This window comes from Vigna unguiculata, chromosome 11, assembly GCF_037176805.1.
Source record: "Vigna unguiculata cultivar grain cowpea cultivar isolate G323 ecotype 2 chromosome 11, ASM3717680v1, whole genome shotgun sequence".
NCBI classification, from domain to species: Eukaryota; Viridiplantae; Streptophyta; class Magnoliopsida; order Fabales; family Fabaceae; genus Vigna; species Vigna unguiculata.
In genome coordinates, this window is record NC_140802.1 from 18,096,895 (window position 1) to 18,167,732 (window position 70,838).

Here is a 70,838-nt window from a genome sequence, read left to right on the forward strand (position 1 = left end):
GCACACATAAGACTCGAACCCAAGTCCTCACACACAATAAAGTACTCTCAACCACTTGAGCTAGTACTCTTCCATGTCATAGCTCCTCGCATTTATTGCTTTAAATGTTCTCGCTACCCATCCTAATTAAATAATTAATTAAATAACTATTTAATTTTCCCGGGTCTTACATTACACCCACCTTTTAAGATTTTCGTCCTCGAAAATAAGACTTACCAGGAAATAGGTGTGGGTAGGATTGCTTCATGCGATCCTCCATCTCCCAAGTCATCTCCTGGGTAGTCTCATCCCACAGCACCTTCACAGTCTTAATTTCCTTCCCCCGCAGCTGTTTCACCTGTGAGTCTAGAATTCGCACTGGTCTAGTGCTCACTGTCAAATCCTCCCGAATCTGAATATCGTCTGACTCCAGTACGTGCGACGGGTCTGCAACATATTTCCTCAACTGAGATACGTGGAACACATTATGCAGATTCGTCAAGTGTGGTGGCAGGGCTATCTCATAAGCTGCAACGCCAATTCTCCTCAGAATTTGATAAGGCCCAACAAACCTCGGGGTTAACTTCCTTGATTTGATGGCCCTCCCAATACCGGCCATTGGTGTCACCCTGAGGAACACATGATCTCCAGCCTCAAACTCTAGAGGTCGTCTCCTCTTGTCTGCATAGGACTTTTGTCTGCTCTGTGTAGCCCTCATTCTCTCCTGGATTGCCCTAACCTTCTCAGAGGTTTGCTGTAAAAACTCGAGACCTAACACCAATGATTCTCCATCCTGGTTCCAACATAGTGGCGTCCTACACCGCCGCCCATACAATGCCTCATATGGAGCCATACCGATGCTGGTGTGATAACTATTGTTGTATGTGAACTCCACTAAGGGCAGCATCTCACTCCAACTACCCATGTGATCCAATACACAAGCCCTCAACAGATCTTCCAAGGACTGAATGGTACGCTCCGACTGCCCATCAGTCTGAGGGTGGTATGCAGAACTCATCCTCAACTGAGTCCCCAACGCTGCCTGTAATGACTGCCAAAAACGAGAAGTGAATCTCGGATCTCTATCTGACACTATACTGGCCGGCACACCGTGCAACCTGACCACTTCCCTCACATACAACTCAGCCAATCTGTCCATTGACCACTTTTGATTAATAGCAAGGAAGTGAGCACACTTTGTCAATCTATCCACTATTACCCAGATTGAGTCGTGCCCCTTCACAGACTTCGGCAAGTGTGTGACGAAATCCATAGCTACACTGTCCCATTTCCATTGAGGAATATTCAATGACTCCAGTGTACCCCCTGGTCGCTGATGTTCAATCTTGGCCTTCTGACATACCAAACACGATGCCACAAAGTCTGCAATGTCAGTCTTCATCCCGTTCCACCAGAAAGACTGTTTCAAGTCGTGATACATCTTAGTCATACCTGGATGTATGCTAAGACGGCTTTTATGGCCCTCCTCTAGAATCTGTTTCCTCAATCTCCAATCTCCAGGCACACAGACTCGATCTCTGAACCTCAGGATACCATCTGTCCCAATCCGGTAGTCTTTCCCCTTCTCAGTCCCTATCCAACTCACAAATTGCTGTAACTCAGCATCCTCCTTCTGTTGATCTCGGATAACTCCCAATACATCACTAGTCAATGTAAGCACCCCACATTTGATGCAATCATCACTCAGTTGCATACCCAGATTCATATCTCTGAGCTTCTCGATTAACTCCAACTCCTTCACCATCATAGCTGAAATGTGCATCCGTTTCCGACTCAAGGCATCCGCAACCACATTAGCTTTACCAGGGTGGTAAAGCAACTCAAAATCGTAATCCTTGAGATATTCCATCCAGCGCCGTTGTCTCATATTTAGCTCCTTCTGATCGAACAGATATTGCAGGCTTTTATGATCACTAAATACCTGAAATTGGGAGCCATACAAATAGTGTCTCCATGTTTTAAGAGCGAACACTACAGCAGCCAACTCCAGATCGTGGGTAGGGTAGTTTTTCTCGTGCACCTTCAACTGCCTAGAGGCATAAGCTACCGGCCTCTTCTCCTGCATTAGTACACAACCCAGACCCTGGTAGGATGCATCGCAATATACCTCAAACATCTTGCTGGTATCTGGAATAATCAAAATCGGAGCGGTAGTCAACCTCCTTTTCATCTCTTCGAAGCATTCCTCACATTTATCAGTCCATGAGAAGGGTTGATCCTTCCTAGTGAGTTGAGTTAATGGACTCACCATCTTAGAAAACCCTTCCACAAACCTCCTGTAATATCCAGCCAATCCCAAGAAGCTTCTGACTTCTGTTACAGTTTGAGGTCTCTCCCATTTCAACACCGTCTCAATCTTACTCGGGTCCACTGATATACCACGTGAAGAAATTACGTGCCCCAGAAACTGCACCTCATCCAACCAAAATTCACATTTGGACAGTTTACCGTACAGCTAATGTTCCCTCAATACCTCCAGCACAATTCTCAGATGATCAGCATGCTCCTCTCTAGTCCGTGAGTAGATGAGAATATCATCTATAAACACTACCACAAATTTGTCCAGATATGGTCTGAAAATGCGGTTCATATAATCCATGAAGACAGCTGGGGCGTTTGTCACTCCAAAGGGCATCACGACATATTCGTAATGTCCATATCTCGATCTAAAGGCTGTCTTCTGGACATCCTCCGGCTTGACTAAAATCTGATGATAGCCAGACCTCAAGTCAATCTTGGAGAATACTCCTGCCCCTCTGAGTTGATCAAGCAAATCATCGATTCTAGGCAGTGGGTACTTGTTCTTTATCGTCAACTTGTTCAACTGACGATAATCGACGCACAGCCGAGAACTACCGTCTTTCTTCTTCACTAATAACACCGGGGCTCCCCACGGTGAAGCGCTGGGTCGGATGAATTTCTTCTCTAGCAGGTCTTCTATCTAATTCTTCAACTCTGCTAATTCAGCCGGTGCCATTCTGTATGGCGCTGCCGACACTGGACCCGCTCCAGGGATTAGATCGATTGAGAAATCTATATCCCGGCTGGGTGGTAACTCAGGTATCTCGTCTGGAAATACGTCAGCATATTCATCCACTATCGGTATCTTACTGATCTGCTCTTCTGTGCTCATCTTTTTCTCTTGGGCCACTATCACGAAACAAGTCGATCCCCTCTTCATTTCTTTCACTGCCTCTCCAGATGTTACCAACTCTATCCCTTCTGTTTCTGGGAACACAATTTTGCGCCGTCCACAATCAAGCACCACATGGTTGATAGACAGCTAGTCCATTCCCAGTATGACCTCCAATCCCTCCAAGGGCAAACAGATTAAATTCACCTTGAAGCGTCTGCCCTCCACCTCCATCAAGCATCCAATACAGGCTACGTTTGTTGAAACCTGTCCAGATGCGGGTGTTGAGACTATCAACTCGCATCCAAGGTCACGAGTAGACAACCCCAATTTCTTCACACAATCATGGGATATGAAGGAGTGCGAAGCTCCTGAATCAAACAATACTAACACACTGTTACCATAAAGTAAGCAATGGTCCAGAATCAGATTACCTGACCGGGTGGCCTCTGTGCTGGTCATGGCAAAAACCCGGCCTGCGGCTCTCGGCCTGTCGGAAGAGGATGGCTGAGGTCGTGATGCTGGTGCAGTCTTCCTATTAGGACATCTGTTGGCGAAATGTCCGGGCTGATTACAGGCATAGCACTTACGATCGCCCATGCCACTGCCTCCGCTGCGGGCGGGTCTAGTACAATCTCGCTGTAGGTGCTCACCCCCGCAATTATAGCACCTCGATCTCCACGAAGACGCGGCTGGTCTACTGTAGGCCTTCTTCTGGACTCTGCCCTCAGCACTGTTCCTCTGGGTGCGGTTAACCAGGCTGGGTCCCTTCTCCACCTGCTCCACACTCTTGGCTTGCTCCACCAAGATAGGAAACTCTCGCACCCTCAGTGGCACTATGAAACGCCTCAGTTCATGCTTGAGGCCGCCCTCAAACTTCCTACAGCGCCACTCCTCCGTCACTGTCTGGGAGTAGAATCTCGAGAGATACTCAAATCTCTCCACGTAGTCCTGCACTGACAGACTCCCTTGCTGTAGAGTGAGAAACTCTGCCTCGCGCTCATGTTTAGCGTTATCAGGGAAGTATTTCTCCAGGAACCTCGTCCTGAAGTTAGTCCAAGTCACCTCTTCAGCTCGGTTTGTCATCTGTTGTTGCATACTCATCCACCAATACTCGGCTTCGGTCACTAACAGGAATGTGGCAAAATTGAGCTTCTGGGCCTCTGTGCACTTTATCACCCGGAATATCTTCTCACATTCCCGTAGCCATGCGTCAGCCTCATCTGGGGTGGCTTTCCCAGTGAATTTAGCCGGCTTGTGACGCATAAAGTCTTCCATCGTCACTGGCCTGACAGGTGGAATCATAGCCCGCGGGGGTGCTGCCACAGGCTGCATAGCATCCACCATCCTGTGGATTGCGTTAGCAATCTCATCAGCGCCAGCGGTATTTCTACGCCTCCTGTTTGCCATTGCCTGTGCACGCCACATATTTCAGCTGTTAAAATCAAACAGCTAAAGATCAAATTGTACTCTATTATGTTTAACATTCAGCATACATCAATCAATTTCACACAACAAACGTCAGCTCACTCCCCAGTTTGCCCCAAAAGCATCAAAACGTTTGCTCTGATACCAAATGTAACATCCCTAGGGATTATTACTTAAAAAATAAATATTAAAATAAATAAGTGCTTTAATAGCCATCTCGATAAAATCCCAACGCGGGGAAATTTTAATTTATTAAGATAGCGCGCCAAAACTCATAAATAAATTCATAAAAGGTTACAAGTTCCCAAAATTTGCGTTTAAAAATATAAATTACAATTTATCAAAACCCTAACACTACTCCCATGCTAGCCCTCACTCCGCCATCTGAGCATCCTCAGCACCACCTGTATCAACATCTGCTCCCGTGTAACGAATCACACGATCATCGCCAAACACAAACAGAAAGGGTGAGCTGAGAAAATAAAATAACAAGCATGTAAAAACGAGATAGATCATTTACCCATCTTATTCATTATCTATAAATCTTGGCCAAGACCCTAACCCCCAAGACTTAACAGTCTTCAAATCATACAATTGGTTAGCCTTGGACTCGGGAATCTGATGCTCACACGAACCTGCCCGCTCGTGTTCCTGCCTCTACGAACCTCCCCGCTCGTAGTCCTGCTCTACGGACCTACCCGCCCGTAGTCCAACACATGTGATCCACCAGCCCCCGTACCTCCCCGCACGTGGCATCTCTCAACGTGAGCACGAAACATACGAACCTACCTCGCTCGTATCCTCACGTGAGAGTAACTTGATATGAACCTCCCCGCTCATATCATCACATGTCACACCATCCATGAACCTACCCGCTCATGGCACAGCATCTCCCGATCCAAGCAAAGCATCATTGTTAGTTAAAAGAAAACAACCCACCAAAATGCAAAGAAACAACAGCGTTTCCGTCTGGCCCGGCCCACACGCCGCCAGGCGAAACTGTTCCAGACCGCCTGGCGGTATTCACTCACCGCCAGGCGCCAGCGCCTTTCAGGGCCACTGTTTTCTCGTCACCGCCTGGCGGAGCACACCGTGCCGCCAGGCGCCACTCAGTGCAGGGCTCCCTCACAATAAACCTATCGCCTGGCGGTTATTAGTAGACCGCTAGGCGCCATACCAGAAATGTCTCTCTGCTGGTTTTTGGCACGCTCACTATCTCATTCTCAAATTAGAACACCACCACAATCATCATTTTTCTCATGCATCATGACTTTATGCAAACTACCCAACCATATCCCAATCAATTCGTATTCTCGCCTCCTTGGTACTCCACTAGTGAAACCATTACCTATGAATTGTCCTTCCCTAATCGCACAACAAGACATAGGACTTCTTCCCATTTCCTCTATCCATAACTAATAACCCATTCCGAAAATGAGACCACTCATACCATAACATTTAGCACCTTACATACCTGTTTCACACCACAACAGTACTACCACGCCTCTACACTAGCATTCAATCCTTGTTACACAATCTTAACCATTACATCACTTCCTTAAGACACATCATCCCCAATTCCAGTTAAGCACCATCACCCACACTATATATTTTAACCCTGAAACCCTACATCAGGACCATTATTTCCTCTATTTAACCTTTAACTTTCCTATCCCCACACCATATTATGCTCATACCTTCACGCGTATACCATTTCCTACAATTTAGTAACATACTTATATCGTCCCTTATAGTTTCCTTAAGAATTATCTAGTATCGCACACTCCCTATGTTCCCCCTTCCATCCTCCACTTCTCAACTCATAAACTGGGCCACTGTTACAGTCGTCGCCTGGCAGCAGGTTGTAAACCGCCAGGCGGCATATCAGATTCTGGTTCTATCTCTCTGCTGCACTCACGAATTCCCCAACTCCCCATCAATTCAGTCCAGGTTCAAAACTTAAGAATATCCAACACTCATTAACCTTTTCTTTTCACTGTTTTTATCAGCTCCAAATCCCAATTTCTATGGGCCTCCTCTATCATGAACCCTAGACCAGATTGTTAATGGAACACCTAGGTTTAAATGTGATTCACTCAATTATACCCTCGTAGTAAAATTTGCAGGCAACACCAAACCCATAAAAATAAATTCGCAATTATACCAACACCAAATCAATTTAGGACCCTTTACATCTCATTTTACCCAGAACCACAATGAAACAGTGCCCCATCCCCATGCATCGCCTGGCGGTTCGGCCTCACCGCCAGGCAGTTCAATAGCAAACCCAGAACCACAGTGATTTCTAATGTGCCGCCTAGCGGCACCTTCGTGCCCGCCAGGCGATTTCTGGGCGAGAACCCAGAAATGTAAAACAAACTGCATAATTAGGCACAAAAACTCATCCAATTCAATTCGATCAATCACAGAACAGTTATTACGAGTCAAAACAATTAAAAACAACTCCCCTTACCTGGATTCTTTGCCCAAATCCGAATTTGTATGCCTATCCTCTCACTAAACCTCCTTAGCCTTTGTTTCCAGTCCAAGCCTTGGTGATTTCAGCCCTACCACTTCTCTCAATCAGTCCCAAAACTCAGAAAAAGTCTCTGCTTATGAGTACCACGAACCCTCACTGTTATTTCCTCTCTTTTAACCCTTGCTCTTACTATCTCTCTCCCTTAATTGCTCCTTTAGGGGTTTATACGAATTTTTAAATAAAAATGATACTAAGGTTAACCAATTTGCTTAGTTAACCCTCTGTTTTCCAGCCCTTAAGTTACCCCTCCTTGGCTGCTAAGTTTCTAACCCTTCCACATTCATGCACAAGAAAAATTTGGCAAAAAGGAATTATTCAGTTCTCACCAAGGTTTGAACCCACACTCCTGCACATACCACACCAAGGCCAAATCATTCAACCAATCCTTATTTCATGCTAAATCCTACAATTTTAAGAGTTTATCATCATCCATACGAGTTCAATATATAAGCACACAAAAACACATAATTTAAATAACCTCCAAATGGCACACATAGGACTCGAACCCAAGTCCTCACACACAATAAAGTACTCTCAACCACTTGAGCTAGTACTCTTCCATGTCATAGCTCCTCGCATTTATTGCTTTAAATGTTCTCGCTACCCATCCTAATTAAATAATTAATTAAATAACTATTTAATTTTCCCGGGTCTTACAGGTACAATGAATCGGCGCAACTCATGTTTCAGCCTGCCCTCAAACTTTCTGCACCTCGACTCTTTCGTGACATCTAGCGAGTAGAATCGTTTCAAGTACTCGAATCTCTCGATGTAAGCCTACACGGTCATGGTTTCCTGCTGGAGCGTCAAGAATTCTGCCTCCCGCTCATGCCTCGCGTTGTCGAGGAAATATTTCTCTAGGAACCTAAACCTGAAGGTAGCCCAAGTCACTTGTTCGTCTCGGGTTCGCATCAACTGCTGCATCTCCTGCCACCAGTACTCTGCGTCTGCCACCAGTACTTTGCGTCTACCACAAGAAGGAAAGTGACAAACGACAGCCTCTGATCATCCATGCACCCCAGCACTCGACAAATCTTCTCGCACTCCCGCAGCCAGGCATCCGCCTCATCAAAAATGGCTTTTCCAGAGAATTTGGCCGGCCTATGCTTCATAAAATCCTCCATAGATACTGGCCTAGTATGTGCAACTATGGCCCTTGGTGGCGCTGCTATAGGCTGCATCACATCCACCATGCGATGAATCACTTGAGCTATGTCGTCAGCCCCAGCATTGCTGATGAAGGATTATCTTGTTTTCTTTTAAGATTATTGAATATGGTGTGAGTTGATTAAGAAAGCTAAGTGAAATCCCCACTGGACATTAAGATAGCAAGCTATCTAGATGTGAAGGTTCCTTTCATAAAGCTTAAGAGAAGAAGATGGTGGATTGATTCAAAACAAAAAGAAAATGGAAGGCACACAAACCATAGAAAACCAAGAACAATTAAAGGAAGAAGAAAACATAAAATGGAAAGGAAAGAAATGGTAAAAGTGTGAGAAGCACGCCACTACAAGGCTAGGCTAGAAGCCATGGCAATCTTGAAGATAAGTGGATGTGTGTCGCCACTTGCTATGGAAGATAAGGCTTAAAAGTATTCATTTCCAAGGGAGGAAACTCTCACAAATGGTTGAGACACAAGAGTGTTTTTACTTCAAAATGTTCAACCCTTTTACATGTCTAGGAGCACCCCTTATATAGAAGAGTCTAGGGGCCTCTAAGCAAATAAAAGATACCTAAGGATATCTTTACAAAAACCTAATCGTAGCTTCTAGAAACTAGGTCAAATAAGGTTACAAAAATGAGAGACAAAAGAGCCAACTATGGTGTGTGCAAGGCTAATTTCGTTCTAGCACAAAAGGAGACAAAAAATATGTCTCATATGTCTCCAAAAAGTGGCCAAAGTGTGCTAAAAACAAAGGAGACCAAAGGTACATAGGTACACTTATTTTATGCCTTTTATTTTATGCTTTATGCCTTTGCTTTACTCTCTCCTCCACATCATTTATGCTCCCCAATCACCATGTGCCACCTAGCATTGCTTTCTTACTCTTAATTAACCTACAAAGCAAATAAACATAGATTAGCATGTTGGCTTAAGTCAAGTCAACTATAGTCAACAAGTCAAACCTAGTCAAAGGTCAACAAGTCAACTAAAGTTTATTCAACTAGGTCAACTTAGGGAATCAAAAATAACAAACACAAATGAAAGGGATGAAGGATTAGTGAACTTCCTTTCTAAACATGCTTAGTCTTCTTAAGCATGTGCCTCCAACCTTGGTTGGAGTCAATCCTTCATCAATTGTTCCTTCTCCTCCTATTGGCCATAGCTTGTGCCTGCCACATATTTTAGATGTTCACATCACACAACTCAAATTAGGATTTTTATATTCAAAATGAGTACCAAACACAAACAAATCGTCACATTAACGTAACACAATGAGCTCACTCCCCATAGACCCCAAAAATGATTTTTAAAACAAGGCTCTGATACCAAATGTAACATCTCGTCAGCATATTACAGATTTTAATAATTAAAATAGATAAAATAATAAAGACATCGCATTTAATAATAATACCTCATTTCCTAAAAGCGCGGGAAATTTAATCTTTTATAAATTCCAATGATAAAGCAAAAATCTGTAATTACAAAAATGGAATAATCCAAAAACGTCTCATAAGAGTTTATAATTTATTTCCAAAAACATAAAATATATAAAATGCTCCCCATGCAATTCCCGCTCCGTGGCTAAGTCTCACCAGCACCACCTGCATCAACATCATCTGCTCACGTGTACCGCGCACACGATCATCGCCAAGCACAAGCAGATAAGGTGAGCTTAATAGATAAAGCATATAAAAATTGTATACACATATACAGCATCTCAACATAAATAACACAACATCCCAAATGAATATCATCCTTTTAATTCATACCACCTTGCCACAACCAGGCTATTCGTGTTCTACATCTTCTAGTGATTACTTTAAGATGACTTGCTGCCATACCTATCGGCCATAACCGATAGAGCACGTGCGGCAAACCATGTTACGGATCATACACCGTAACGCCAGGTGGAGTTCCCAAATACGAATCTGGTTCGCAACGTCCCAAGACTACCAAACTTGTCAGTCAACTACTGAGGAGGACAATCTATCTGGACCCGTCTGTACTGGCCACAACTAGCACACTCACACTGGCAACACTCGCCAACCCGATCCACAACTCAAGGGTTCCTCGTGTTCATCCGCCATCCCGAGCCACAACTCAAGAGATGTTATTCCGAGCCACAACTCAAGGAATACCACGTGCTTTAACCCCTATCCCGAGCTACAACTCAAGGGATACGTTCCGAGCCACAACTCAAGGAACAACAACAATCCTATAGATCATGCACGCAGAAATCCAACAACCCAAGGCTGCAACAACAAAATCACCTGGCGGGTGACACGTACCGCCAGGCGCTGCCAGCTTCCAGACTGCCTGGCGGGGGACGCATACCGCCAGGCGCTAAGCGCCTCTGAAATCTCCAATGCTGCAGACACCACCTGGCGGAACCACCCTCACTGCCAGGTGCACAGGTTCCAGGTGCCCACTGATGTAGTAGTTATTGCCTAGTTGAAAGCTCTTTGCTACCAAGCGCCCCGTTGTTCTAGAGCCCACTATTTTCTTCTCTATCGCTTGGCGGACCTCGCTCTGCCATCAGGCGCTGCATTAGTACTTACGTAGTACTGGTTGTGGTCAGATTCAGACACTCTTCGCGTCTTTCCACTCACGCTTGCCCTCACTCTAGTGTGCCCCTAACTAGTGCATCATATTCGTATATAAGTATGTATATTTACAACTCTCACCATATCTCTATAACAACTCCCCATAAAATTACTCCATTCCAAGAGGCTCACAAATTGTTAGGTATCATCCATGTTTTTCCAAACCAGTACCTATATGCCTTCTATTATGGTCTTGACGGCACTTGAATCTTTCATTAAATAACATACTCCCCATGCTACTAATTATCATTCTCTCAACCACTTTATACACCTACAATCTGCTCGCTTATAAGGTAAGATTGGAAATATCACTACTTTACTATGATCACTACACACTAGCCCCTGCACTAGCCCTTTTCATTCAATTATATCTCCTACTGCAAAATCTTAACAGGTTTTTCCCCTCAACAGTAATAAAAATTAAACTCCTAATTTACACTTGTCATTACTAAAGACTTTTATCCAACTATCATCTTCAACCCCCTCGCAGATAACAAGAGACTGATTCACCAAAAACCAAACGTCTAATATTCCAAAAACACCATCACAACACCTAGCAGCCACTCAGATCCACTCTCTCTACGCCGGCGCCTAGCAGCCATCCCCGTGCCGCTATGTGGTGCATGCCTTTTTGGGCAGCTTCCCAGAATTTCATCACCCTGCACAATTCTAAATCTCCAATTTTCTCATCCATGTTCCTCCATCCTTCCATTCAATTCACCTCCCTCGTGTACTTATGATTACTACTCTTCTTAAACCTTCAAATACACAAAATTTCCTTATATTTACTCACTTAATTTAACCAATATGCGAAAATTCCAAATTCTCAAACCCTAAAAGTTCATTCACACTGTTCCATCAATTTTATCCATAAATTATACTAAATTTAATGAATTACAACGTCAGATCATCCCATAACAACTAACCCTTGATTTCCCTTTGAACAAAATCATGTAAAAACGCACAGAAATCATAAATTGAATTAAATAGACCCACGCTGCCTGGCAAAAATTCATCACCGCCAGGCAGTTCATCAAGAAAACCCAGAACTAGGTTGCAGGCTTGCGTCGTCTGGCGGTACAGGGCTTCACCGCCAAGCGGTTCCTCGCGGGAACCTAGAAAACACACAAGAATGGATGAGCCGCCTGGCGGGCTATACATAGCCCACCAGGCGGTTTCTGGAAAAATTCCAGAAACTCAAAAATTTAGCAGAAACACGACGAACTCATGCATTTCACAATATATACATCATGCAATTAAAAATTAAAGTAAATTAGACGCGTAAAACTCCTCTAACCTGGTTTCCTTGCTAAAAGTTTGGGAATTCCCAAGGTTCTTCTTTGCTCACCAAAGTCTTCTTAGTTCTCCCTCAAATCAGCCTTAATTCTCCACTCAAACCTCACCACAATCCAATTTTCGTGCTCTAGTTTCTGAGTATAATCACAGTTGGCCAAAACCCTCACTCTTACCCCAATTTGGCCTTTTAAATGGTGCCTTATTACTAGGTTAATTACCAAAAACGAATCAAGGCATAATGGTGATGTTAATTACCATTTATTGGATCTTTATGTCTGTTTTGCAGCCACCCTTGGCTGCCAATTCCTCTAGGGTTTACGTTAACCCTTCACATTCAAGCCAAACACCAAAAGAAATAGTAAAAATAAAGTTTAATTTTAGTTCTCCAAGGCTTGAACCCACAACCATGCTAATGCCAAGTCAATGCTAAACCATCAAGCCAATTCATGTTTCTTACTTACTAATATAATTCAAATATTATATTATTCCACAACATGATCAACATATATTTAAAACAATAACAAATAAATAACACACATTTGGCATACATAGGACTTGAACCCAAGTCTTCTTACACACTAAAGTACTCTCAACCATTTGAGCTAGTACTTTTCCACGTTATTCAAATTAGAATTTAATGCCATAAAGGCATTCCCTACCCGCATTTATTCATTAATTAATTAAATTATACGGGTCTTATAGCAGGATATATGGCTGTCAAAACATGGCGGTCAAAACCGCCATTTTATACCCCAAATAAACGTCGTATTTAACAATTTTTTTGTAGTGCAAGTATAAATGCAAATACTCCTGGACCGGACACTTTCAATCGATTAAAAATAGAGATAACCTATTAATTTCATTAAATAGATATAGTACTGATAGAATCAACTGAATAAATCACAAAAATAGTCAACTAAAAAATTGGGAAAAATGCAGAAATGCGAATTTGTGAATTAAGTCAGGAACACTATGAAAGATCAATCAAGATAGGTTCAAATTGTTAGTTTTGAAATGGTTGAAAAGCCAAGAAGGGGGGGTTGAATTGGCTAGTTAAAACTTTAGGCTATTTTTGCAAGCTAAAAACCTCCTTTAATTGAATCAAATAGATCACCAAGTTAGGATGCAAACAGTACTGGACTATACACTTTCAGTCGATCAAAAACAGAGTTAACAGATTGATTTTACTAAACAGATTCTATTCCGGTATAATCAATCGATTGAAACTGAAAAACAGTCGACTGAAATACTGGGAAAAATGCATAAATGTGAATTTGAATTTTAAACCAGAAACAATGCTCAAGAATGATCAAGATCAGTTCCAAATGATTATACAAACATGCTCAATGCTTCAGATGCTATAAAAACATGCAAGAACATGAAAAAGATGATTAAAGCACAAGTTCTTGAAACTTTAAAATGAAAATGCAAGAGAGAAAGGTTAGAGAAGAGAGGACACCACGAATTTTTATACTGGTTCACTCAAACCTGAGCTACATCCAGTTTGTCAAGGCAACCTTAGCTTGACTTTGCACTATTTCAAAAGTTTTACAAAGAATCCACCCTTACACTTCCAAAATATGCAAAAACACCACAAAAGACTCTTGAATCACACAAGAATCACACCAGCACAACAAGAACCCTCTTGTAGACCTGGAAAACCACTAGGCACACACACAAAGCTTGAGAAAGATCAAACCTCAGTGGTAGCACAACCTTGCCTACCACAAACCACTTTCTCCAAGCTTCAAACCAAGCCAAAAGCTTCAAGAATTGATCCAAGATCAATCTTCAACAGCTGCAACACCTATGATCACGAAGGAGAGAGTTTCCACAAGTTTCCAGAACCAATTTGTGCTCTAAAATGATCAACAGACCTCTCTTTCGAAAATCACAGCTTTTATAGTCAAACTATTACGAAATTCAACATGTTGATTTTTAAATCAATCGGTTGATTTCACTTAACTTAAGTGAAATCAGTCGATTAAAAACTAAATCCACTGATTGAATTTGTTGCAGTTTAAGACTACTACAGCCAACCTTTTGAACCTGTTAAAGAGTCATTCAACAGATTAAAAGAGACATTTTAACCTGTTGAAAAACCATTCAACAGATTAAAAACACACCAAAGACCAAACTACATCTAATTAATGCTTTAAGGTCTACAACATGAATTACAAACTACAAGTACATTTTCTTAATGATGTAATTACATGGAGAGCACATGTTTCAGCCTTGATCACCATGGATATCATCAAATCTCCTTTCCTTCATCAATGTAGGCTTCATTCCAATGTTTATGGCTTCAAGATAGTTCAAAAGAGCTTCATTCAATCTTCATCAAATCTTCAAGAAGCAAACCACCTTGGCTTCTCATGTCAACACAAATGAGTTAGACAAACATGAGTAATGCTACAGATAATGCCATATCACACAAGAATGTCAAAAAGATGATTCAAATCAAAATTCTTTAAACTTTATAGTACAATACAAGTGAGAAGGGTTAGAGAAAAGAGCAATGCACAAGATTTTTATACTGATTCATTCAAATCTGAGCTACATCTAGTTAGTCAAGGAAACTTGAGCCTGACTTTGCACTATTTCAAAAGATTTACAAAGTTCATAACATTACACTTTCAAAATATGCAAGAACACCACACAATGACTCTTGAATCACATAAGAACCAAACCAGCATACCAAGACACCTCTTGTAGACCTGGAAAACCACCAAGCATAACCTAAAATCTTGAGAAAGACCAAACCTTAGGTGTAGCACAACCTTGCCTACCAAAACCACCTTCTCCAAGCTTCAAACACTAAGCAAAATGCTCCAAAAAAGATCCAAGATCAATCTTCAATAGTTGCACATTGTATGATCACAAAAGATAGAGTTCCATAGATTCCACAAATTTTTTGCACTAAAAAATGGTCTCCTTAGCTCTCTTTCAAAAAATACAGCTTTTATTGTCAAATGGTTACGAAATTCAACAAGTTGATTTTCAAAATAATCGATTGATTTCACTTAACTTAAGTGAAATCAGTTGATTACAATATAAATCAACTGATTGAATATGTACCAATTAAGACTACTACAACAAACTCATTCATCTGTTTGCTCTTCATATTGAATTTGTACTTTAATGGATTAAAATAATATGTATGTTCTTAAAAGGCAGCTGGGTATTTATGTAATGTATTTTGTGTTTTGACACTAATTTATATTCATGAATGTACGCATTGCTTAATTGCATATTGAAACTCGTTTAATCTTCACTTAATTTATTGTTTCGAGTGGATTAAGAGTGAAATGAAACCCTATTTTTGTGACCCATGATAAGCAGAATTGCATTCGCATCAAGGAGTCAATATGTTCTTAATCTTTGTTCATCGATTCTATTTTAGTAATTTATTGAATTTTGTATTTTGTTGAACTGCCATAACCTCCCTTGTGTTGCAATTAGAACCTTTGATTGAGAACATAAGTCACTAGGAGATGACCTTGGGTTAGCTCTGTTAGCACAAATAGCCTGGATGATTTGGTGCTTGAAGATTTGATGACGAGATATGAAGCCATTACCTTAGAACATGTTGGAACCAGGCCTAAATTGCTAAAGATGTGAAGATTTGATGATTCACGTATTTATCAAGCCTTGTATGCGTGCTCTCTAAATGGTTTAGTCATGAAGAAAACAAGCTTGAAGATTGAAGTTCATTTTGTAGACCATTTAGCATTGTATAGATGTATAAAGTGTTTGTTGTGTCTTTTAATCTATTGAAATGTTTTTCAACAAGTTAAATGGTGTCTTTTAATCTATTGAATGACTTTTTAACAGATTGTAAGGTTTGTTGCAGTAATTTTAATTGTTACATATTCGATCAGTTGATTTATTTTGGAATCAACTGATTTCACTTAAGTTAAGTGAAATCAACCGATTGATTTGAAAATCAACCTGTTGAATTTTGTAACAGTTTGACCATAAAGTCTATTTTTTTCTCGAAAGAGAGGAAGGAAACCATTTTTTAGCATGAAAACTATCTGGTATCACACTCTATCTCTTTCGTGATCATACAGATGTGCAACTGTTGAAGATTGATCTTGGATCATTCTTGGAGCTTTTGACTCGGTTTTTGAAGCTTGGAGGAAGAGGTTATGTAGGCTAAGTTGTGCTACCACTTAGGTTTGGTCTTTCTCAAGCTTCTGGGTTGTGCTTAGTGGTTTTCTAGGTCTGCAAGGGTTGTCTTGTTGTGCTGGTGTGCTTTTTGTGTGATTCAAGAGTCATTGTGTGGTGTTTTTGCATATTTTAAAAGTGTAATTTTGTAAACTTTGTAAATATTTTGAAATAGTGCAAAGTCAGGCTCGAGTTTCCTTGACTAACTGGATGTAGCTCAGGTTTGAGTGAACCAGTATAATAATCTTGTGCATTATACTTGTCTCTAACTTTTCTCACTTGTTTAGCACTTTAAAGTTTAAAGAAATTTGAATTGAACCATCTTTTTGATATTCTTGTGTGTTCTGGCGTGATCTAAAGTTGTGCTGATATTTGTATCACTTATAGGAATCAATTTTGTTTGATCTTTCAAGCTGGTTTTGGTTTAGATCTGTTGATTCTATCAATATTGTATCTATTTAATGAAATCAATCGGTTGTCTTTGTTTTTGATTGATTAAAAGTGTGCAATTCAACAAGTGTTGCATCCTTAATTCGTGGTCAATTTGATTCATGTAAAAACTATTTTAGGCTTTTAAAAGTCACCATATTTTTTAACTAGCTAATTCAACCCCCTTCTTGGCATTTCAACCATTTCAATACTTACAAGCTCTTGAGTACTATATTTAAATTGTTTATTTGTTTGGGTACAACCTTGATCATAAACTTAGCTCGACCTGGATTGACCTGGTCTTGATTAGGCTAATATGGACAAATATTGATAATTTTTAATTTTTAACAATTACTTTGTATTTAAATAGTTTTTTGAATTTGGTGGTAATTGAAATACTTTATCAAAACAAGAAAATTAAAATTTAGTAAATTTAAATGCCCTTATCTAAATAAAACATTTGAAAAATGAAACAATTTGAAATGCTAATTAAAATTCGATATACTTGAATGTCTTAGAAAAATTTGAAATTCCTTATAAAAAATCTAAAGAATGATGGCCTTAATTAGGTTCAGAAGCACAATTAAAAACCTTTAAATCTCGCAAGGTCTATTTATAATAAATTTGCCTGAACTTCAAAAAATAGTAAAAAATAACAAAAGAAATCAAATTCAATGATCCTTATGTTCGTTTTCAAGTCCTAAAAGTGTAAAATCCAATTAGCGAAAAATAATATCTACAAGAAAAGTTAAAGTTGAAATAATGAGTAATGGTTGCATGAGCTGGAGATGCGAAATTGAAACAATTATTACTAATGAGCCCAACTTATTATTACTAAAAGAAAATAGACTAAAATTCTAAAATGGGAGAAATGGTAAATGAAAATGATGTGAAACCTAGACCATTATAATATTCGGTTGGGGGAATGATATTGATGCCATACTCAAAAAAGGTGAGAATGTGAGTGATAGGTCATGGGGTATGATCGCCCTACTCCTCTTCTTTATTTTTTCTCTCTCAACTCATCCTCTTTATTTTCTTTTTCTCTTAACACCTAATCTTTTATTTCTTTTTCTTCATTAATTTTCTTTTTTTGTTCATCATAGTATGAGCATGCTTTTTCTAGTATTCATCAAACATCTTCTCTTTATCTTTATACCTTAACTCTTTTTTTCTCTCCTCAAAATTCTCTTTCAATTTCCTTTCCATATGTGAAACAAACTCATTAACAAATAATTTGTGATAATCATTCAATTTGTAATAGTCATTGAGTTAAGGGGCATTTTTAGCTAGATATGACAATGCGCGGTGAACCAAGTCATAACCACACACTTATCCTTTTGCACTCCTGGGAAAAATTGAGCAATTTCAAAACTTTATTCTGAGGTATTTTATTTCACATCAACACTGGATCAAAGGAATGAACCTTACTTGAGACAAATCAATCTTCTAGAGATTAAATTATCATGTATATACAAACAGAAAGATTCTATTTTTCACACATGAGTTAATCTTTTGAATTCACAAGACAATCAATTATGAAAGAAAGCACTCAAGTTAAATGTGTATTTTCTCACCAAAATTCGCTCATGTGTTTTGGCTTGTGTTTTCACTCAAAATACTCATGCAAGTAAACACTCATAATATTTAACAAGACTCTAATATTCACAAACTTTCAGAAAAATATGCATTCAAAGATCATGAGGGCTTTTCACAGGTTATAATGGGGCCAAGGCAAAGGTAGGAAAAATTTTAGGATTTTTGGGTTTTTGAAATTAAAATATAGAAAGAATAATGGAACATAATTTCAAAAACAACTCTTTTTCATTTATTGCTTGTTGCTCTCTCTTTTTCTTTTTTTTAGAAAGCAATTATTTCAACACTTTTTCATCAACAATTTTACCTTTTTCCATTTTTATTAATTTGTGGGTGAGGTACTCACCCACACACTTTATTCCTCAACCATTCCTAAACATAATCCATTAGCTCCTTCTTTCTTCCTAAGGTAAAACATGGTCTTTTTCTTTTCAATGTTATACAATAGGCTTAAAACAAGAAAAAGAGGTTTAAAGCTCAAAGGGGCTACCAATGGATTAATATCATGGTGGGCTTATTTGGCCAAGTAGCTAAAAATAGGAAATGCCTCAGTCATATCAAATCATGCATATTCACCTAAGTTGCAAAACAAAAGAATCAAGCTAAATATTTGAGTATAAACAAACATGAGCAAGTCACTCAAGAAAAATAGGAATGACAATGGCATTTCATCCTTTACATTAAGGCTCAAGACTCACAAGGTCAAATTCTTTCACAAAAGATTTAATCAAGATATTCTCAAATCAACTCAATTAGCAAATCATAGAAACAATCCACTCATATCAACATGACTTTTATTTTTTTTCAGAATTATGATCATCCCAATTACTGAATCAAATCCTAAAAATCCAATGTTAATATGTTTTATTGAAAGTAGGGAAATATTTTGGTGGATTTCTTAAGAGACATATTGTTTAAAAGTTCCACTTAGTAAAAAGTTAATACTTTCACAATTTTCTCAAAAAGAAATCACAATTTTTTTTCTTTTTAAATGAAAACAAAAACAGAAAAAAGAAAAATCCTACCTACAGTTTGTCTCCCCACACTTATTTCAAAAAAAAATGTCCTTGATGGACTTATTTTGGGGAGGAAACGAAAAAATTTGTGACTATTGGCTCAATCTGGCCATATGTCAAAATTTATTTTCTTTAATTTTATAAAGTACAAGTCAGCTTGTACAATTTTATTAAAGAAAACAAAAACACATATTTTTGAAATTTTTTTAATATTTTCAAAATTAAAAACAGAAACAAAAAACAAACATGCATGCAAATTAACTTTTCTATCAACAATGATTTTAAAAGAATTTGAATCTAAGCTTTTTACCTGTTGTAGCAACCTTTCTTCTTTTTCTGCAGCCATGTCAACAAAGATAACCACTGAAAACTTATTTGCATCATTCACATCAACAAACTTGATATGTGGAGTGTGTGGCTTCAACTCAACTTGACCATCATCAGGTGCATTCGAATGGTTAAGTGGATCATCAGTAATCCTCATAATCTCATCTTCTGAGCAAAAATTTTCACCTGGTGTTGTTGACTCTGCTGCTTCATCATTAACCAAGTCAGTTGCAATTATAGATGCTTCAGCTGCATCTTCGAATACTGTTGGTTTTTCAACTACACTTGGTTCCTTTATTGTATTATCCTCACAACTTTGCTCTTGAAAATGATCATTTGTACTCATATCCTCATCAATGGATACAACTTTATATTTACATTGAGCATCACCAACATATACATCAATGAATATGTTTATGTGAGAATCTTTAATTTCTTCATCAGCAATTCTATAAAGTTGTTCTTACTTGCATCCCTCAACATATCAGACAATATTTGCTTATTTTCGTACCACTCTTGCTCAATATTTTTGCATCTTTGATCAACTCGCAACCTTTCATCCACGGACTCTAATTTCTCTATAACTTCATAACTTTCCTGTAGGATGGTCCATTGGTTGCTTCAACTTGTTGTGGTGGTACATATTGTTGCTGAAAACTATTTGGAACATATGGTTGCTGAGGTGGACACTCAGAATATGGTTGTTGCTCATATCCCAAAAAACATGATCTAGGATATAGATCATTAAATTGTCGTAAAGTTAACCTACTTATATCAGGTGCAGAAGTAGGTGTGACAATTTGTTGCTGAAAATCACATGGTTGTTGTGGATAGCAATTGTAATCCATTTGAAAACTACAATGTTGATTATTTTCGTATGAAAAATTATTTTGCATTTTTGAAAGAGGTTTTCTGAAAAGAAATAAGTTGAAAGCTTGTTGAGTAGACTTCCAGGAAAGAGAGGTGCGTCTCAATGGACAACTTAAGTACCTTGTCTTTCCTTAGCCAAAGTGTTTCCCAACTAGTTTCACAAATTTCCCAACAAAATCCTCAAACAAAAATTACGCTTAAAAAAAATAAAATAAAGTAACTAAAAAAATAACTAAAGAAAATAAAATAAATGTTAGAAAAAAAATTTGAGATAAAAAAAAATGTTAGTGATAAACAAAAAATAAAAAAAAAAGAAAAAAATAAAAATAAAAATAAAAAATAAAATCAAAAGAATAAAAATAAAAATAAGAACTAAAATGATAAAAATTCTAACCGTGTTCCCCGGCAACGGCGCCAAATTTGATAACGCTGTCGTTGACGCGTTCAAATTAATACTACTTATCTATAACAACTGCAGTATTGTTAAGAAAGTAGTCAACAAAATAGAAAGGGTAAAGTAACCCAAAGTCGTTTCCCAACGAACACGGAATTGATTTTTAACAAATTAGTTCTTATAAAACAATACAAAGCGGTTAGTCAAATAAAATAAAAAATATAGGGGATTAAGATAAACAAAGATAGAAATAAAATTTAAAAGATAAAAAGAAATAAAAACAATAGTAAAGAAAATAGATTGATTCCATTACTTTTTCAAAATAGATTCATCATCGGTTATCTAAAGATTATTGCTTAATTAATTATTGTTGTAGATTTGCAAATTAATCAATGTAAAGTCTCAATTAATTTGTTGGCGTTCTCACTTTTAACCAAAGTACTGTCTCAATTAAAAGTGAGAACTTTTAGATTATCCATAGTAAATTCAATCAAAGTACAGTTTCAATCAAATTTTACTATGCCTAATCATGTCTATTCTTTTATCTCCTCACCAAATAAAAAACTTAATTAATCAAAGTAAAGTCTTGATTAATTTTCATTAGAGTAAATACCTTTAACCAAAGTAAAGTCTCAATTATTGGTAGAAACTCATTTAATCACATGAAAGTTTCTAAATAAAATCAAAGTAAAGTCTCAATTAAATTTAAAAACCCTTGAACTCATATGATCAACATGCATATAGATTTAAAATCATTACTTTTTACGAGATTCAAAGATAAAAGACATAGATGAATTAAAACCTCAACAATAATAAAAAGAACAAAGAAATTAATTCATTCTAACCTCAAAATCCATAATGAAATTACAATGGAATCAACCCAAGAAGTTTAGCAATCCATGAAATACAAAAGAAGAATAAAGAGAAGAAAAGAGAGAGAAAGGAAACGAAATTAGGCACCCCTAAGGGTTCCAAAACTCCGAAGTCCCGAGCTTGTCCTTCTGCTTCTCCCTTGGTCTCTTCATATAGGAATTGGGCTAGGCTTTTCTTTTGCTAAAATCTCTCAAACATCTTTTAAAATAAAGATAAAGATAAATATTTAAAAAAATATTTGGAGAGATATAGACTATTTGACAAATATAATTGGTTGATAATATCAATATCTAATATAATTAAATTAATTAATTAATTAAAGATATATGATAAATTATCACCAATTAGTATTTGTATAAATTTTCCAAATCAACCCTTTGCAATCTCTTTAAATTATCTTCTAAATAATCCAATATCTTCAAGATATATTTGTTTGTTGTGGAACTAAAAAGATTCAAGAAGATCTTGTCATATTTAAAAAGATTTGGTAGTTATTATCTTTCAATATTTTATGATATAATTAAATAAGATATTATTTAAAAATATCAAATAAAATATCTAAAGATATATTTTTTCCAAATTATCTTCTATCATAAAGATAAAGAAAACCGCAAGGTCCAATTTTTTTGTTCCTCTCTTCTTGGTTTAGCCAAACTTATTCACTTTTTCAAGGCTTGAATTTTTGTGCTTTTGATAATTTCTTATTCTTGGATTTATCTTTAAGGTGTCATGAAGCTTTAATCAATTTATTTCCACACCTCCATGAGCTCAACATAGCTGCAACTGCACTAACACACCTCAAAATATCCAAAGAACATTTATGCAACTAAAAAGATATTTTTAACATGTTTTTGTATCTCATGTTCAATAAACCCAATTATAGGAAATCCCAATTAAATCAATCTTTAAGCACAAAAATTCAATTAAATACCTAGAATTAAACATTAAATGAGGGCAAAAATACGCACTCATCAGCTAGCCCAGAAGAAAAAGTGTGGGGCATAATGAGTATTTTAGCTTGTTGGCCCAATTAGGCCCGCCTGCTTAACTCCCAGCCCGCACGAGCCAATAACGGGCCAGGTCGCACGAGCCAACAACAGGCCAGACCGCATTGGCTCGCATTAACTTCAATCTTTAAAATTTAGTGGCACCAACATAATACATCATGTGTGTTTCTTATAAGCAAGTTGCTCATTAGAGTTTTTTCTCTAGTCCATCCAAAAGCAACTCATAGTTCGTGTGTCTTCCCTTGTTTCAATCTAGACCAAAGTTATTTTTATTTTCAACATACTTAAAAATTAGGACTTATAAAATTTGAATATTACCTTTTTTTTTTAAGAAATAGGCTTATAGAATTTTTTATTATTACTCATTTAATTAAATAAAAACAAGGTTATTAAAATCCTATATCTTGGTGGAAAAATACAAAATAAATAATTTCTCATGCAGGTCGCGAGTTGGCCTGCAAACTTGCCAACCAAACATTACGCAGGACAGGCCAACCCTACCCGCTTTTTTCGGGCTAAATGCAGGGTGGGCCTGTCTGGTTTGTCATCCCTACTTTTAGTACCAATACTTGCCATAAGTATGAAAAAATAGAAATAAATATTTAAAAAATATATAAAAAAACTCATTGAATATCAAGAACTAAAGCTCTGATACCAATTGATGTGAAACTAAGGATATGATCGTTATGATATTCAGTTGAGGTAAGAATATTGACGTCACACTCAAGAAATGTGATCACCACAGGTTACTCCGATAAGATAAAAATTGTGGTTTGTAAGACGCATAACTCCACAAAACTCTCTAAGATAAAGGTCAGTTTTCTATCAAATTCAAATGTATCAAAATATTGCAAAGAGCATCTTTTTATTCGGCTCGTCTAAAATAGATGTTTACAAGAAGGCCTTTAGTTCCTGCACACCCATAATTTCTTTGTGCAACCCCTCAAATTTTCAAAAAATACCATTTTGCTCTATGTAAAAGTGACTTTCGAATTAAATATTCTTCAAATTTTTTGGAAAACACTTTCAAGAATTTTCGAAACAAGATATCCGGAACAAAATTTTTGGAATAAAATTTCCGAAAAGCATGAAATGAATTATGGAATAAGTTTTTTGGAATTAGATTTCTGAAACATATATAATACCAATACAATGCCTTCTTGAATGAGATTTTCGAAACATCCTGAAATGAAGTATGTTTTGAAAAAACTTTCCAGAAGACATGAAATTTGTTCTTGGAAAGAACATTTTTAAACGATTTTTTTTTCATTTTTTTCTTTCTTCCTCAGCAGGTCTTTTCTTCCGCTACAGCACCAATGATGTTGGAAGCAGCAACGATAGCAAAAATGAGAATAATAGTGTGATGTAGTAATGAAAGATAATTGACTATTTTTTTCTTCTTATTGTGGGGGTGCTGGTAATAATTATGGGAATATAAGAAGCAATTGCCTTACAGGAAACCCTCTTCTACCCTTTGCCCATGTCTATTTAGACCTTAAACATATAATTTTAATCTCTCTGAATAGAATGTATGTTCATGGTAATCAAACGAGGAAATAAACATACGAGAAAATACTACTAACAAATATACTTTTCTTGTTACATATTAAAATTTATTAAAAATTATAAACTTCAGTAAGTTTATTTCTGACTTAATTACGTGTTTATCTGAAAGTGATATTTACTATAGTTAAATATGTTTTTTTTAAGTTTAAATAAATTTTAAAATTAGTTTTTTCAAATTTTATATTAATTTAGTTATTTATTTTTAAAAATGTATGTATTTAATTTTTTTACTAAATTTTATTAAATTATTTAATATTTTAAACATATTTTATCATGTTCCTGACGTTTTGGTTTTGCCAAACTTTTGTATCGGTTAAAATAATATTTAATAGAAAAAGGTTGGTCATCTCGTCCATCTGCTTGATTAATTTGTTTTATAGTCCTATATATAAGGAAAAGAGAAAGCCCCCTGTGCTTCTTCATTAGCAAACGCAAGTTCTTTGTGCAGTCCCTACCCCAAAAGAAAGGTAGTTCTCATTCCAACACAACAATACTGAACACAAAACAGTAGCAGAACCCACCTGGCAAACACAACACACATACACACTCTCAGTGCAGGTTTTCATTTCCATTACATCTCATTAACATTCTTACTGTACCATTCATTGGATCTGACTCAAACCGAACACGTTCCCCGGCATTGGATCCGTTCCACGATCCGACCCATTTTCCCTTCGGGTTGGTTGATCCAAATGGGAATGCTCCACAAGCCATGACCCCAGCCGTGGAGGAGGACCACCACGACCCTTCCCTTTTCCACGACTCCAACGACCGTTTGCTCTCTTCATGCTCCTGCTCCACGTCCGCCTCCGACGACGACGCTCCCACTCCCCAAAACGACACTCATGCCCTCCCTCAATTCCCCTTCCCCACCATGTGCAAGTACGATGCCTGGATCTCCGAACCCTCCTCCCTCTCCGAGCGCCGCTCCCGCCTCCTCCGACAGTTCGGTCTCCCCACCCCGCCTCCCCCCGCCGCAACCATCCCCCGATCAGCTTCCTCTCACCAATGCACCGACACTTCCACCGCCGCCGCCACTATTCCCCGATCGAAATCCGACAATACCGCGGATCGCGGCACCAAGCATAGCAAGTCCTCCGTTGTTCCCATTCGCTACAATGACAACGGTTTTCTCGTGAATAATAATATTAATATTAATTGTAGTGTTAGTGGTAGTCATTCTGTGAATAATAGGATTTGTGTGGGTGTATCTGAGGAGGGTGGAAATGGGGAGGGGAATGTGGTGGATGAAGTGGAGCAAGCGTGTACGATTAGGGATTTGGACAATGGGAAGGAGTTTGTGGTGAAGCGGGATGGGGTGTGGAATGAGGTGAAGGAGGTGGGGACTGGAAGGCGTTTGACTGTGGAGGAGTTTGAGATGACGGTGGGGCACTCTCCGATTGTTCAGGAGCTAATGAGGAGGCAGAGTGCGGAGGAAGTTGGCGATGGGGACGGCGTGGATGGGGAAGGTGATGGTGGGAGTGCTGGTGGTGTTGATGATGAAGGGGATGGTGGCAAAGTGAGGAGAAAAGGTGGGTGGTTTAAGTTCATGAGTTTGAAGAGTGTTGTGGTGGGTCAGAAGGAGAGAAGGAGTGGTGATGAGAGGGATACGTCTTCGTCAGAGAAAGGGGGTGGCCGGAGGTCAAGCTCTGCCACGGACGATAGCCAGGATGGTGGTAGTGGTTTGGTTCAGGGGGGTGAGAGAGTGAGGGTTAGACAGTATGGGAAGTCTTGTAAGGAGGTTACAGGGCTTTATAAGAGCCAGAAGATTCAGGCTCATGATGGATCCATTTGGAGCATTAAGTTTAGTTTGGATGGGAAGTACCTTGCTAGTGCCGGTGAAGATTGTGTGATTCATGTTTGGCGGGTTGTGGAGTCTGAGAGGAAGGGCGAGTTACTAGTGGAGAAACCGGACGATGGGATTTTGAACATGTTGTTTGTTGTTAACGGGTCGCCGGAGCCTTCTTCTCCTGGCATGGAGAATAATTTGGAGAAGAAGAGAAGGGGGAGGTTGTCTGTCAGCAGAAAATCGTTGAGCGTAGACCAGTTAGTAGTGCCGGAAACTGTGTTTGCTCTCACTGAAAAATCGGTTTGCACCTTTAAGGGTCATCTCCATGACGTGCTTGACCTTTCTTGGTCCAAGTCTCAGGTTAGCTTCTATAAAAGGATTAGATGTTATTCTTTAATTCTACTTTTGTCTTGTATGCCTGAATATACATGTAACGTTCATTTTATTTACATTCATTCGTACACCCATATGCATTAAAATTGTTATTAGTTTTTCTGCTTTGTCCTGTTAACAGATAAAATCATTTAAGAGGAACAGCTGGACTTTTCTACCGCTACGTAAAATTATTGAGCTTGGATTGAGAAATTGATTTAGTGCTAACCAAACAAGCACCGATTGAGGCTCTTGTGAGAGAAAGTGGATATAATGAAACAGTTAGATTAAATGGGCAGAAAACCAAAACATCAGAAAGCACCAAGAAGATACTCAATTATACCGAAAATTTGATTATTATGTATGGAACCCATTAGTCTATTGATTTATTTTAGCTGGCCTTGCCTAGTGGGATAAGACTTGGTTCATATTTTATTGTCCATTTTTAATTAGCAGAATAGGCATCAAATGTGAGTTCTGAATTGTATCAGAGTATAATATTTATATTTATAAGTTTATGTATTGAAATGTTTATTTTTTATGGAATATGCTGTTAAGGGAACACAAATTGTTACTATAAGTTCGAAGACTATTTTTGTTGATTTATTTTTTTGGTTAGAACTTTTTGGAATTATTTGTACACTACAACAGCGTTTTTTTTTTTTTTTTTTTTTTTCAATTTCATCTCTGTTTTGAGGTTACTTACTGTAGTTGTAATCATAAACTCAAAATATTGAAATATGAAATCTAGGAACAAGTAGATAAAGTTCTGTTTCTTAGGGAAGATTTCTGGAGTTATTTCCTTACTCCCTGTCAAATTGATTACAATTTATTTGAATTTAAGGTAGTAGATCAACTAATATTTATTTTCTGAGGTTGCATTGTCATCTAGGTTGGAAATGCATTTGCTGATTAATAGTTTAAAGTGTGGCGACTTGTAATGAAATGGCTGATCACACGTGTTATGTATTTCTTTATAATGGTAGCTATTGGTGATATTTTTGGGTTGTTTCTATGTCCAATTTTCCTAGAAATTACTTTAATGGAATAAATCTAGAGAGATAGTGGCTGTAAGGTAAAGGGAATTTAACTTCACTGCCTATCGAACAGAGATAACATGTTCAGGTCAATAAGTTTTTTAAGGTGCTGATATGTTGGGAGGTAACCTAGTTGTGCTTAAAAAGTTATTTCAGAATTAAAAAAAAAAATATTTTCTCTCAAGATCCTTGCATAATATTCACTAGAATTTAAAAATCCCTATAAGCATTTATGGATATATAAAGTTGTTCCGAACTTAAGTCCACTAAGATAGTATTGTTAGGGTCAATTACTATGTTGAAGGTATTGTTTGCTTTGGATATGAATTTAAAAAACCTTTTATTTTCCCTTGACATCTTTGCATAAATTCCCCTTAATTTTAAAATGCCTATAAGCATTTATGGATATATGAAGTTGTTTCGAACTCCAGTCCACTAAGATATAGTATCACCAAGATCAATTATTGCATCTAAGGTATTGTCCATTTTGGAGTTTGGTAGCTTTGTCATGGTTTTGTCCTTCAAAAACACCTTGGTGAATTCAGAGAGGAAGGTGTACATAAAAACCCTTGGGCCTCGACTCCTAAGATATGAGACTTTTTAGTTTACCAAAACACAGGTCCCCCAATCGAGAGTTAAGGAATAGGAGTGTTCACTTTTCAACGTCTTTTTGGTCCACATAGATGATGCCAATGTTCCAAACTCAGAAGTAATCCATTCTAAAAGATTTCAAATTATTGATTAATAAAATGTTCTAAATATATTATTAGGAAATATAAAAAGGTTAAACCTTTTCTAATTTTATATAAATATTTTTAAACTATTTTTGTTACGAAGATTTTTTTTAATCAGTTTGCTTATTTGCTAAAATGTACCCATGTTGTAGTAATGGGATTTTGGTTTAAGAGCACCATTCAGGGTGAAAATGTAAAGAATGAATTTTAGTCATATATTATTACAAGCTAGGAAGATGTCAATGAAGAACTTAAATTGGGCGAGGAGGATATGTTTACTTAGTAAGAGAGTTTCTTGATTATCATCTTATATTTGATCTTTACAATTCAAATATTCGTCATGACAATGTGCAGTTTGTACGTTTTCTTAAATGTTTTTTCTGTTTGATCAGCACTTGCTCTCATCTTCAATGGACAAAACTGTGCGCCTGTGGCATTTGTCTAGCAAGTCTTGTCTGAAAGTTTTTGCACACAGTGACTATGGTGCGCACACTCCTCTATTACATCTGCTCTCATTACTTTTTTGTATTCTGAATAGATTTTATGGATTAGAATGATTTGGAATATGCATTTGTGATATAAGCTTCTTCTATTTCTTTTCCTACTAAAAATTGAAGACAAGTTCTGACAATACACTCTTAGACATGCATTTTTCAACAGGTGGATTATTGGTTGAAATTTATCGTGACTTGTGAAATAATAGTGAAAGTCATCAAATAAGAGATTAGACTCTTCATTGTATGATTTTTAATAAATGCTAGCTATTACTGAAAAATGAGACCAGTCAATTTATGAATTTTAATAACAGTATAAAGTGTGTTGGAAATAATGCATTTCAGAGTGTGTTGTTAGTGTTCCTCAATTTTTAATTGGATTCACTGTATAATCCAATTATACACTTAGTCATCCGTTGGTTTGCGTAACCACTTTAATGGACAGTAGCATGATTTTATCAAAATTGACTGTTGCTGTATATAGAACTGATTGTACAAAATTTTATTCTTTTCACATATCAGTTGCCACTTAAATTTAGCAATAATAAAACATTCTTGTACTCCTCCCACCCTTCCCACACCGTTTCTTCTCCTTGCTAATTATACCTTTGCTTCAATTTGTTATCTGTCTGGCACAGTAACTTGCATCCAGTTTAATCCTGCTGATGATAGATACTTCATTAGTGGATCTTTGGATGCCAAGGTTCGTATTTGGAGCATACCTGATAGACAAGTTGTTGATTGGACTGATATACATGAGATGGTCACTGCTGCTTGCTATACGCCAGATGGTCAGGTTAGTTCTACATTTATATGCATTGTTTTATCTACATGAAAAAAATTGATATTTTAGTCGGAATTCAATGATATTTTCTGCTCAAAGCAGGGTGCACTAGTTGGTACTTACAAGGGAAGCTGTCATTCATATAATACATCTGGTATCATCTGTGTTCTCTTTAACCACATATAAATTTATCCATTCTGATGATTGCAGGCCACTGATTATTGCTATCATTGTCATTTTTTTCCATTTCATTCAGAAAATAAGTTGCAACCGAAAAGTCAGATAAATTTGCAGAATAGGAGAAAGAGATCAAACCACAAGAAAATTACTGGCTTCCAGGTATAATGACTACTGGTCTGTATTAATTTTTCCTAAAATTTAAAGGTTAAAATGGAAAAAAGAATAAAGGCAAATAATTGAAGGCTTAACAACAATTATAAATGTTCTTTGGTTGGTAATAATACTCGTGCTTGATTTCGTACTGATTTTTATGAACAGTTTCTGCCAGGAAGTTCTTCAGAAGTCCTCATCACTTCTTCTGATTCTCGGATTCGACTAGTTGATGGCGTTGATCTAGTTCACAAGTTTAAAGGTAGGTGAAATGAGTTCTATATCAAGTGACTTTTATTGGATCTCTTCGTGAATTATATTTAATCTTCGTGCTATGTATTCAAACATTGCTTGGTACCTGATGAAAATTTTTACTGCAGCCAATGGCAAAATTATTACTGAAATTGTTTACATGATAGAATAAGGAAACCTCCAACTTAATAGATGCATTAGAGGGAGGCTAAGAGAATTAAAATGTGTAATCGATTTAGTGTTACCGATATCAGATAATAGAACATATCGAGGTCCTAAAAAATCCTTTATGAAATTATAACGGAATTACAACGGAATTACGATATATGCATACATATATTTTAAAAGAATAATACAGAAATACAATTGTAATGCAAAAACAATGAAAGAGATAACCGTAACTAATAATAATATTATGTTTAGAAATTCAAATAAAAATAGCATCAAATCATAACACCAAAAATTTCAAGTTCAAAACTTTAATAAGGTTTTTCCCATGTGCTACTGGCCCTGCGCAATAGTGTTTTCTCCTGCGCTGCTGTCCCTGCACACTAGTCATTTCTTGTCTTGCGCTGCTGCCCCTGCAAGCTAGTGTTTTCATCTCCTGCACCGCACCATGGGCGTTGTGGCTCTCTGCCTTTCGGACCATCTCCGGTCCGTGCCAGCTAACCATGATGCAAAATGTGGCCACCATGGGTTGCCATGACAAACTTGCATCACCACCACCATATTGTGGCAGCAAGCTTCAAAACCGCCACCAACTTTTGCCATGATGCTGCCACAACAGATTTTCAATAACACTTAATTGATTGTTTTGAGAGTCGTTGGTTAGTTATAGGAGAAGTTTGTTTGTAGACATGAAGAAAAAGAGAATAGTTTTGAACTTGGGAGTGTTTAGAACTATTATTGAATTTGAGATGTACTTTCATATCAATAAAGACCTTCTTGTTTCTTAATTGCTTGTTTCAATCATAGTTTAACCAATTGGTGTTAGAGTTCCAATGTAGGAGCTCTGTAGGTGGTGCATGTGCTTAAAGAGAAAGAACATATGGTGGGAAGTGTTGAAAATATGGAGAAAATTGTGGAGAACCAATCAGCCACAACAAGAAGATTTTTCATAGCAAGAATTGTGCATAATGAGGTTAGAATTGATGCTGGAAAAGTTGTTGGAGTTGCGAGTAAAACACTTCCTAGAAAATACAGGATGAAATGAATCCACCAATTGAAACGGAATCAACTAATTATGAGGTGATACAATGAAGTATTTTGGTGGGAGCCTTAAAGGGTGGAAATTTTACATTTTGATGTTTCAGGGAGATGATGCTTTTGGGTGGGCGGTGAAGCTCGAATTTTACTTTATTTTATGTGTGATTGCATTTGTTGGGAAGATGGAGGCATTAGTGGGTGATGCATTTGGGTGGTGCAGCGGTGGGAATATTGCCACCGAAATCTCGAGATGGGAAGATTTCAAGTTGGCATTAGAGGTTAGATTTTACTATGTGTCTGAGTAAATTTTTAGTGTTATTAGCATTGAAGCAAGATAATTTTTGGTGCTTGAAGATGCTACTAAATTTAAAAAATATGTTGATTTTGTTCAAGGCTTGTTGGAACTACAATTGATGACTATTTTGATTGGACACTAAACAAAGTAAGTAGAATTGAGGTAAGGAATTGTGTAGCGAATAATAGGAATGTGGGGTTTAAGGAGGAAGAAACAGTGATAGAGATATTGTAGGGTAGTTGTTTTGATAGATTGTTGGGCTACTCAAGCAAGGTGGTGGAAAAACTATGATTATATTTGATAACCTCCACATTATTTTTGTGGAAGTGGTAGACATTATTTTTTATGGTGTTTTGAAATTTAGCAAGATTTTTATCTTTTTGAATTGGGAGGACCAAATGTTGTACTGGAGTTAAAGTTGTTGGATAGGTTAGCAGATGTTAAACAAAATTTTGAGGAATTAACAATGAAGATACACATTGGAGAGTAGGAAAGGGTGTTGAGACGAAATCTTGGATTGATTAAGTCAACCGCTTCCCTTTGATTAAGTCAAGGATCATTTCAAGATCAAGGTAATAATTCATCGCAAAGTGCAATGTTGTGGAAAAGATATAGAATATATAAGCTATTCTAGGCGAAATCAACACTATGTTGAAATGATATGTGGAGGTTTTTCAATTACCCCAAGTTATACCCCCAAGCTAATTTTGAGGAATTAGCAATGAAGATGCACATTGGAGGGTAAGAAAGGGTGGTGAGCGGAAATCTTGGATTGATTAAGTTAGCCACTTTCCTCTAAGTAAGTCAAGGTTCATTTCAAAATCAAGGTCAGGGATTCAATGCAAAGTGGACAAGATAGAGAATACATAAGCTATTCCAGACGAAATCAACACTATGCTCAAAGTAGTGTTATCAAATTTCTGAATGCTTAATATATAATGTCCAAATTTGGGCCACGCCACTAAAATTATTTAACTTAAACCCTATTACATAGAACTCCCTCCTCTCTTGTCCCTTTAAATGCTAGTGCCGCAACATCTTATTCTTTTACTTGTTACTACTGTAGTAAAACATTGTTTAAAACCTCTCCTCTCTTCTTCTTTTCACTTTTCACTTTTCACTTTTGCATGAGAATTATATGTAGTGGTATTATATTTCTTCTGACCGTAATATTTCCGCTAAAACCTATTATGGTTTTCGTTATAACTTTATAAAGGATTTTTGTGTCGTCAATATTTTTCGTTATTCGATATCGATAACATTGGTTCAAAGGATTTGCGGAGGTTTTTGAATTACCCCAAGGTTTACCACCTCATAGGCAAAAAGACTATTGTGCTTATAGCTAAAGCCAATATTCCTAATTAGACTATAAATTTCTTCATGACAAAAAGGAAGAAATTGAGAAATTAGTGGGTGAGGTGCTTGAAGGTGCTTCTGAGGCTAAGTGTTAGTCCTTTCAAGTAGGATGGGAATTTTGCATGGATTATAAGGCTTTCGATGAAATAATTGTACAGGATGATTTTCCAAATGACATTATAGATTAGGTTTTGGAAGAAATAAGCAAAGTTATATTTGTTAAACATGATTTGAAGGTGACTTACCATCAAATTTGTTTGAGGTATGAGGACACACGAGGGCAACTATGAATTCATTGTTATGCATTCAGATTGATTGATGTCGCATCTACTTTTTAGTTCATTATTAACAAGGTTTATAGACCGTACTTAGGACATTTTGCTCATCTTTTGTAGAAATAGTTACTGCACCTAGGCAATCATTTTAAGTTATGGGTTGAGTGTTGGATAACCACTGCACTTAGTTATAGCTTTTGATGATTAATCTTCCTCTTGTGTCTCCTTTTCATATCTATAAATGAGGAATATGAGAAAGGTCTCTTAAGCCCTCAAAATATATTTTCTCTGTTTAATTTAAGTTGGTATGAGAGCCATTATTTAAAAAGCCTATCGTAGCGAGATTTTTTGGACATTCTGTTCCACCCGCTATTGGACTGCTATCTGACTACCCATTTCTAGTCTCACGCACGAGATGTATATACCTCAACGTGAGAAGGGTGTGTTAGAGGTCCCACATCGACTAGAGACAAGGTAAATTCATAATATATAAGTAGGGTGCAAATCTTACCTTACAAGTTGGTTTTGTGGGGTTGAGTTAGGCTTATGTTCACTTTCTAACATGATATGAGAGCTGGTCGATCCCGCTCTGGTTTCTATGTCATCTTGTCCGCCTATGTTAGTCACCGCTATTTGCGGCTATCCACCACTAATCACCGCTGTCTGTGGCTGTCCAACTCGGTTTATCACTATCTAGAGCTACCCACTGTTTTCTTTAACAGTCCAATGCTGTCAACCACGGTTATCTGCTGATCCGCTGCTGTCCCCCACCGTCCACCGCAGTCTGCCATCGCAGCTCCGTTCAATAACAACTGGATTTGGATTGCCTTTCTGAACGACGGCCAAACCCGCAAGTGTCGGAGGCCAACTCCCGTCCACGCGTCGCCACGCACCGCCTCGCACTCAACCTATGTTCATCACAGCTCAGAGCGTGACGTCCAAGCGCCGCCTTCCGCTCATCAGAACTTCTTCGCGTCGTTGGTACCAGTCTTGTTGGACCTTGCTAGCTTCGTTTTGACCCTCCAAGTTCCGTTCCAACGTGGTTCAAAGTCACTTATTGTGAAAATCACCCTAGGGGTTTGTTTTCTCTAGCTGTTTTCACACTTTCTTGTTGGTTTCTTGTTGTTTTCGTCAAATAATGGCCACTAGAAATCCTATTTCATTCTTTGGAAGTCCCTTCATTACTACCGAGAAACTAAATAGCCAAAATTATCTATCTTGGTTTGCTGTCGTCGAAATGTGGTTTCTTGGTCAAGGACATCATGACCACTTTGAGAATGATGAAATCAATGTATCCTCTATAAAAGTAGAACAGTGGAAACAAGCAGATTTTCAGCTATGTGCTCTGTTGTGGTAGTCGGTGGAACTGAGACTTTTGATGTTCCTTAGGGCCTTCAAAACATGTCACACCTTTTGGAGGAGGGCTCAAAACATTTATGCCAATGATATCCAATGCCTCTATGATTCAGCAAACAAGCTAGCATCTCTAAAAATGACCAATCATGATATGATCTCCGTCATGAATGAAGCCCAATCAGCTGTGGAAGAACTGCAGATGTTCTCGGAAGTCGACTGTTTAGATGAAATGTAGAAGAACCTTGACAAGTACTATATGGTGATGATCCTTCGTGCTATAATCCAGACTTGAATCATATCAAAGATCAACTTCTAACCTCTCATGAGGTCCCTTCCATAGACACCTTGATCACACGCATGGTTTGTGTCCCAACACCTCAAACTCACTAAGCTCTTGCTCCAGTGGAATCCTTTGTCATGGTCGCCACTCAGGAAGAGGAGGACGTGGAACTAGAGGAGGCAAACATGGAGGTCACGGGTCCTTAGTGAACATATCGTAAAAGGATGTTTCACACCTAGGAAAACTATTACTCCTTACATGGTTTTCCCTCCAACATAGCCAATGTCTCTTGGACTGAAACTACTGAATCCAAGTTCATTGAGGACGAGTATCAGGAGTATCTACGGCTCAAGTCCAACAGCTTGGCTCAGTCATCTCAAGCTCCACGTACATCTATAGTTTGTATCTCACAATCCATGGAAGGTCACAATTCATGGGTAATTGATTCAGGTTTGCTTCTAACCACATATCTAGAAATACCTCCTTGTTCTCAACCATTTCATTTCAAGAAAAACCTCATTTTGTAACCCTTGCAAATGGTTCTAAAACTTTCTCAAAGGAAGTCGGTCAAGCTATCCTGTCTCCATCCCTAAATCTAAAATTTCTCCTTTTTGTCCCTAATTGTCCCTTCAATTTAATTTCCTTAAGCAAGCTAACCAAAACATTAAATTGTTCAGTAACCTTCGATAACAAATCTTGTTATACAGGAGCATGGTTCGGGGAAACAGATTGGAAAAGGATATGAAGCCGGAGGATTATGCCATTTTGGATGTCGTCCACAAGTGTCATATGTTGCAGCTCCCAGTCCTAAAATGTTACATGATCGGTATCCAGACCTCATCTGTCCAAATTTAAAAAAGTGTATCCAGACCTTAGAATGTGAGTCATGTCAATGTCAACTAGGCAAACATGTTAGATATACCTTTCCTAAATGGTCTCAATCAAAGTATAATTCTAGTTTTTATATCATCCATTCTAATATCTGGGGACCTAGTCATGTCTCATCTTTTGGTTTTAGGTATTTTATTACTTTCATTGATGAATATTCGAGATGTACTTAGGTTTATCTTTTGAAAGATCGTTTTGAATTGTTATCCATTTTACATCTTTTTTAAATAGAATCAAAAATCAATTCGGTCAAGTAATCAAAATCTTAAGTGAGAATGCTAAAGAGTACTTCTCAGCTACTTTTTCTACCGTTTTGAGTTCACGTGGTATCTTGCATCAATCTACTTGTCCTCATACACCATAGCAAAATGGTATAGCAGAAAGGAAAAATAGATGCTAAAATGGTATAGCAGAAAGGAAAAATAGATGCTTGGTTGAAACTGTTTGTACCCTTTTGCTTAGCGCCCATATTCCAATCCATCAATGGGAGATATCATCTTAACTGCATGTTTTCTTATTAATCGGATGCCTTCCTCCATTCTCTATCATAAGGTCCCTTTCTCCATTATGTTTCCAGATAATCCTCTCTTTCACATTTCTCCTTACATTTTTGGTTGTGTATGTTTTTGTTCATGACATGTCTCTAAGGTTAGACACGCTTTCTGCTCACGCTCTTAAATGTGTCTTCTTGGGCTGTTCATGACTTTAAAAAGGGTATCGATGATACTCTCCTGAAACCAAGAAATACTATATGTTTGCCAATGTTACATTCTTTGAATAGACCCTTACTTCTCTCCATCTGTTCAAGATGTTCATGTCATACAATAAGTCCTCCTTATTCTAGTGGTTGAGTACAATATTTCCAGTGTCTCTGTCAATCCAAGTTTTGATCAAAGTCCTCCTAAGCCATCATCTCAACATATTGATCCCGTCCAACACAGGACCTAGACAGATAGTCCAGTTTTCCAAAAACATGGTGAATCCCCTGCTTTAGATTCTTCTCCCTCGTCTCTTGATACCACGACTCTTGGTGAAGGTGATTCAAGCTGACCCATTGCTATCAGGAAAGGTACTCGTTCCACTTGAAACCCACATCCCATTTATAATTTCTTAGCTATCACATATTGTCGCCTTCCTATTGTTGCCTTTTATCCTCAGTGTCTTCTGTTGTTATTCCCAAAATTGTGAATGAAGTACTTTATCATTATGGATGGCGATAGGCCATGATTGTTGAGATGCATGCTCTTGAACATAGTCATACTTGCGAGCTCGTGCCCCTCCCACCGAGCAAGAAGGTTGTAGGTTGCCTATGGGTGTATGCAGTTGAAGTTGGCCCTGATGGTCGATTAGTTGCAAACAGGTATACTCAGGTTTATGGCCTTGATTATTGTAACACTTTCTCCCTTGTGGCCGAGATGACTAGTATTTGTCTCTTCTTTGTAATGGCAGCAATTCGTCACTAGTCGCTTCATCAATTGGGGATATCAAAAATACCTTCCTTCATGGTGATCTTGAGGAGGAAGTTTACATGGAGCAATCTCTTGGGTTTGTTGCTTAGGAGGAGTTTGGTATGGTGTGCAAATTGCATCGCTCTTTATATGGCCTCAAACAATTACCACATGCTTGGTTTGGAAAATTCAGCTCAATTGTTCAAAGATTTGGATTAAGACGTAATGAGACAGGTCACTCAGTCTTTTACTCATATACCTCTCTTAGGAAATGTATCTATCAAATAGTATATGTTGATGATATAGTCATTACAGGAAATGATACTATTGGAATATCTCAATTAAAGGAGCACTTGTGTAGGCATTTTCAAACCAAGGATTTGGGAAGCCTCAAATACTTCTTGGGCATTTAAGTAGCTCAGTCTAAAGATGGAGTTGTAATCTCTCAAAGGAAGTATGCTCTTGATATACTATAAGAAACTGGTATGATTGATTGTAAACCAGTAAATAGTCCTATGGACCCAAAAAATAAAAAATTAACAACTGAAGAAGGTGAATTATTCTCCGACCTTGAAAGATACAAGAGGCTGGTTGGAAAACTAATTTATCTCACTATTACAAGTCCTGATCTATCTTTTGTAGTTGGAATGGTTAGTCTGTTTATGGAGTCTCCATGTGTTGGCCATTGGAATTCTATCATTCGCATTCTAAGGTACCTAAAAAAGGCGCCCAGGCAAGGGTTGTTATATGAAAATAGAGGAAGCGTTCATGTCTCTAGATATTGTGATGCAAATTAGGCAGGATCTCCTATTGACAAATGATCTACTACTGGATAATGTGTGTTCCTTGAGGAAACATTATTTCATGGAAAAGTAAGAAGTAGAGTGTAATGACCCGAAGTTGAAGAGCCATGACATCATTAACATGTGAACTTATATTGGTGAAACAATTTCTTCAATAAATTAATTTATGTGACATCCAGACTATGAAGATGTATTGCAATAATCAAGTTGCTCTCCACATTGCATCAAATCCAGTATTTCACAAGAGAGTTAAACATATAGAAATAGACTACCATTTTGTTCGTAAAAAGTTGTTGGCAAAAGAAATATGTAATGAGTTTGTTGGATCAAATGACCAACTCGTGGATATGTTGACCAAGTTACTAAGGAGACCTCGGATTTAGTTTATTTGTTCCAAGCTTGGTACATACAATTTGTATGCTCCAACTTGAGGGGGAGTGTAGATATAGTTACTGCACCTAGGCAATCATTATATCTAAGTTAGGGATTGAGTGTTGGATAACCCCTGCACCTAGTTATAGCTTTTGATGATTAATCTTCCTCTTATATCTTATTTTCATATCTATAAATATGAGGAACATGAGAAGGGTCTCTTAAGCCCTCAAAATATATTTTCTCTTTTCTACGATATTTATGGGGGATCTTATTTAGCATATGTAATTTGATTAAGATTTGTAAATATGATTTGAAGGTCCATTACAAAAAGTGTAGCTTTTGCTAGTCCCAAATGTTATACTGAGGGCATATTACTTAAACAAAAGTGGTGGTAGTTGACCCAAGAAAAATAGAGGTTATGACATTATGGCCTACACCACAAGATGTGAAGAGTTCAAGGATTGTGGAATTAATGAGTTACATACAAATCAATAACAACTATGGCAACATAGATAGTAGTTTAAGTCACATTTGATGAGTTAAAATCTGCCATGGTCTCATTACATATATTGGTTATTCAAAAATTTTGCTAGCAATTTGTTGTTAAAACCGATGTTGTCAAACTGGAGGATGGTACAATTATTTGAAGGGTTTAAAGAGATCATAACTCTACTAGTAAGAATTGTGAGTATACGCAAAATTATTTATAATCTTGTGCATGCATTAAAAATAATATGGACAATGATGAAATCAGCGACCAACAACAATTAAGGTAGTGTCGAAGATGTTGATGCGGTGTTGGAGATGGTGATGCGATGGTCTTGATTCTTGTGATGGTTGGCAACAGTGAAGCAAGCATTGGGGCTACAATGTCAATGCTGCAGTGGCTAACCACATCGATGCTAATGTGTATCGGTGATGGTGAGAGCACCACCAAAAGTTGTTTGGTTGTGTTCTCAAGAGGTGATGGTTAATAACCGAGTATTTTCATTTTTATTTTTTTCAGAACATCCACTCCTGCCTAAGGTGTAGTTGGTATAATTGGTGACCACAGATCACAAGGTTGCTTACTAGGGATGTTTATTGTCAGTTGATCTATGTAGGATTTGATACTCTCCTCTAGCTTGTTGATTGAACATGAACAATCTTCTTTGAAGCTTTAGTTGATTAAGTAGTGTTTTAGCACTATATGAAATGGTCTCTCTCTATTCTTCTTGAGATGTATCATATAGGCTTTAAAGAAAGTAGCCAATGTAAAAACTCTTGTGGGCCATTGAGTAGTTTCACCTCTTTTGAACACTTTCCTTTGGAAAACGATATTTTAACTCCTTCATTTTGACTCCCGCTACACTCCTTGACGTGGATTTCTAATTTCCTTTTATTTTTTATTTGCAAAAATGAGAGTGGCAAGAAAGAGAGAGAAAAAGTGAATGATAGAGAAAGTTGGAAGTGTGAGAGAAAGATGGTTTTGGAAAAAAACACTTCGAGAGCATTCTCCAACGACAAGCTCTTCTTCCTTCCAAACGCTCCATCCCTCCATGCGAAAGCCAACGCCTTTCTTCCGTTTACTTCTCACAAAATTTAGGGTTTCTTTTCTTCCAAAAATGCCACACATATTTCCCTAATTACCCTCTTTTCCCCCTTTTTGTACTTAAATTCAATTTCATGACATGGATAGCGGTGGTTCTACTCTAGCGACACCGATTTCGAACGCCAACACTCCACCGCCATTTATGAGCAAGATTTACGAATACCCTTTGTAAACCAATAACCTGATGTTGTCTGTGGTAAGCCACTGAACATGTAAAACAATTTCAGTGAATTAAACACCTCACTAAGGTATATGGAAGCTAAATTGAACATGATGAATTCTAGTGTTGGATAATTACTCCATAACTCCCACATGACAAACATCATAACTCTAGAACTATTATGATGGAAGTTATCGACCATGTGGGTCATGTTGGAGTTGTCGACCAATTATCCCACAACAAATTTCATTATGTTGAATATAACTTCCATATTCCTTAATAAGGTGTTTTAATTAAATAAAATTGGTTTACATGTTGAGTGTCATACCACATACTGTTATTGTGTGCAAAAAGTATTGCGCAAGTCAACATTAGTATATTAATGATCATCCGTTGATAGTTCCAGAGTCATGATGTCTGTCATGTGGGAGTTATGGACTAATTATCCAACACCAAATTGCATCATGTTCAATATAGCTCTCGTATATCTTAGTAAGGTGTTTTAATTTACTAGGGTTGGTTTACATGTTGAGTGCCTTAGCATAGACCACAAATGGTTACTGTATGCAAAAACTAACACTCAGGTCAACACTTAATATATTTGTGGTCAACAGTTAATAGTTACAGAGTTATGATGTCTGTCATTTGGGAGTTATGGACTAATTATCCAACACCAAATTTCATCATGTGCCATATAGCTTCCATATACCTTAATGAGTTTTAGGTCACTGAAACTAGTTTACATGTTGAGTGTCTTACCATAAACTGTTATTGTGTTCAAAAAGTATTGCTTAGGTCAACACTTAGTATATCAATGGTCATCTGTTAATAGTTCCAAAGTTATGATGTCTGTCATGTGGGAGTTATGGTACAATTATCCAACACCAAATTTCATCATGTTCAATATAGCTTCCATTTACCTTAGTGAGGTATTTTAATTCACTGAAACTGGTTTACATGTTGAGTGGCTTACCACAGACAACAACATAGTGTTACTGGTTTACAAAGGGTATTCGTAAATCTTGCTTAGAAATAGCGGTGGAGTGTTGCCGTTCGGAATCGGCGCAGTCGGAGCGGCCCACCGCTATCCATTTCGCGAAATTGAATTTAAGTACAAAATGGGGGAAAAGAGGGTAATTAGGGAAATATGTGTGGCATTGTCGGAAGAAAAGAAACCCTGAATTTTTTTAGAATAAAGGCGTGGGCTTTCGCAAGAGGGATGGAGCATTTGGAAGGAAGAAGAGCTTGTCATTGGAGAATATTGTGGGAGTGTTTTTTCCAAAACTGTCTTTCTCTCACACTTTCTACTTTTTTTATCAGTCACTTTTTCCCTCCCTTTCTTGCCACTCTCATTTTTGCAAATAAAAGGAAATTAGATATCCACATCAGGGAGTATAGCAAGAGTCAAAATGAGGGAGTTAAAATATCGTTTTCCTTTTGCCTTGATATTGTTAAATGCACTCCATACAACATAAATGTTCTTCTTGGGAAGTGTGCATTTCCTTTATTTGTCTAATATATAGTGTCAAACGAAGTAGACTGTTCTTCCAGTTTTGACAATGTTTAGCATCTGAGATTGAATAAGCATTCTCTTCATTCCACCTTGAGGACAATTCTCAGTTGAAGAGTGGGGTTTTAATAGAATACGGTGACCTCCTATTAATACATGTATCAGAGAAAGAATAAGAAAAATAACAAATGTGTAATTGATTGTTTTCAGTAATTAGTTAGAGCTGAGACTATTTATAGGAGAAATTGGTTAGTAGAGAGGGAGAAAAGGAATTAGTTTTGATTTTGGGAGGGTCCAGGTTCCTTGACATGCCCGGAGTAATTCGGTTGAGAACTGTTTGAGTATGCGGTGTACTTTTTAATATCAATAAAGGAGTTCTGGTTTTTTATGCCTTTTTTATTCGATCCCGGTTTTATCAGTACATATGTATGTCTGCAATAAGTGACTTCAATATCAGGCTAACTCAAAATAATACAAACAAACACTTGTTTTGGAATGAAATCTTTTTGGTAGTTTAGTAGGTTTCCATGTATTTATTTGAATAATGAGAAAATAATTGTTAGTTGTAATTCTTCTATTGAATGTAAGATCTTCCAAATATTTCTTCCCATTTCACAGGAAAATGATACAACTTTTTTTCCAGGATTTCGGAATGCAAATAGCCAAATTTCTGCCTTCCTCACAGCAAATGGTAAATATGTTGTCTCAGCAAGCGAGGATTCTCATGTATACATATGGAGAAATGAAGCTGATTGTAGACCTAGCAGGGGTAAATGTGTCACCGTGACAAGCACATATGAACATTTTCACTGTAAAGATGTGTCAGTGGCCATTCCTTGGCCAGGTATGGATGACTCATGGGAGATGCATGATCCGTACTTTGGAGAAGAACCTGAGCTTGATGATACTAGGGATGAGGAGGTCTCATCAGCCAATCATCCTCCTACCCCTGTAGAGGAAACTTTTGCTTATCTGGGTTCACAATTTGCTTCGGGTTGCAATAACAGTCCACTTCATGGAACCATTGCAAGTGCAACAGATAGTTATTTTCTTGATAGAATTTCTGCGACGTTGCCTGAGGAAAAACTTTTAACCACAAGGGACCCGAGCCCTCAGGCAAGTGTGGATTTATCTTATGGAGTAAATCATAATATGTCAGCATGGGGTATGGTGATTGTAACTGCTGGCCTCCAGGGGGAAATTAAAATTTTCCAAAATTTTGGATTGCCTCTTGGTATATAAGAGATTAGCCAAAATTCATGTCTATGAGCATGGAAGAGTTCAAGTTATCAACTCAGAAGAAAAAAAGAAGGGTGGGCTTGTTGTAGTGTTGTGATGTCGAATTTCACATTCTCCTTTAGTTAGAACTGTACAGAAGAGGTGTTGGGTGAGATAGCATAAGATAAGATCCATTTGTTTCTTGTTCTATTAAATATTGCATGATATATGTTGCCATTTCAGTCAAGCATTTTGGGGGACAGAAAAGAGAAAAATGGGGTAAAAGTCATTGAACAAAAGAGAAAAGAAAAAGGTTCACCTGGAATTTGGAAACCGGTGGATTTATTGTAATGGGAAAATGTAGAGATTAACGACCTTGGGAAAAGCTTGTGGAATTACATATGATGATTCTTTTACATTTGTTAATATTAATCTTATTATGTAATTTTTGTTCAGTGGAGTCGATTTCAATAAAACAACATAGCTCCAACTAGGGCTGGCCAAAAATAACTGAATTTACTGTACTTAGGTTAACTGTACTGTTTTAAATCAAAAATAACTGAATTATTAATAGTAAAATTAAACTGTATTGTTTTGTAGTTAAAGTTAGAAAAACTGTACTGCAAATAGATAACTTGTTCACATCCAGTGCACTGAACTGTGATTTTTTCTTTCTCTTCGATCTCGATCAGTCCACACACACTTCTTTTTTCTCCACCGAGATTCAACCACGACCAAAACAGATCCTGTCTCCGTCGCCTCGCCACCGTCGAAGGTTGTACCGTTGTCGAAGGTTTTGCTGCCGTCGAAGATTGTTGCCGTCGAAGGTGATCTCTTTATATCTTTAGGTTTTCATTTCGCTTCTTTTTTCTCCAATTCGATCATTCTAATCTTTTGGGATGAACTTGCCGTTAGGGATTTCTTCGGGATTTCTTCGTCAACAACGTGAAACCCAGTTGAGAAAGAAATCATGGCATAAAAGGTACTCTTCACACTCTCAATTTCTCATCTTTTCCCAATCTGCTAACTCTGGATGTTAGTAACAACAGTTTCAGTGATACCATTCCTCACCAAATTGCTAACTTGTCCGAAGTTTCTGAGTTGATAATGAATACAAATAATTTTAGTGGTCCAATCCCCATTTCCATGACCAAGTTAGCTACCTTGAAGATTCTAAACTTGTAATACAATAGCATTTCTGGCCCTCTTCCTGAAGAGATTGCAGAATTGAGAAATTTAGAACGTCTGTTATTTCAATCAAATCCTCCAACAATTGGAAGGATGGCCAACCTGGTTGAACTTAATCTGCAACTCAACTCTATCAATGGTACAATCCACCCTTCAATTAGAAACTTGACAAATTTAAAATTCCTCAAGCTCCAACAAAATAGTCTCTCTGGCCCCATTCCACACTTCATAGGAGAGATGACCAATTTGCATGTTCTTGAACTAGATCAAAATAGTCTTACAGGACAAATTCCTTCCAATATTGGAAATTTGACAAAGATGGTTAATCTGTCCCTGGCTCGTAACATGCTTTATGGACCAATTCCTCCCTCCTTTGGAAACTTGACACATGCCTTTCCAAAAATTTCACCTGATATTTTTTTTAAGCATAAGTCTTTTAGCTTTGAAAGCCTTATACGTCCAGGTTGAGCTCATGAAATTCAAAAATGTGCAGAAAAGGTAAAATCAAAAAGACATGAAAGCATGGTGTAGTTTAGACCACTTTTAATGTTAGGAATGTTCTGTTTTCTTTTTTTGAAGTGAATAAGCAAGCACAAGATATTGAATTGAAGTCTTTTATTTACAAAAATTTGTTCTCTTTTTCTGTTGAGTGAATATAATTTATACTCCAACCTATTCTAGCTTGCTTTAAGATGAATGAGATTTATAGCTCACATAAGATGAATGAGCTAACATACCTTCATCATCAACTTTCAAGTCATTTTTAACATGATCAAAATCCAGAAGAACCCTGTCGTCAAGTGCATTAGGATTTTGCACATAATACACAAACACCACAACTTGATATTAAGAAACCGAAAGATGAAGCAAGAGAAAAGAAAATGTTCTTGTTCAAACCCAACTTACTTGAATGGTTATAAGGTCATCCCTTGTGAATGGCTCATTAGTGAGGAGCTCCTTCCAGTTTTTTGTCTTAATATAAATTCCCTTCAGTGTCTTAACAGGGTCTTGTGAAGAGGAAATAACTAGATATTACCATCTTACACCAGTTACAATCAATACAAGCATAAGGGTACACATTCAGAAATTGTGATTAGGTGTCAGGGTTTCCACACTTGGACCTTGAAGCTTTTGCAAGATAACATCCATGTCAAAAGTGACGCTGCAATAGATGTGTGTTAAGCAGCACAACCTCCTCACACAATACTTCTGTCAGACAGTAAAAAAAACATGTTAACATGTAGTCAAATGTTTTTGGAGGATAAATCACATAAAATTTCAGCAAGAATGATAGGAATTTGCAAGTAAAATAATAAGTTATGTGGTTCTCCTATTCCATCCCAAGATGTAGCAAGCTTGAGTAGTGATCTAAGGTCAAGGGCATTCAAAAATGCTTTTTCAGAAGGAATGATCTTAATCCCTATTCAATGCTCCTTCAGTGCCATTGTCTTCTTTTGCAGTGTTTTTCTTTTCTTTCCTTTTTTGGGAGTATCAAAGCCTATTTATATCTTTGTCCAATCATCACAGTATTTCACTGCATGAGTAGCAACATCACATAGCCTAGCAGTTTCGTTTCTACATCAGGAAAGTCTCTCAAATTACACACTTATCATATCATGAATTCCACCACCAAATGCTTTGAGAGATCAATGGTTTTAAGCATGCTTCAAAAGTATAGGAGTAAGGGACTTACACAAACGAGCAACCAGACCTTCTGTGCCTTTTCTTCCTAGCCATTTCTTTCCTCCTTGGAGGTTGAAGCACAACTTTAATTGCAGTATCAAACACTGCTTTCACATTCTAAATCATGCAAATACAACAAGTTTAGGTACAAATTTCGTTTTGTATCTATAAATATATTTTATTATTAGCACTAATACACATAGAAATGAGTCTTAATTCTCATGTTTTCTTCTTCCTCTATCTTTTTTTTTTTTTATCAGCTTTATTTTATAATGATAACTTATTTAAAATTATATTAAAAGTAAAAAAAAAAAATTGGTAAACAAAAAGCCTTAAATGACTATTATATAGGAAAAAATGGAATATTAAATAGCAAGTAGCCAATGCTAACCTCTTTTGACTTGGTTAAATACACTAGAATCAACATTAGAGCATCTCCATAAATCTTAAATTGTTAGGATATTAAATATAACATTTATATGGAATAGGCCAAATTTGTGTGTTCCCTTTTCCAGTTTTTGATTAATAAATTGACATACCTTACATGACTTTTATTGCTCAACTATCTAAAGAATTGACATGTTAAGCATTGAATTGGTACCGTACTATTTCAATCAATTCATCTATCTATTTATATGTTTGGAATACGAATTAGGTAATACACACATAAATATGATTTGAAAGTTAGGTCTTCAAAATTGAGGCGCATCTAGTGTATTAAGGGAATAAAGGAAATTTGTCCTACCCTTGATAATAGTAAGTGTTCAATGCATTTGTAATCTCAAATTACTTGTTCTGCTTTGCCAGCAATGTACAAATTTAGGTACAAATTTTAAAAGTCATAGCAACAATAAGTAGTGCATAAAAACAAAAATAGTTAAATTTAAAGCCACTACCTGTTGAGTCTTTGAACTGCACTCAATGTAAGCTACAACACCTATTTGTTTCCTCAGTTCTTCCCCCTATAACCAATGTGACATGATTGAAATGCAGAAGTTTAAGAGCACATAAATGCTCTGTTGAAAACTGTCCATTATTGATAAATCCTAATAGCCTAATACAATGAAAACATGCATGTTCTACAGTAATAAAGCCACATACAAGCCTAAACAATAATCTAACAGCTACAGACTTAGGCTTTGTTGGAATATGGGCCTAGAAATATCATCTTAGGAAAAAAATTTCCATTTTTCAAAATTTCTTTGAAGTAAACAATAGTTGTTATGAAATAACAAATCAGCTTGCCATAGCCAATTCAAAGGAGTATCTGTCATATGCAGTGGATTTATTCATCTTACATTGGTGAGCAATAATTTACATTGATTATTGTCGATGTATAATTTTAATTACTTAATTCTCACTTTAAGAATATATGTATTTTAGTTTTCAAATGATAATTTATTCAATTATATAATCAAGACATGTGTCATATTACTTACCCCTGTCTCTTCCATTGTAGTACATATCAATAAAACAGTTTGATATGCATCATTGAAAAGATAATGCGTAAAGTCCTTAATTTAACATGAAAAGTAGCCAATGGTCTCTTGGAACATTTTTTTTTTTTTTACTGATATAAATATGTAATCAGGTTGGAGAAGATGAATTCAGGTTGGAGAACAAAACAGTCAAGTTTATAAGCTGCAATCTTGGATCAGATGGATTTTACATTGATCCTTTACCTCCTTACATGGCTACATCATCAACTGAGCATAGTAAAGGTCGGTCAGATGTGTGGGAGCATTTTACCAAACAAGATCCTTATTCTGAGAAGAAGGCTAAGTGCAATTACTGTGGTGATTTGATTAAATATTTGGCTGGAACAAGTGGGATGAGGAATCATTTGATAAGATGCAAGGAAAATCCAAATAGAGAAGCATTCAAAAGGAAAAAAATGTCATCATCAACTACAGAAGGGGCTAGTGTTGGCCCTTCACCAACAATTTCTAAGTTTGACCAAAATGCATCTCGAATGAAGTTGGTGAAGATGTTTGTGAAGTCCGAGCTTCCTTTTCGATTTGTGGAAGATGAAGACTTCTGTGACTTTGTACGATCCTTGCAGCCACGGTTTGAGGTCCCATCCCGCACTACATTGAGGCGTGAAATGTGGGAACTCTATGAAGAGGAAAAAGCAAAGTTAAAATTTTTCCTATCAAAGCAGTGTGGGAGGGTTTGCTTAACTACAGACACATGGACTTCAATCCAAAACCTAAACTACATGAGTTTAACAGCTCACTTTATTGATGAAGATTGGAAGCTTCATAAGAAAATTTTGAATTTTTCTCAAACAACAGGTCATTCAGGGGAGCTCATTGCTAAACATGTTGAGGCTTGTTTTAATAACTGGGAGTTGAAGCGAGTCCTTAGTGTCACTGTGGATAATGCTACAACAAATGATGTTGGGGTCCAATACCTCAAAAGAAGGATGTTATCATGGAATTGTCTTGTCTTAAAGGGAGAATATGTTCATATGCATTGTTGCACACATATATTAAGTTTGATTGTGAAGGATGGGTTAAAAGAGATAAAAGATTCAATTTCAAAAATTCGAAGTGCAGTTAAATATGTCAAATCTTCTCCAGCTCGATTTGCTAGATTCAAGGCCTGTGTTGAACAAGAGGGAATTTCTTATAGAGGTCTTGTCTGCCTTGATGTTGAAACCAGATGAAATTCAACTTATCTAATGTTAGAGGCAAGCTTGAAGTACAAAGATACCTTTGTCTTGCTAGATAGGCAAGATAAGAAATTTGGTGCTGAAATGGCCAAAAGTAGTGGTGTGCCACTAGAAGAGGATTGGGAATATGCAAGGTCTGTTCTACCATTCTTAAAGATGTTTTATGACTCTACCATGCGGATTTCTGGTTCTTCTTATGTCACTAGTCATATGTATATGAAGGAAGTGTTTGAAATTGGTAAAAAGATTCGACAATATTCTGAGAGTACTGATGTGAGCATAAGATTGATGGCAATGAGGATGAAGGGTAAGTATGACAAATATTGGGGAAATCCCAATGGAATTAATATCTTATTATTGATTGTTGTTGTGCTTGACCCAAGGAGTAAGTTGGATTTTGTTAATTACTTCATTGACTATATATTTGAACCTAGCATGGCCAATGGATTGAAATCAAAATTATTGTCATCTTTAAAAACACTTTGTGATCAATATCAAGGGGTTGAGGAGGGTTCTAAAAGTAGCCAACAAGAATCCCAACTAGATGATGAAGATGATGATCCTCATGGCATGAGCTTCTACCTAAGAGCTACAGGACGTAGATTTGATTATATATCAGAGCTTGATAAATATTTGAGAGAGAGGATCCTGAACCTTATACAAAGTCAGTTGAGCTTGATGTTTTACATTGGTGGAAGGTCAACTCAACTAGATTTCCTATCCTTGCAAACATGGCTCGAGAGGTGTTAGCTATTCCCATCTCTACCGTAGCATCAGAGTGTGCATTCAGTACAGGAGGAAGGGTGGTTAATCCTTATCGTAGTTGCCTAACGCCTAAAATAGTGGAAGTACTTGTTTGCACACAAGATTGGTTAAGAGGAACACCTTTCTCTATACTTTTTAATGAGGATCCTAAAGAGCTTGATGAATTTGAGCAAGGTGAGTTTATATGAAAACTTTATATATTTTTTGGTTGATACTTTATATGAAAGCCTAAAATACATATTTTTTTTGTAGATATAACTTCTCAAGACGAAGTGGGACCTTCAAGTGCAATTAATTTAGATGATTGAAGATGTATTAAGATGTATTAACATTTTGATGTTGTTTATGGGAGAACCTACTGGAGAACCTATGTATTAAGATGTATAAATATTTTGATTTTGGTGTATTGAAGTATGAGGCTTATTTCAAGTATTATTTCCTAAGCACTTTCAAATTATAAACTTTATATTATTATTGCGTATTACAATCATATGTAATTAGTGCAATTCGGTTCAAAATAATGCAATTCAGTTAAAAAACAGTGCAATTCAGTTCAAAAATAGTGCAATTCAGTTCAAAAACGGTGCAATTCAGTTCAAAATTAATGCAATTCTATTCAAAAATAGTACAATTTGGTTCAAAAATAATGAAGTTTATTCAAAATCAGTGCAATTCGATTCAAAAACGGTTCAAAAATAGTGTAGTTAAGTTAAAAATTAGTGCAGTTCAATTCAAGAATAGTGCAGTTCAGTAACAAACAGTGCAGTTCAGTTAAAAAATAGTGCAGTTCAGTTCTGATATAGTGCAGTTCATAAAACAGTTCAGTTTATAACAATTCATATTATAGTGCAGTTCAGTACAGTGCAGTTCAGTTCAGTTTATTTTTCAGAAAAATAGTTCAGTTCAGTTCGTCTGAACTGTTTTTCAGTTCAATGCAGTTCATACGAATTGTTTTTTAGTTCAGTGCAGTTTTTGGTAGTTCAGTTCAGTACAATTATTTTTTCCCAGCCCTAGCTCCAACTGCGCGACTAGGGCATGTTTGGAAAACTTGTGGGCTTTTTTTTTTTAACAGATGTAAACTCGAAACTCGTCTAAATTATAACAAATAAACCTTTAATTCCATCTCGAATGGTCTTTAAAGTAAAAAAATATTCATATAATATAATTGTTATATCCAAAAAAATATGAAGCGGTCTTTTGAATATTGAAGAACACTTCAAATTGTTCCTTCAATACTAGTAAAATATAACTTGAGATTAACCACTATACCTGTAACATCCCAAAAAAATTGAATAACCTCGATAAATGAAATCTTATTAGGTATGAAAGTATACAATACATTAGCCATACCCAGATTACAACAAAAGGGGCCCCACATGGCCCAACCGGATAAGTATGGAAAGAAAACAAATAAAAGCGCGAGGCGTTGTTCAACAATAAGAGTATAAATAACATAAAATCTTTCAGTAGTGGGTCCCACAGTGGGCTCGACCCTGTCCAAACCATCAAGCTACAACATCCCTATCAACATTACCACTGCCAGGGGTTCTCACATCTGCCCACATCAACAAGGTTGATGATCATCGCAATAGAGAAAACCACGCACAACATACAAGCAAACAAAAGGGTAAGCTAGTGTAAAGGAATCTCATTTTATAATAGTTCACAGGCAATTTCCACGCCAAGCATCAATAACAAGCATCATACCAAAGCTATCAAAATATATGAGACTCCAATACTTGACTATCCGGATACGCTTAATGAGGCACTACCACGTGATAGTGGAATTATGTCCTAAAAATGAGGCGTCACCGCGAGTCGTTCGCAGAATTATACCCTTACAGGAGGCACCACCACGTGGCCTTCATGGAATTACGCCCTGGCCCTGAGGCACCACCATGACCCCCGTGGAATTATGTCCTTTTGTCGAGGCACCACCAAGAACTCCCTTTAAGAGGGTCTGTGGAATTACGTCCAGCAGATGAGGCGCCACCAAGATCTCTCACTACGAGAGTCTTGGAATTATGCCCTACTCATACTTTATACATGCCTCACCCACCAATCAAGAACTTTCATAACATTAATATCATGCATAAACAACATGCAACTCATGCCTTCCAATTCATACACAATAAAATAACATACCATCTCCATCTCAAACTCATATATTAATCATGCCATCATCAAGTAACCCCTTTAGTAAAGCCTTTAGATCATGCAAGTAAGTCACACATCAGTGAGCCATTCAACAACAACATCAAACTCGCCCGCTGCCTTGCTCAAAACAACAAGGTTCGCTCAGGCGAGAGGAACCCTCTCGCTCAGGCGAGTCCTATCTCGCCTAGGCGAGGGCGCGACAAGGGAATAGAGAACCCTGCGAAGTCTCGCTCAGGTGAGTCCCTTCTCACCTAGGCGAGAGCATTCCTCGCTCAAAAAGAACGAACGTCGCCTAGGCGAGACTAGCTCGCTTGTGCGAGAAAACCAGTACTCGCCACTGTTTTCCAATACAATAGTGAAGACCACCATCCAAAACATGTTTTAAGTCGACCCAAAATGGATACAACACCCATCAACCCATACAAACCCGAAAAGACGTTCAAAACAGCGAAAAACACAAATAAAAGAAGGTCCTAGCTTCCCTTACCTGGGAAAAGACTAGCACGAGACCTCGATCTTAAACAGCGGTGAACGACAAAACCAAGAGCGACTCTAAGTGCTGGAAAAAGATGAGAGACAGGGGGAAAAATGGGTTATCCAGCAAAACTGTAACAGAACTACGAACGAGGTTGGAAGGAGACTTACATAGGATATGGAAACGGAGTTAAGCGCTGTTCGATCGGGAAAACGTAACCCTAGCAGAGCTCCGTACGGCAGCGGAGTGTGACAACACAATTTTTGGTCTGTTTCTGAAAATGAGACAAATGTGGATTAGGGCAACACAAATTTGGTATTTATCCAATGGGCCAGCCTCTAGGCCCAACTGCTGTAGGGCAGCCCTTCTCTTTAGGGCAGAAAAAGAGAACCAGAAATTAATGGGCCTTACATTCTCCCCAACAAGAAAAATTTTCGACCTCGAAAATGAAAGCGTACCAGGTAAAAAGGTGTGGGTGTGATTTCCTCATGTCCTCCTCCAACTCCCAAGTAGAGTCACCTGTCCTCCGATCCAGATGACCTTGACCAATCTGACTGTTTTTCCTCTGCGTTCCTCAACCTTGCTATCCTCTAGAGCAATGGGTGGTACCTCCACAGTGAGGTCCTCCCTCATCTGTATATCCTCAGCTTCCAACACATGGGCTGAGTCAAACACATACTTCCTCAACTGCGACACGTGGAACACCGGGTGAAGATTTGCCAACTGAGGAGGCAAAGCTATCTCATAAGCTACCGGTCCAATCCTCCTCGAGATCTGATAAGGACCAAGGAACTTAGGAGAAAGTTTCCTCGAGCGGAGAGCCCTCCTCACACCGGTGGTTCAGGTCACCCTCAAGAACACGTGATCTCCAGCCTCGAATTCCAATGGTCTCCTCCTACGGTCTGCATAAGCCTTTTGTCTGCTCTGTGAAGCCTGCATCCTATTCCTCACTAATCTCACCTTCTCGGTGGTCTGTTCCAACAGCTGTGGTCCGACTAACACTGCCTCCCCATCCTGATACCAACACAAAGGGGTCTTACACTTCCGGCCATAAAGAGCCTCGTAAGGCGCCATCCCGATGCTCGCATGGAAACTATTATTGTAGGTGAACTCAATCAACGGTAACACTTCGTCCCAAATGCCCAAGTGATCCAATATGCATGTCCGCAGTAGCTCCTCAAGGGACTGGATCGTCCTATCTGACTGGCCATTTGTCTGAGGATGATAGGCTGAACTCATCGTGAGGTTGCTTCCCAAAGCACCCTATAAGGTTTGCCAAAACCGTGATGTGCATCGGGGATCTCTATCTGATATAATGCTTGAAGGCACCCCATGCAACCTCACAATCTCCTTGATGTACAACTGGGCCAACTTACCATAGACATCCTCAAGTTCATTGCTAAGAAATGCGCACTCTTGGTCAATCGGTCCACTATGACCCAGATGGTGTCATGTCCTCTAAAGGTTCGTGGCAGATGGGTCACAAAGTCCATTGAGATGCTGTCCCACTTGCACACCAGTATCTCTAACGGTTGCATAATCCCCCCGGGTCTTTGATGCTCCACCTTTTCCTTCTGACAGGATAGATAGGCAGACACGTACTGTGCCACATCCTTCTTCATACTCTGCCACCAGAAGTTTTCCTTGAGGTCCTGGTACATCTTAGTCATGCCCGGATGCAGACTGAGACGACTTTTGTGTCCTTCCTCTAGGATCAACTTCTTCACCTCAACATCGTCGGGTACACACACCCTGCCCTGAAATCTCAAGATGCCATCACTACCCAAGGTAAAGTCCTTTGTCTCTTCTAACCCTAGTTGCTCTCTAACCCTATTCAGGCAGGCATCCACCAACTGCCTCTCTCTAACTGAATCCAAGAAATCACTAGATATAGTTAAGGTGCTACACCCAATGAACTCAGATCCCAATTCCACCTATAGCTTCATGTCCTTGAACTGCTCTAGTAGCTCCACCTCCTTGATCATAAGGTGAGCAGTATGTACAGTCTTTCTACTCAGAGCATCGGCCACCACGTTTGCCTTCCCCGGGTGATACAACAGTTCAAAATCATAGTCTTTAAGGAACTTCATCCACCTCCTCTGCCTCATGTTCAGCTCTTTCTGGTCAAATAGATACTTGAGGCTCTTATGATCGCTGAACACACGGAATTGAGCACCATAGAGATAGTGCCTCCAGATCTTCAAGGCAAACACTATAGCTGCCAACTCCAGGTCATGAGTGGGATAGTTGCGCTCATGCACCTTAAGTTGTCTCGAGGCATACGCCACAACCTTCTTTTCTTGCATTAGAACACAGCCGAGCCCAAGATGAGATGCGTCACAGTAAACTTCAAACGGTTTCCCCACGTCCGAAATTACCAATATAGGAGCGCTCGTCAACCTCCTTTTTAGCTCCTGAAAGCTCTCCTCGCACCTGTCCGTCCAAGTAAAAGGTTGGTCCTTTCGAGTAAGCAAAGTCAGGGGCGCCACTATCTTGGAGAATCCCTCTATGAATCTCCTATAGTAGCCTGCTAACCCCACAAAACTCCTGATCTCCGTGGCAGACTTAGGGCTTTCCCACTTTACCACTGCTTCGACCTTTGCTAGGTCCACTACAATCCCCTGGGTGGATATCACATGCCCCAAAAACTGGACTTCGCCCATCCAGAACTCACACTTGGACAACTTGGCGTACAATTGCTTCTCTCTCAAAACACTAAGCACCAACCTCAGGTGTTCTACATGTTCCTCATGAGTTCTGGAATAGATAAGAATGTCGTCTATGAAGACTACGACAAACTTATCTAAGAAGGGCCGGAAGATCCTGTTCATGTAGTCCATGAACACTGTCGGGGCATTGGTCACACCAAAAGGCATAACCACGTACTCGTAGTGTCCATACCGGGACCTGAAGGCCGTTTTCTGCACGTCGTCAGCCTTTACCAATATCTGGTGGTATCCTGACCGTAGATCTATCGTCGAGAACACAAACGATCCATGCAATTGATCCATCAAGTCTCGATTCTCGGGAGAGGGTACTTATTTTTGATTGTCATCTTATTTAGCTGCCTGTAGTCCACACACAAACACGAACTCCCATCCTTTTCTTCACCAACAACATTGGTGCTCCCCAAGGCGAAGTGCTGGGTCGGATGAACTGTTTCTCCATCAGCTCTTCTATCTGTTTCTTGAGTTCGACTAATTTCGCCGGAGCCATACGATATGGAGCCATCGATACTGGACCTGTCCCCGGTACTAGGTCAATAGAGAACTCCGCCTCTCTATTGGGGGGTAACCCAGGTACTTCATCCGGAAACACGTCCTCAAACTCATGCACCACATGTATGGCAGACTCTACCTTCCGCCCTTCCACCTCTAGATGCGTGAAAATCACAAAGCATTGCGCACCACTAAGTAGTTCCTTCAGAACTCCTTGGGACGATAACAACTTAGGCTCCTCCGAGTCTGGGAATAACAGTCTCTTCTCTCAGCAATCTATAAGAATGCGATTGGCAGAGAGCCAATCCATCCCTAGGATTACCTCTAACTCCTGTAGAGGTAGGCAGATTAGATTCACTTTGTACCTGCATCCCTCTACCTCCACTGGACACCTCGCACACAAGGATGACGTCCTGACCAAACCCGACGCCGGAGTAGACACTACAAGCTCACACTGCAGCTCGCACACCGGCAGACCCAACCATCCCACACATGCATTTGACACAAAAGAGTGTGTCGCTCCAGAATCATATAACACACAACAAGCTTTCCCAGCTATCAAACAATGGCCTATAACAAGGTTACGTGAGCCTGCAGCCTCCGCTCCGGTCATGGCGTACACTTTGCTGGTTGCCTGAGGCCTGTTGCCTTAGTGCCTCTGTTGGTTCTGTGTAGGAACCTGTACTGGAGGTCGCGTCACTACTCTAGCAAGGGTGGATGATGAATGATTGACCCCAACTAAGGATGGAGGCAAATGCTTAAGAAGACTAAGCATGTTTAGAAAGGAAGTTCACTAATCCTTCATCCCTTTCATTTGTGTTTGCTATTTTTGATTCCCTAAATTGACTTAGTTGAATCAACTTTAGTTGACTTGTTGACTATAGTTGACTTGACTTAAGCCAACATGCTAATCTATGTTTATTTGCTTTGTAGGTTAATTAGGAGTAAGAAAGCAATGCTAGGTGGCGCATGGTGATTGGGGAGCATAAATGATGTGGAGGAGAGAGTAAAGCAAAGACATAAAGCATAAAGTAAAAGGCATGAAGCAAGTGTACCTATGTACCTTTGGTCTCCTTTGTTTTTAGCACACTTTGGCCACTTTTTGGAGACATATGAGACACATTCTTTGTCTCCTTGTGTGCTAGAACGAAATTAGCCTTGCACACACAATAGTTAGCTCTTTTGTCTCTCATTTTTGTAACCTTATTTGACCTAGTTTCTAGAAGCTAAGGTTAGGTTTTTGTAGAGACATCCTTAGGTATCTTTTATTTGCTTAGAGGCCCCTAAACTCTTCTATATAAGGGGTGCTCCTAGACATGTAAAAGGGTTGAGCATTTTTAAGTAAAAACACTCTTGTGTCTCAACCATTTGTGAGAGTTTCCTCCCTTGGGAGTGAATACTTTTAAGCCTTATCTTGCATAGCAAGTGGCGGCACACATCCACTTATCTTCAAGGTTGCCATGGCTTCTAGCCTAGCCTTGTAGTGGCGTGGTTCTCACATTTTTACCATTCCTTTTCTCTCCATTTTATATTTTCCTCTTCCTTTAATTGTTCTTGGTTTTCTATGGTTTATGTGCTTTCTATTTCTTTTTTTTTTTAATCAATCCATCATCTTTTTCTTTTGAGCTTTGTGAAAGGAACCTTCACATCTAGATAGCTTGCTATCTTAATGTCCAGTGGGATTTCACTTAGCTTTCTTAAACAACTCACACCATATTCAATAATCTTAAAAAGGTACAAGATAATCCTTCATCAGTGGCGCAGTCCCTCCCAAAGTGGCCCTCCTTGCCACAGTTGTTGCATTTCTTGATGCCTACAAGTTGGGGGCAGACGTTCCTCTTGTGCGGTCCCCCACACTGGTAGCACTGAATCCTGTTCTGCTGGGAAGAAGACTCCCTAGACCCCTAAGACTAGAAATGGGGCCTAATGTAGGGCTTCCTCCTCTCCTCGTGCCTGTGTCTGGACCCTGATGGTCCTCCCACTCTCTGTTAGGATGAGTGCTGAGTTTTCACCTCTACCTTCATCTTCTCCATGACCCTTGCCTTCTCCACCAAGGCGGCAAAATCCTTGATGGATAGCAGAACCACCATCAAACGAAGATCCCCACGGAGACCATTCTCAAATTTCCTGCATCGCCATTCTTCATCTAGCGGCATGGTGTAGAAACGACTGAGGTGCTTGAACTTTTCTGCATACTCAGTCACATACTTGCTTCCTTTGGTTAACTGCAAAAATTCTACCTCTTTAGCGTATTTGACGCTGTCAGGGAAGTACTCAGAGAGGAACTTCCTCCTGAAGACATCCCAAGTAACTGGCTCCTGCCTCTCTTTCATGAGGGACTTCATGCTGACCCACCAATGCTTAGCCTCACTCGTGAGCATGTACACCGCGAATGCCAGTCTACTCTCCTCTGGGCACATCTTGGCATCAAATATTCTCTCCTGGTCTTTCAGCCACTGATCTGCTGCGTCCGGGCTGGTCTTGCCTCCAAACTTCACCGGGTGGTGTTTCAGAAAGTCCTCTAGACTCCACTCCCTGGTCGTAGGTCGTGGCTCAGGGCCAAAAGTAGGGGCAGCTACCCTGTTCTCCTCCAATTGGCGGAGGGTCTTCATATGTTGCTTGTGAGCCTCCTCAGCAGCCACCCTAGCAGCTTCCATCTACTGCATCACTAGCTGTTGCTGCTCAAGTGTTGTCGCCTGTCGTTGCATTGATGCCTCATGTTGTTGCATTATCGCCGTACTTTGCTGTGTTATGGCAGCTACCATTGCCTCAATCGCTCTGGCGATGTCCGGCACATCGCCCTGGGAAGATTGTGGAGTCCTACGAGATGGTGCCATAGTCCACTAGCACACAGGAAATCACTTGGTTAGGCTTGATAAGACAAGAATTAACTAAGAATACTCAGAAAGACATAGAGAAAGCTAAGCGGACACCCAAGTCCACAGACCTAAGGAACGACCGCTCTGATACCATGAATGTACCGTCCCAAAAAAACTGAATAACCTCGATAAATGAAACCTCATTAGGTATGAAAGTATACGATACATTAGCCATACCCAGATTACAACAAAAGGGGCCCCACATGGCCCATCCAGAAAAGTACGGAAAGAAATTAAATAAAAGCGCGAGGCCTTGTTCAACAATAAGAGTATAAATAACATAAAATCTTCCAGTAGTGGGCCCCACAATGGGACCGACTCTGTCCAAACCATCAAGCTGCAGCATCCCTATCAACATTACCACTGCCAGGGGTTCTCACATCTGCCCACATCAACAAGGTTGATGATCATCGCAATAGAGAAAACCACGCACAACATACAAGCAAACAAAAGGGTAAGCTAGTGTAAAGGAATCTCATTTTATAATAGTTCACAGGCAATTTCCACGCCAAGCATAAATAACAAGCATCATACCAAAGCTATCAAAATATATAAGACTCCAAGAGTTGACTATCCGGATACGCTTAATGAGGCACCACCATGTGACAATGGAATTATGTCCTAGAAATGAGGCGTCACCGCGAGGCCTTCGCGGAATTATACCCTTACAGGAGGCACCACCACGTGGCTTTCGTGGAATTATGCCCTGGCCCTGAGGCACCACCACGACCCCCCGTGGAATTACGTCCTTTTGTCGAGGGACCACCAGGAACTCGCCTTAAGAGGGTCCGTGGAATTACCTCCAGTAGATGAGGCGCCACCAAGATCTCTCACTACGAGAGTCTTGGAATTATGCCCTACTCATACTTTATACATGCCTCACCCACCAATCAAGAACTTTCATAACATTAATATCATGCATAAGCAACGAATCATGCAACTCATGCCTTCCAATTCATACACAATAAAATAACATACCATCTCCATCTCAAACTCATATATTAATCATGCCATCATCAAGTAACCCCTTTAGTAAAGCCTTTAGATCATGCAAGTAAGTCACACATCAGTGAGCCATTCAACAACAATATCAAACTCGCCCGCTGCCTCGCTCAAACCAACAAGGTTTGCTCAGGCGAGAGGAAGGCGAGTCCTATCCCGCCTAGGCGAGGGAGCGACGAGGGAACAGAGTACCCTGCGAGGTCTCGCTTAGGCGAGTCCCTTCTCCGCCTAGGCGAGAGCATTCCTCGCTCGAAAAGAACGCGCGTCGCCTAGGTGACATATCACGCAACAAACAAACTGGGTGAGCCCCCTGATAATCTCGCCTAGACGAGACTAGCTCGCTTGGGCGAGAAAACCAGTACTCGCCACTGTTTTCCCATACAACAGTGAAGACCACCATCCAAAACATGTTTGAAATCTACCCAAAACGGATACAGCACCCATCAACCCATACAAACCCGAAAAGACGTCCAAAACAGCGGAAAACACAAATAACAGAAGGTCAACAAGTCAACCAAATTAAGTCAACTCTAAACCAACTTAGGGAATTCAAACTAAAGAAATGCAAAGCAAAGATAAAGATGATGGAATAGAAGACTCCCCTCTAGACATGCTTCTAGTGATCCTTCTTGAGGGAGCTTCTAAGGTGGTGGTGGGGGTCACGCCTTCATTAGTTGGTGATGACTTTTTTGTTGTGTGTAGTCCATTCTCTTTGCAGCAGGAACATTTATGTAGAAGGAAAAATGTCAAACTGGGAGTATTAGTAAAGTAATTTTTAGTCCAATGTACACGGTATGTGTAGTGCTTTTTTTATATACAATTTTAATTTGTTTGCAAAACTTAATTCTATTAATATTTTATGCACGATAAGTGTCTGGTCTTTACCTGACTACAATGAATTTTTTCCAAATCTCCTTCTTTCTATACACGATCTTTTGACAACAAAATATGTTAGTGTTCTTTTTTTTTTCTTTGTTGTGGCTATGTTCAGCTTGTGTGTACAAATTATGTGCTTCTAAGTTCATTTAATTGTTTCAGCTAATGGCACATGTGCTTCATGAAAACCATTGGTCGTGTTATGCCCTTCATTAGGAATCAAAAAAATTGTTCGTGCTTGACTCCCTAGGACACAAGTTTGGTAGGAGAAAACAAATTGACAACCATATTGTAAGTACTGTTATGATGTTGAGTTTGCGGAATTGATTTATAATTTGTTTTGCTTATTAAGTAATATGACATGTTGCTTGAATTCGTATGTTTAAAGGCACATATTTTGGAGTTGTTGTTTTCTATGTTGATGTCTCCCAAACCGAAAGAGAAACCAACTTTCAAAGTAATCACTGAAGAGCGGCCATAACAACCAAATTTGTAAGTTGTTGTGTTTTTGACTTGAAAGTATTGTGCCATGTCAGAGATGATGAGTTATGTGATACCTGATGTTACTGAATTTGGTTTTCATTTTCATATTTGACTATGGTATTATGGTACTCAAATATCTTGAGCATTGGGAACCTAAAAAAAAGTACAATGGCCAAAGTATGCCTACTTATACAAGGGTAAGTTTAATGTGCAAAGAGGAAAATTGTTCATTCATGCCTTGATGTGAAAAGTTAAGTTCAATGTAATGAGTTGTTCATTTATGATTGTAGGCGGAGCTACAACAATTTACGCAAGACTACATATGTAATTGGGTTATGGATCCACAAAATATTCACCGCGACGCTTTTCTTTTCGCCATTCAGTACACCACATTCGCTTTCCCAACAGTAGATTGATAGGTTTAGGACATCAGATTTTGTAAATGACAGGGTGTTTTATAAGCTTTAAGTTAATTAGTTTGTGTATAGGGCATGCAATATAGATATTAACAGATTTATTTTGCTGTACAAATGTTTGCAATATTGTTGAAACCCACGATGGAATAAATGGTAAACTATAGTTTGCTTTTTCACATTATGGTCAAAAATTTAGTTTGGAGTATTGAGAGGTTCCAGTTTATGTGCGTACCAGGTGGTTCGTAAGTGCGAACCTCAATTACTCTGGATTTAAATCATTATTGATATAAGTGCGAACTAACATGCACCCTTCTACTAAACTGCGTTATATGATTTGAACAACTTGTTTAAGACTTCTTGCGTTAAATGATAACTATCCTGTTTGGTGGGGTGACCAAATTATTGACTCCCTTAAGACTGACACGAATTCATAAGGAATAATTGTAATGATAAGTTTTCCACATGGTCATTAATTTTTTGCAAATGACGAACTCCCAGATTAAGTGCAAAGCATAGTTATCATAAGTGCAAACCTGCACTTCAGTGCACAATATTGATTTCCCTCACCCACGTACAAGTTATTGGGCTTAAGTTTAGTGAATTTATGATGTTGTATTGGTGGATGAGGTGGGTTGGTTTGACGTGAACCCATTTCAGTAGGTGGTTGTGTCAGAAGTGATTCTGAATTTAAATGCGAACTAAGGTGTCCCCTTCTGCTAACCTACGTTATATGATTTGAACAAATTGTTTAACACTTGTTGGGTTGGATGATAACTATCTCGTTTGGTGGGGTGACTAAATTATTGACTCCCTTAACACTGACACAAGTTCCTAAGGAATAACTATAATGATAAGTTTTCCACTTTGTTCTTAATTTTTTGCAAATGAGCAACTCCCATATTAAGTGCAAAGCATAGTTATCATAAGTGCAAACCTGCACTTCAGTGCACAATATTGATTCCCCTCATCCCCGTAGCAGTTGTTGGCCTGAAGTTTAGTGAATTTATGATGTTGTCTTAGTGGATGAGGTGGGTTGGTTTGACGTGAACCCATTCCAATAGGTGGTGGTGTCAGAAATGATTCTGGATTTAAGTGTTAACTAAGGTGTCCTCTTCTGCTAACCTGCATTATATGATTTGAAAAAATTGTATAACACTTATAGGGTTGCAAATCAGCAACTGCCAGATTAAGTACAAAGCATAGTTATCATAAGTGTAAACCTGCACCTCAGTGCACAATATTGATTTCCTTCACCCACGTAGAATTTGTTGGCCTTAAGTTTAGTGAATTTATGATGTTGTATTGGTGGATGAGGTGGGTTGGTCTGACGTGAACCCATTTCAGGTGGTGGTGTCAGAAGTGATTCTGGATTTAAGTGTGAACTAAGGTGTCCCCTTCTACTACCTTGCGCTTTATGATATGAACAAATTGTATAAGACTTGGTGGGTTAGATGATAACTATCTCGTTTGGCGGGGTGACTAAATCATTGACTCCCTTAAAACTAACACCAATTCATAAGGAATAACTATGATGATAAGTTTTCCACATTGTTGTTAACTTTTGATAATGACCAACTGCTAGATTAAGTGCAAAGCATAGTTATTGTAAGTGCAAACCTACACTTCAGTGCACAATATTGATTTCCCTCACCCATGTAGAAGTTGTTGGCCTTAAGTTTAGTGAATTTATGATGTTGTATTGGTGGATGAGGTGGGTTGGTTTGACGTGAACCCATTTCAGTAGGTGGTGGTGTCCGAAGTGATTCTAGATTTAAAGTGCGAACTAAGGTGTCCCCTTCTTCTAACCTACGTTATATGATTTGAACAAATTGTTTAACACTTGTTGTGTTGGATGTTAACTACCCGTTTGGTGGGGTGACTAAATTATTGACTCCTTTAGAACTGATACCAATTCATAAGGAATAACTGTAATGATAAGTTTTCTACATTGTTGTTAATTTTTTGCAAATGACGAACTCCCAGATTAAGTGCAAAATAGAGTTATCATAAGTTCAAACTTGCACTTCAGTGCACAATATTGATTTCCCTCACCCACGTAGAAGTTGTTTGCCCTAAGTTTAGTGAATTTATGATGTTGTCTTGGTGGATGAGGTGACGTGAACTCATTTCAGTAGGTGGTGGTGCCATAAATGATTCTGGATTTAAGTGCGAACTAAGGTGTCGCCTTCTACTAATCTGCGTTATATGATTTGAGAACAAAATTAAAACTTGTTAGGTTGGATGATAACTATCCCATTTGGTGGTGTGACTAAATCATTGACTCCCTTAAGACTGACACCAATTTATAAGGAACAACTGTAATGATAAGTTTTCCACATTGTTGTTAATTTTTTGCAAATGACGAACTCCCAGATTAAGTGCAAAGCATAGTTATCTTAAGTGTAAACCTGCAATTCAGTGCACAGTATTGATTTCCATCACCCACGTAGAAGTTGTTGGCCTTAAATTTAGTGAATTTATGATGTTGTATTGGTGGATGAGGTGGTTTGGTTTGATGTGAACCCATTTCAGTAGGTGGTGGTGTCAGAAGTGATTCAGGATTTAGGTGCGAACTAAGGTGTCACCTTCTACTAACCAACGTTATTGTATTTGAAAAAATTGTTTAACACTTGTTGGGTTGGATGATAACTATCCTTTTTGGTGGGGTGACTAAATTATTGACTCCCTTAAGACTGGCACCAATTCATAAGGAATAATTGTAATGATAAGTTTTCCACATTGTTGTTAATTTTTTGCAAATGACGAACTCTCATATTAAGGGCAAAAACAGTTATCATAAGTTCAAACTGAAGTGCACAATATTGATTTCCCTCACCCACGTAGAAGATGTTCGCCTTAAGTTTAGTGAATTTATGATGTTGTATTGGTAGATGAGGTGGGTTGGTTTGACGTGAACCTATTTTAGTAGGTGGTGGTGTCAGAAGTGATTCTGGATTTAAGTGCGAACTATGGTGTCACCTTTTCTTAACCTGCGTTATTTGATTTGAACAAATTGTTTAACATTTGTTGGGTTGGATGATAAGTATCCCGTTTGGTGGGGTGACTAAATTATTGACTCCTTTAAAACTGATACCAATTCATAAGTAATAACTTCCGGATATTTGTGCGAACCCGTGTGTCCTGTTATGCACCCATTTAAAAACAGTGTTTAACATTTTTTGGCTTACATGATAAGTATCCCGCTAGGTGGCGTGACTAAATTATAACCTTCATTAAAAAGGTTACCTAACAGCAATTGATAAGGAGTACTGTTTAAATGTTTTGGAGATTGTTTTAATGTTATTGGATATTAAAAACATGCAGTTTAGATTGATGTTTAAGTACAACTTATCTGCCTTAGAATTGAATACAAACACTTGTTTCAGTAAAATCAAGGCCCCAATACCAATCAGTGGACCACATTCAGGATGTGAAACTGCTTTATTGTGAACGCTGGCCTGGGCAGTATGCTTTGGGTCCTGATAAAATAGTTCACCACCATTATAATGTTTGTTTAGCAGTTTGTGTGGGACAAAATTTAGGAAATTAATAACACAATATAACTTTAAAAACCTTAACAGTGACAAGTAGATCCCCTAACCCATTTTCTTTATACTTCTTAACAACATATGCCACAAAGGGCAGTTTGTCAAACAACTTTTTCGTGTACATGGGAGTAACATTTTTTTATGTCATCTCCTTCCACCAAACCTGCATTTGGCATTATTTAGTCCACTCATATTTTATCACTCATGAAGCTTATAACCAGGTTTGTAGTATATATGTATAACATAGTGTTTGAATTATAAATTACTATGGTGTTTGATGAACATGGTCGCCTATTTCCAAGCATTTGATTCAAAGTCACGAGCAAAAGTTACGGCAGCAATGTGCTCCATAAACTGCTGCGTGGACTGTTGTCTTCCCTCCTCACGGTTCATGATCACAACTTGATAATTTCCTATTGGACCAGGGATCAAAGACGTGCTTCCATTGCACCATCACATGAAGCTCTGGAACTTCGCTTTGTCTAAGTTCAGAGACTCCCATTATTCCATTTTCTCTAATGCAATATCACCCAATGACCCAACGTTCAAATTGGAGCTAAAGAAAATCCCTTAAGTCTGTCTAATGTAGAGTTCTTGACGAAAATACCCTTGCAAAGTGGTTATTTAAGTGACGTGACATTTTCCCACTCTAAAGACTGTCCCATTGCACTTCTTCTGTGATTTTTTAAACATGCCACACACACTCGTCCCGTCAGCCAACAACATTTAATTGCATTCATTGCAATGAAGGGCATGGTCTGAATTTTCAACTTACAATAAATTAAAAAAAACAAAAACACCATTAAAGCCACTAAAAGCATATTGAAGCTGAAATTAATGTTGAGCGAGTAACAGGGGCTGACATTTTTGCCAACATGAAAGACGTTAGAGAAGAAGTTAATATGAGCTTTAAGTTCCACCAATAACCAATTCGACCACTTACAATGGTGCGTTATTATCTTCTTATTGTCTTCCATTTACGTTATACTTATTTAGTAGGTTTTTTATTTGCTTAAACATTCTGCACTCCAATCCTAAGCTCACTTAAATATTATTTCTGAAATAAAATGCTACCTTCACATGAATCACAATTAGAGTTCTAAAATTATGACCAAAAAATAAAATACCTGAACTGATTCAATGGCCATTGCGATGTTGGAGTTATGGATGAACTAAACTGAATGTGAATTTACTTTAATGAATATATGCAAAATGAGGAACAGGATGACCCAATATGCTTGGACGACATAACTTTACTTAATGAAGACTGTGGTCTAGGCACATCTTATGGGGATGAAACATATGATAGTGCTCAAGTCATTAACAACAGTCAGGAGGGTGTTGTGCCCACTGTTGGAATGCAATTTCAAAGTGCATAAGAGGTTAAGAGTTTTTACAATGTCCAACATGCTTAACAAGAGTAAAAAAAACCATAAGCATGGATACTAAGCACTGTGGTACATGATCACAATCATGATATTAGTCCAACCAAATCAAGGTTAATATGTGGGAAAAGAAGATTGAATTTACAGGCAAAGAAAACACTTGATATTAACAACGAGGCTGGTGTACATTTGAATAAGACATATAGGTCGTTGGTTGGTCATGCGGGAGGTTTTGACAACTTATAGTTTTTTGAGTGAGACACAAGGAACTACATCGGACAGTAAAGATGAGTTTTTGGCAAGGAGGGAGCTGGGCAGGCTTTGATGTAACATTTCTCAAGAATGAGAGAGTTGAATAATTCCTTATATTATGAAATTGACATTGATGCTGAAAATAGTATCATTAATGTGTTTTTGGGCAGATGCAAGGAGTAGAGTTGCGTCAGTGGACTTTGGTGATGTCATATCATTCGACACTACATACCTCACCAACAAATACAACATGCCGTTTGCACCCTTCGTTGGTGTTAACCATCATGGCCACTCAATTCTACTTGGATGTGGGTTGCTCTCTACAGAGGATACATCAACTTTCACATGGCTCTTTCAATGCTGGTTGAGGTGCATGGGGAACAGGGCACCAAATGGCATCATAACTTATCAATGCAAAGCAATGAAAAATGTTATTGATGTTGTATTCCCCAATGTCGCAACCGGAATCGCGACGGGAAGGCGAACCGAAAAGGAAAACGGGTTTAAAAAAGATTTGGAGTCGCCACCATAGTTATTCTGGAAAACCATGGAAAACCATAAAAATAAAATAAGCCTACGAAAAACCAGATTTTTGGATCCGGGAGTCGGTTACGCGTAGAGAAGGTGTTAGCACCCTACAACGCCCGCCCGAAGGCGGTACCTTTAATTAGAAATGCAAAGTTGATGTGGTTTTCAAAATATTGATTTTCCCCAAAAATAATGAGACAAAAATAATACTAAAAAGAAACAAAAAACATTTTTTTAAATTTTTTGGGGCCAACAAGGATTTGACCTTGGTCCTACGTATTCTCATTAAAAATGAGAAATCAGGGTTACGTAGTTCTTTAAAAAGATATTTGAAAAAAACAATTGAGAAAAAAGGTTTGATTTTTTGGAAGTGAACCTGACAAGGACTGACCTTGCTCCTACGTATCTCACAGTGGAGAATCAAGGATCACGTAGTTCTTAAGAAGGCTTTTGTTTGAAAATGTTGATGTTTTTATATTTTGAAAATTTTATATTTTTTTGTATTTTTTGAATTACTTGAAAATATGTGTCACACGACGCGGGCGGTCGGACAGACACTAAAAGGGAAAGAAAACTATTTTTGGTATTTTCGAAAATGAGTGTCACGCGATGCGAGCGACCGGACAGACACAATAAAGTGGAAGAGAATATTTTTTTTCATTTTTTTGGATTTTCCTATTTTTTTGTAATTTTTAATAATTTTCAAATATTTGTTTTTGTTTAAAAATAATAAAAAATAAAAAAACGAAAATCAATAATAATAATGAATAAGTAAATAAATAAATAAATAAATAAAAAATTAATTAAGAAGGATGAAAGTGGAAAACAAAACATGGGGGTGTGTGAGTGATTAGTGGGAGGTATATGAAGTAAAATAAAAAGAGCCCAAAATAAGAAATAAATACAAATGAGTGGTGGAGTCAATAAAATTGGAGGTGTGTGAAGTAGAATGTGAGCTGCACAACAAACGAGTCCAAAACAAAATAGGGGGTGTGGTGTTAGCAAATATAGGGGTGCGCAGAAAAAATAATCAAACAGTCTAGTTCAAATAAAAGGAGGTGCAGGCATAAGAAGAAGGGGGTGTATGAAGTAAAAGAGATGTGGCATATGAGACACCTAAACCCTAATTGCTCAAAGAAAGCCTCCTCTCCATCTCTCTCGACACCAACACGCTGCCACCGGCCACGCCAGCGAGTGCCGCTGCCTACCAACACGCCGCCCTCACCTCTGCTCCATCGCGCCGGCGGGTCGGGAACGCCGGCGACGACGCCGATCACAACTCACCGGCGACACGCCTCTTTTTTTCTCCTTCTTCTATGCGCGAGACCCTTTCTCCATTGCCTCGAGCCACCACGATTCCAGGAGCCAATGCCGCTGCCGCAACTCCCACGGCCGGCGAGGCACGCCGCCGTCGACACCAGCCACCAACGGAAGCATCGCCGGCGAGAACCCAACTCCGCGAATCGTCTCCTTTCTCGTTTCTCCTCCCGCGCGCGAGATGGCTGTCATAGCCTCTGTGATTCGCCACCACCGCGCCAGCCACACTGCGACTAGATCCGCCAACGTCACGTGACCATACTCGTCGCGGGCAATGCCGCCGGCGTTGTCCTCTCTTCTCTGTTTCACTGTTTCGATTGGAAGTGGTGATCTGTTCTTTGATTTTGCGCAGGTGAATGATAAAGATGAGGAAAAAAGATTAATTGATGGTGGAAGAGTGTGTGACGGTGGTGGTGATTTTTGTACCCCGAAAGTGTATAGAATATGAAGAGGGGAAGTTTCTTTGCGTGAATGATTCCTTGCGGGGCTATGAGCACGATGAAGGTTCTGAATGGAGAGAAGGGTGGAGATGGAAGCCTAATGGTGATGGCGGTGATTTTGGAGGGACGGTGGTTTTACGAATGGGAGAGATCAAAGTTGAATGTGAAGCTCATGATTTATGGCTATGGATGGGTGATGAGTCTGTGAACAATGGTGAAGCAAAGAAAATAATGGTGATGTGTGTGTATGTGGACCTCTAGATGCAGGTTGAAACGGAGTCTTGATGTTAAAGGAGAATGAAATGAGATAATGGTTGGGGCTTTGGGTCGAACTGGTTTGGGTTATGCATACACAGGTTTGGTCTTGCGAGCACAGGTGAAGGAGACCGGGAAGGGGAAGAGAAAAGAACAGGAATCGTGTGGGATGAGTTGATGTCTAAACATGTTCCCTCTTCGTCACTCAAACAGCAAGCAATATAGACTGGGTCATGAGCAGAGCAACCGAGCAAGCAATAGAGATTGGGTCCTCTTGAAGTTGCTCCCCCCCTCGTTCTCGTTGCTTCTCCCCTTTTTATTATGTAACTATCTCCTTTGTTCTGTTCACTTCTCTCTACATCTTCCAATCTTGAAATTTGGGATAAGGCTGAGAGCAGATGTTGCTTCCTGCTCCTTCAGTCCTCATTACCATGTTACAGGTCATTCCCAATACCAAACCATGATAGCATAACAGGCATGGGTCTGATAACAGAGAGACCTTACGTTACCTCTCTTTTTCCCTTTTTCCTCTTTTTTTTTGTTGTTTTCTTTTTGTTTCATTTTTTTTATATACATATTTTTTTGAAAAAGGAATAAAACAAAATAATAATAATAATAATAAAAAGTAAACAAAATATGATTAAAATCAAAATTAAAAAAAAAATTAAATTTAAAAACAAAAATAAAAATAAAAATAAAATAAGAATAATAATAAGATAAGAAGAAAAAGAAAAAAGGAAAAAAAAAGGTATTACCCGGACAAAATTGGGTGTTGACAGCTGCCCCTCTTTACTTAGATTTTATTAGATAATATGAAAATGTGACATTTCCAGATTATCACAGTAAAAGATAAGTAAAGATAGAGACACCAATTTTGTCTGAATTTTAAGGAGGAAGAAGATGAACAGAACCCGACTCAAACGGGTGCGATGACCAATTCCGTGAAGAGGGTCATGATATGGAAAGAAAACAATGACCATTCCATTGGAGAGGGTCTTGCTGTAAACATAAGAAAATCAATGACCATTCCATTGGAGAGGGCCTTGATGTAAACATAAGAAAATCAATGACCATTCCATCGGAGAGGGTCTTGATGTAAGGAAAGAAAACAATGACCATTCCATTGGAGAGGGTCTTGCTGTAAACATAAGAAAATCCATGACCATTCCATTGGAGAAGGCCTTGATGTAAACATAAGAAAATTAATGACCATTCCATCGGAGAGGGTCTTGATGTAAAGATAAGAAAATTAATGACCATTCCATCGGAGAGGGCCTTGATGTAAACATAAGAAAATTAATGACCATTCCATCGGAGAGGGTCTTGATGTAAAGATAAGAAAATTAATGACCATTCCATCGGAGAGGGCCTTGATGTAAACATAAGAAAATTAATGACCATTCCATCGGAGAGGGTCTTGATGTAAAGATAAGAAAATTAATGACCATTCCATCGGAGAGGGTCTTGATGTAAAGATAAGAAAATCAATGACCATTCCATCGGAGAGGGCCTTGATATAAGAAAATCAATGACCATTCCATCGGAGAGGGCCTTGATGTAAACATAAGAAAATCAATGACCATTCCATTGGAGAGGGCCTTGATGTAAACATAAGAAAATCAATGACCATTCCATCGGAGAGGGCCTTGATGTAAACATAAGAAAATCAATGACCATTCCATCGGAGAGGGCCTTGATGTAAACATAAGAAAATCAATGACCATTCCATCGGAGAGGGCCTTGATGTAAACATAAGAAAATCAATGACCATTCCATCGGAGAGGGCCTTGATGTAAACATAAGAAAATCAATGACCATTCCATCGGAGAGGGCCTTGATGTAAACATAAGAAAATCAATGACCATTCCATCGGAGAGGGCCTTGATGAAAGGAGGATCTGGACTTGACCAACCCCAAGGAGAGGGTCGTTGTCCGAAAGGAGAACACAAGAGTTGACCATTCCTAAGGAGAGGGTCACGAGATAGGCTTAGCGGGCCAAGTGAGATGGGCTTGGTAGGCTAGTACGGATCTATGGTTTATGGCCAGTGCAAAACTTGGCTTGGTGGGCCAGTACGAAACTGGGCTTGGTGGGCCAGACAAAACTAGGCTTGATGGGCCAGTACAGAACTGGGCTTGGTGGACCAGTACGAAACTGGGCTTGGTGGGCCAGACAAAACTAGGCTTGATGGGCCAGTACGGAACTGGGCTTAGAGGTATATTGGTCTTTGAAGATGATCCTTAATTTGAGAAAACTCAAGATGATTTTTGTAGATTGATTCCTTCAGAAGAAACAATGGTTGAAGATGTATGTTGCATGAAAATGTTCGCTTAT

The 70,838-nt window shown here is 38.4% G+C and overlaps 2 protein-coding genes across 3 annotated transcripts; one reads left to right on the top strand and one right to left on the bottom strand.

The window, feature by feature from the left end:
• Positions 1-24,818: 24,818 nt before the first annotated feature.
• On the top strand, positions 24,819-43,420 carry LOC114169669 (uncharacterized). 2 transcript variants are annotated; one of them, XM_028054920.2, is made up of 7 exons: positions 24,819-26,561; positions 28,737-28,827; positions 29,477-29,634; positions 29,722-29,776; positions 29,879-29,961; positions 30,121-30,214; positions 42,391-43,420. In XM_028054920.2, the coding sequence occupies exons 1-7, from the start codon at positions 25,125-25,127 to the stop codon at positions 42,987-42,989; spliced, it is 2,517 nt and encodes an 838-aa protein (XP_027910721.1). In that variant the 5' UTR covers positions 24,819-25,124; the 3' UTR covers positions 42,990-43,420. The 2 variants fall into 2 exon arrangements, with proteins under 2 accessions (XP_027910721.1, XP_027910722.1); XM_028054921.2 differs by having other exon boundaries at positions 24,820-26,561; positions 29,725-29,776.
• A 13,693-nt stretch (positions 43,421-57,113) lies between these two features.
• On the bottom strand, positions 57,114-57,782 carry LOC114170214 (uncharacterized). The gene has a single exon (XM_028055702.2). The coding sequence runs from the start codon at positions 57,780-57,782 to the stop codon at positions 57,114-57,116; it is 669 nt and encodes a 222-aa protein (XP_027911503.2).
• Positions 57,783-70,838: the final 13,056 nt, after the last annotated feature.

Coding starts and splice junctions, on each gene's coding strand:
- LOC114169669 (XM_028054920.2), top strand. CDS start 25,125: ATGACCCCAGCCGTGGAGGAGGACCACCACGACCCTTCCCTTTTCCAC. Junction 29,962..30,120: donor AGAAAATTACTGGCTTCCAG/GTATAATGACTA, acceptor TTTTATGAACAG/TTTCTGCCAGGAAGTTCTTC. Junction 30,215..42,390: donor TCTAGTTCACAAGTTTAAAG/GTAGGTGAAATG, acceptor CTTTTTTTCCAG/GATTTCGGAATGCAAATAGC.
- LOC114170214 (XM_028055702.2), bottom strand. CDS start 57,782: ATGGAAGCTGCTAGGGTGGCTGCTGAGGAGGCTCACAAGCAACATATG.